The following is a 58,616-nucleotide window of genomic DNA, read 5'->3' as shown; positions in this document are numbered from 1 at the left end:
GGCGCCAGCGCGGGGCGGGGGTTATCAGATTAGAGCTGCTCCTGAGCTGAGGATCAAGATTGCTACGTAAACTAGACCTAGTGTGTGCTTCTCCCGGCCTACAAGTGATAGTACGTTAAATCTAAGGTTTCTTTCATTTCTCTACAGGACCTATTTGCATAGCGTTTCTCAATGCAAATCAGCGGCACCACAATCAAAAGGAAAAGATAAATTGTAAATCCCTGTGCCCTCCAGTTCAGTTCAGTTGCTCAGTCGTGTCCGACTCTTTGCGACCTCATGAATAGGCCTCCCTGTCCATCACCAACTCCCGGAGTTCACTCAAACTCATGTCCATCGAGTTGGTGATGCCATCCAGCCATCTCATCCTCTGTCGTCCCCATCTCCTCCTGCCCCCAATCCCTCCCAGCATCAGGGTCTTTTCCAATGAGTCAACTCTTTGCATGAGGTAGCCAAAGTATTGGCGTTTCAGCCTCAGTATCAGTCCTTCCAATGAACACCCAGGACTGATCTCCTTTAGAATGGACTGGTTGGATCTCCTTGCAGTCCAAGGGACTCTCAAGAGTCTTCCCCAAAACCACAGTTCAAAAGCATCAATTCTTCGGCGCTCAGCTTTCTTCACAGTCCAACTCTCCCATCCATACATGACCACTGGAAAAACCATAGCCTTGACTAGACAGACCTTTGTTGGCAAAGTAATATCTCTGCTTTTGAATATGCTATCTAGGTTGGTCATAACTTTCCTTCCAAGGAGTGTCTTTTAATTTCATGGCTGCAGTCACCATCTGCAGTGATTTTGGAGCCCAGAAAAATAAAGTCTGACACTGTTTCCACTGTTTCCCCATCTATTTGCCATGAAGTGATGGGACCAGATGCCATGATCTTAGTTTTCTGAATGTTGAGCTTTAAGCCAACTTTTTCACTCTCCTCTTTCACTTTCATCAAGAGGCTTTTTAGTTCCTCCTCACTTTCTGCCATAAGGGTGGTATCATCTGCATATCTGAGGTTATTGATATTCCTCCTGGCAATCTTGATTCCAGCTTGTGCTTCTTCCAGCCCAACGTTTCTCATGATGTACTCTGCATAGAAGTTAAATAAGCAGGGTGACAATATACAGCCTTGATGTACTCCTTTTCCTATTTGGAACCAGTCGGTTGTTTCATGTCCAGTTCTAACTGTTGCTTCCTGACCTGCATACAGGTTTCTCAAGAGGCAGGTCAGGTGCTCTGGTATTCCCATCTCTTTCAGAATTTTCCGGTTTATTGTGATCCACACAAAGGCTTTGGCATAGTCAATAAAGCAGAAATAGATGTTTTTCTGGAACTCTCTTGCTTTTTCCATGATCCAGCAGGTGTTGGCAATTTGATCTCTGGTTCCTCTGCCTTTTCTAAAATCAGCTTGAACATCTGGAAGTTCACGGTTCACGTATTGCTGAAGCCTGGCTTGGAGAATTTTGAGCATTACTTTACTAGCGTGTGAAATGAGTGCAATTGTGCAGTAGTTTGAGCATTCTTTGGCATTGCCTTTATTTGGGATTGGAATGAAAACTGACCTTTTCCAGTCCTGTGGCCACTGCTGAGTTTTCCAAATTTGCTGGCATATTGAGTGCATCACTTTCACAGCATCGTCTTTCAGGATTTCAAATAGCTCAACTGGAATTCCGTCACCTCCACTACCTTTGTTTGTAGTGATGCTTTCTAAGGCCCACTTGACCTCACATTCCAGGATGTCTGGCTCTAGGTCAGTGATCACACCATCGTGATTATCTTGGTCGTGAAGATCTTTTTTGTACAGTTCTTCTGTGTATTCTTGCCACCTGTTCTTAATATCTTCTGCTTCTGTTAGGTCCATGCCATTTGTCCTTTATCGAGCCCATCTTTGCATGAAATGTTCCCTTGGTACCTCTAATTTTCTTGAAGAGATCTCTAGTCTTTCCCATTCTGTTGTTTGCCTCTATTTCTCTGCATTGATCGCTGAGGAAGGCTTTCTTATCTCTCATTGTATTCTTTGGAACTCTGCATTCAGATGCGTATGTCTTTCCTTTTCTCCTTTGCTTGTCACTTCTCTTCTTTTCATAGCTATTTGTAAGGCCTCCTTAGACAGCCATTTTGCTTTTTTGCATTTCTTTTCCGTGGGAATGGTCTTGATCCGTCTCCTGTACAATGTCACGAACCTCCTTCCATAGTTCATCAGGCACTCTATCCATCAGATCCAGTCCCTTAAATCTATTTCTCACTTCCACTGTATAATCATAAGGGATTTGATTTAGGTCATACCTGAATGGTCTAGTGATTTTCCCTACTTTCAATTTAAGTCTGAATTTGGCAATAAGGAGTTCATGGTCTGAGCCACAGTTAGCTCCTGGTCTTGTTTTTGCTGACTGTATAGAGCTTCTCCATCTTTGGCTGCAAAGAACATAATCAATCTGATTTCGGTGTTGACATCTGGTGATGTCCATGTGTAGAGTCTTCTCTTGTGTTGTTGGAAGAGGGTGTTTGCTATGACCAGTGCGTTCTCTCGGCAAAACTTTATTAGCCTTTGCCCTGCTTCATTCTGTATTCCAAAGCCAAATTTGCCTGTTACCCCAGATGTTTGACTTCCTACTTTTGCATTCCAGTCCCCTATAATGAAAAGGACATCTTTTTTGGGTGTTAGTCTAAAAAGTCTTGTAGGTCTTCATAGAACTGTTCAACTTCAGCTTCTTCAGCGTTACTGGTTGGGGCATCGGCTTGGATTACTGTGATACTGAATGGTTTTCCTTGGAAACGAAGAGAGATCATTCTGTCGTTTTTGAGATTGCATCCAAGTACTGCATTTTGGACTCTTTGGTTGACCATGATGGCTACTCCATTTCTTCTAAGGGATTCCTGCCCACAGTAGTAGATATAATGGTCATCTGAGTGAAATTCACCCATTCCAGTCCATTTGAGTTCACTGATTCCTAGAATGTTGATGTTCACTCTTGCCATCTCTTGTTTGACCACTTCCAATTTGCCTTGATTCATGGACCTAACATTCCAGGTTCCTATGCAATATTGCTCTTTACAGCATCAGACCTTGCTTCTATTACCAAGTCACATCCACAACTAGGTATTGTTTTTGCTTTGGCTCCATCCCTTCATTCTTTCTGGAGTTATTTCTCCACTGATCTCCAGTAGCATATTGGGCACCTACTGACCTGGGGAGTTCCTCTTTCAGTATCCTATCATTTTGCCTTTTCCATACTGTTCATGCGGTCCTCAAGGCAAGAATACTGAAGTGGTTTGCCATTCCCTTCTCCAGTGGACCACATTCTGTCAGACCTCTCCACCATGACCCGCCAGTCCTGGGTGGCCCCACATGGCATGGCTTAGTTTCAATGAGTTAGACAAGGCTGTGGTCCATGTGATTAGATTGGGTAGTTTTCTGTGATTATGGTTTCAGTGTCTGCCCTCTGATGCCCTCTTGCAACACCTACCGTCTCACTTGGGTTTCTCTTACCTTGGACATGGGGTATCTCTTCAAGGCTGCTCCAGCAAAGCACAGCCGCTGTTCCTTACCTTGAACGAGGGGTATCTCCATGTGCTGCTCCTCCTGACCTTGAACGTGGAGTAGGTCCTCTCGGCCCTCCTGTGCCCGCGCAGCCACCCCTGACCTCGGGCGAGGGGGAGCTCCTCTGTGCCCTCCACCCTCTCCCTAATGAATCAAGACTTTTGGTGGGTTTGGAGAACCTTAGAAACTGCATTTTAAAAAACATCGTCTGGGATTCTTGGGTTCCAAGTTTAAGAACCTATCTTCCTAGATAGTAAGCTTTCAAAGCATGACTGTCTCATTTTTGTAATATCCAAATGTTACAGAGTAACTGGTGCACAGTGATTTGCCCTATGGTCCTTTGATTTTTTGCCATCTGCCAACTTTCCATTCAGATATCTATAAAAACAGTACCAATAACTAACTCCTTAAGTAGCAGACCACACACATACACCTATCTGAAAGCTTGTGTGTGTTAGTCGCTCAGTTGTGTCCTACTCTTTGCGACCCTATGGACTGTAGGCCATGGGACTCCTCTGTCCATGGGATTGTCCAGGTAAGAATACTGGAGTGGGTTGCCTGTGCCCTTCTCCAGGGAGTCTTCCCAACTGGGAGATGGAACCCGCATGTCCTACCTCTCCTGCACTGGCAAGTAGGTTCTTTACCACTGGGGACACCTGGGAAGCCCCTTAACAATGAATCAGTTCAGTTCAGTTGCTCAGTCGTGTCTGACTCTTTGCGACCCCATGAACTGCAGCACATCAGGCCTCCCTGTCCATCACCAACCCTGGAGTCCACCCAGACTCACGTCCATTGAGTCGGTGATGCCATCCATCCATCTCATCCTCTGTCGTCCCCTTACTATCATGTAAAACAAAAGGTGAACAATGGAGAAATGTTCAAATGTACAGGTAATCAGAAAATGACATCAGTAACAGCACCTGGCCAGATGAGACTTTTTATTTCTCTTACATTTTCCCAAGATAACCCTCTGTATTCCTAGAGCATCAATCCCCAACTCCTTTCTCCTCCCCACCCCAATACATGAATGGATTTAAATAAGTTTTACACACTTTATATTTAAGAACAAAGTAGCATTTGTTTTTCCATTAACAGGGAATGTTGGTGAAATAAAAAGTTTGACACCCCCCCAAGTAAAATTTTTAAAGTTCTCATCTCCCACTTCCCTCCTCAAACTTCACAAGGGTAGGAATGTTTGCCTGTTTGTCCACATATAAGTTCTGAGAACAATAGCTTAGCACATAAAACAGTTCTATACATTTGTTAAACAAGCATAGGCTAAAACCCATCCATCTGTGAACTAGTTCAATCTCTTTGAATGCAACCTGGGATGTAAGCAGAAAGTCTTAAAATGCTGGCAAACTATCTTAGGAACAAACAAAAACTTTGTGCAAAGATACTCATGGACTATTATTAATAGCAAAAATTGGAATGTTAAATGTCTTACAATAAAGTATGGTTCACCCACCACAGAATGCGATTGAAATTTATAAACATTATGTGTAACAGAAAATTTCTTACCCTGTTAAATTAATAAACAGATCTTTAACAGACATTTATCCATATGGCAAAACACATTCCTGCAAAAAGGAAACAAGTGATTTTAAAAGCAACCACTGGCAGAATAACTGGACTACAGATAAATTTTCCTCCAGTATTCTGTATTTCTTCACCTTTTAAGGTGTACAGAAACCCAGAAAGCACTGAAGAACCAGTAAAAAGACACAGACTAGAGGAACAAGCTGAAACTCCAGTACTTTGGCCACCTCATGCGAAGAGTTGACTCATTGGAAAAGACTCTGATGCTGGGAGGGATTGGGGGCAGGAGGACAAGGGAACGACAGAGGATGAGATGGCTGGATGGCATCACTGACTCAATGGACGTGAGTCTCAGTGAACTCCGGGAGTTGGTGATGGACAGGGAGGCCTGGTGTGCTGCGATTCATGGGGTCACAAAGAGTTGGACACGACTGAGCGACTGATCTGATCTGATCTGAGAGGAACAAGGCTAAAGTGACATCCCAGGGAAAGGTTGAAGTCAAGAGGGTGGCAGAGGATGAGTAAGTTAGATAGCATCACCGACTCAATGGACATTAATCTGAGCAAACTCCGGGAGATAGTGAAGGGCACTGAAGCCTGGTGCTGAAGTCTATGGGGTCACAAAGAGTCGGACATGATTTGGCAACTGCGCCAAGAGACCCAATAGAGAGCAAATGCCCAGAGTGTCAAGATGTAAACTATGGTGTAGCCTCTTACAAGAGCAGAGTCTCATTTGGGATTATCACCAGTCACCAGTAGAAAGTAAAGATAAAAACATGAGTGAGACCTAAGAAATGTTGGGATTCCCTGGTGGCTCAGACGGTAAAGCATCTGCCTGCAATGCAGGAGACCCGGGTTCGATCCCTGGGTTGGAAAATCCCCTGGAGAAGGAAATGGCAACCCACTCCAGTACACTTGACTAGAAAATTCCATGGATGGAGCCTGGTGGGCTATAGTCCATGGGGTCACAGAGTCGGACATGACTGAGCGACTTCACTTTTTCACTTTAGGAAATGTGAAGTGCACATAAAACTGTAAGCTAGTTTATGGAATCTCAAGTGTAGTGAAAAGGAAAAGGGAGGACCTAAGGTTAATTTCCTGTGTTTTTCAAAACTTATTCCAGACAGAAGGAAGGAAGAAGATAATGAAAATATCTGAGCAAGGCTCAAGAAATTACAAACTGTAGTTAGAAACCAGAGACAAGTGGAGCGGGAAAGGTCTTCTGAATAGAAAGCAAAGGTTCAAGATGCATATCATAAAATGGAGAGCTGGAAATGGAGACTATGCCTAAATCAAAGTTAAGATTTTGTTAACATGAAATTATTGGCTAAGTAAGGGGGGGAATCAAATAACTTCCACTCATTCATACCTACCTAACATAGCACTCGAAGTTTTTTGTGTTTTTTTTTTCCTGTGCCACACAGCATGTGGGATTTTAGTTCCATCACCAGGGACCGAACCTGTTCCCCTTGCAGTGGAAGCAGCAGTGTTACCGCCACGGAAGTTCCAGCACGGGAAATTTAAGAACAATGAAAAGTGCAGTGTTTGTGGTTAAGCAGTGAAGTTCAGTAAAAGAATGAGAAAAATAATAGAAGGTCCAGACTACCTGCAGTTGTGCTTTTGCATTTTCCCCAGAAACGTCTGAACTTGGGAGAATGAAACGTCTGAACAGATGACCAAAAAAAAGGAAAAAAGGTGGCAAAAATCAGTAATAAGCAGTGAAAGATGAAGCAGATGGGAAATTCAGGAGGCCAAACCTGTTAGAACTACTTGGGGAGAGGGGCTGTTCAAAGCTAGAAAGGCTAGAGCAGTCCATGAATTCAGGACCAAGGCCACTTCTTTACACTATTGATTCCAAGGCAAAGCAATCCAATTTATTATCACTTCCCACATAGTTTGTCTTTATTTATACATTATTGCCCTAATTGCTATGGGATTAAAGTAGGATCTGGCTCCTTAAATTGAAACAGCTCAAAACGAAGGGTTGGCTTTATCTTACTCATCTTGTTATTTTTTAAATTCTGTATGACTGTCAATATTTTATTAAATCTAATTTCCTTAACAAAGAACCTGGACCCCCTTTATGAAGAAGACAACTTTGCCTCAAGAATATACTCAAAATGAAACTTTCACGTCTAGCTTTTCCACCCACGATAACAATCAAAGTTTTTAATTTGACAAGGAAAAAAAGTGAACCTTCATGGTTTCTAGTAGTTTTTCCTTTTGTGACAAGAAAAAAACAAGAAAAATTGTTTAGAACTATTTTAAAATTCACAATACTTTTGCTTCAAAGATTTGCTAAAAATGCTTTCTATAAGAGAACTTTTATTAACAAACACTTTCCTCTGCCTTTAGGGGGCTATTAGCAAGACCATACCTATCCAAAATAAACTTCTGCAATCAAAATACTAATCTTTAATCTGTAATGTCCATTCAATATTGGTAGCTATTAGCTAAATATGGCTGCTGAGGACCTTTAAATATGAATATTGCAAATAAAAAACTGGATTTTAAAATTCAGTCACACCTGACTTCTGAATACTTGAAATATGGCTACTGTAATTGAAAACTATTTTAATTTTAATGAATTAAACTCGACAGTGCAGACCTACACCATGAATTATAATCCAATATCCAGGCCCTCTAGATATCCAACATAAAGCACATCGTTGCACTGTTGCAGTGGGTAGCTAAGGCTGTGGGATCTGGGGAATTTCCTGACCACCCAGTGGTTAGGATTCTACACTTTCACTGTTGAGGGTCCAGATTCAGTCCCTGGTTAGGAACCTAAAATCCCATGTGCCATGCAGCACAGCCCAAAATAAACTTTGATTTGTAAGGTCTACATATTACCACCTCTGCTGAGAAACTTCCTCCTATATCTTGCCTCCCGACCTTGAAATCAGCGCATCAAGTCTGACAGTTCATATAGTGTACACTGTGTATCTATTAGTGACCTCATTTTTTGCTCCACCACTAGACTGTCAGCTTAGAGGGATTTTGACTTATTTATGTCTATCACTCCATCTAGCTTAAAACATGAATGGCACATATTAAGTGTGCCTCAATGGCAAGTATGTCATACACAAAAAGACAAAAGGGTTCCCTAATAATCCAGCTACTACTCCGCAAGAGAATCTAGAAGTCGTTTATTCAACTAATACACGATGTGGCAGAGTAGGTAGACTTGTGGAGTGTCATTTAAACAACATGGCTTGAAAAGAATTTTTATTCATTTTTATATACAGAAATTATTTTCTTCCTGGATATTTTAGATTGCCATTCCTAATTTAGTCTTCGTGAGTCAAGTAATAAAAATGAAAGGCAAAGGACCTTTAAAGATGAAAATTATGCATTCAAATGCAAATAAAGATTTCAATAATTTAATACAATCAATTCAAAAAATCTAACAGTTTATCAAAATACTATATACCAAGTTCACCTTGGTTTCTAGTATGAATGTAATAGTTCCTGGGTTTAAAAATATGTGTGGGAAAAAAAAAAAAAACTGTGTGTACATTTCCTAGTTTTCTTCCTGAAACTTAGATTATTTCTTAGTCTATTTGGAATTCCTTCTAATACCTTTTTATAGCTAGTGGCATTCACAAATCAATTTCACCATCTTTTGCTAAGCAAAACAATTTCTCAATTTCATATTAATAGAAGGCTGAAATATGACTTGGAAAAATGTACAACCATTTTGACATAAAACCTTTCAGCAGTTTTTGGGTAGCAAGTGGAAACATTCATAGAACTTATATGAAAGAGCTGGGTAAGTAAACTTCATATATACATTGTATAGCTGCTTGCATTTATCTAAATTAAAATTTTCTTCATATTAGAGAAAAAAATGATAATAGCATTTAGTCCAATTTGACTCGAGTTCAGTATTTTCTCAATTTGTCCACCATATCTACTATTCATGCCTGATTAGTACCTGAAACTGCACTCTCCACAAAATAATCATCAGCCTCTACTATCACAGATCAGGAAGTGCTCTGATAAGATTCAGAAATGAGTAACAACATAATCTTCTCTAAGATGTTCTAAGGCTGGCTGGGAATAAAGTCTCGAATATTGGAGCTATTCTTGGGCATCCTTTTGGAAGATTACTTTTATGTTCTTAATATAAATGATACCTATCATTTATCATTTGCCTCAAAAAGTGTTTTTAAGATATACTTAGAAAGAAAAGAAAAAAAGAAAAAAAAATTAAGCTGCATTTATGCAGTCTGTTAGGACAAAATACCAGTACTGACACTGAACTGCCAATCAAGTAGTCCTTATATCACTTAGCACTGGCACCATGTGGGAGCTGGTCAGAAAGGCAAAGTCTCAGGGCCACCCTAGCCCCTGCTAAGTCTGCATTTTAACAAGATCCCCCTGGTGATTCAGGCGCATGTTAAAGTTTGGGAAAACCACTTTCTTTCTTCCTGTTGACAGATGGACACATTTAAAATTATTTTATTTACAGGGTCAAATGCAGAAAAAGCATATTTGTTTCCTAGCTGCCACATCAGAATGGCTGTCAAGACTTTCATGTAATTTTATAACAACTTGAAGGGGCAATATATAGATTAACTAAGGGTTCCAATTTGAAATTAATCTATGGACAAATGGTAAAGACAACCCAGAAAGTTCAAGCGATTTAGTAAACATTTTGTTAAGAGTAATATTACTGACACTAGAATGTGCCAGCTTATTCTCATGCTTATACATGGTCGGTTCTTTACATACAAACCTGAAAAATTCTGAAGATCCTGAAGTTTAAGCTTTGTGGCAAAATCTGACTTGAACTGACATTAAACAATTAATGTAGCAGTCTTTAACTCAATGATCAGTCAGATCAGATCATTTGCTGCAGAAATGTTAATATATAAATCTGGGATCCTGACACCCATCTCACTGGAGGTATTTTGCAGTATATGGTATGTGCCCTCAAGAGCTTCACATGAGGGCCCTTTTAAGGTAAATATGATTGAAAGAGCAGAAGAGACCAAAGCGGGGAAAATTAAATCTACCTGAATAAACTTCCATGCTAATGCTGGCTAAATAAAACCAACCTAATATGATGTCTCAGAAGCAATAATATGTAAGAGAAGATAGAGAGGCATAATAAACTGCTCGAACAAGGAGTTACACTGGGGGATTAATCTGAGAAAAGACTGGCAAATTAATTTGTAAATGGCAAGGAACATGTTTCTACAACTTTCCCTTCAGAAACTACAACTTAAAATATTCTAACACTGAAAGGGGCTATATCTCCATAGATGTCTAGATTAATCCAAAATAAGGGAAATGGCCTCTTCTCATCTTCAGGTACTAATACTTAAAAATCCAGTCCATCAAAAATTCAGCCCATATTTTCAAGTTAAGTTTCTAGTATGCACCGCATAATTACAACATGATGCAATTTATTTAACAAGACTCTGAAAGAATGAGTCCCCAAGATCAAATATATACATTTTTAATATTTGATATATTTACATAATGGAACCATGCACATCATGGTTCAATGTTAAGAACAGTGTTTTCAAATGTCCTCTTAAGATGTAAAAAAAAAATCTTGTAATTCAAGTTCAATTATGCTTTTTATGTTTTGTTTTTTAACACACCCCCTCAGTCTTTTTAAAAAATAAATACTCAGACATGGGAATAGCTGCACCTAATTTCTGTTAAGAACTGTTTAAAACTTGGTACATTTTTGGGTAATTTTGCTCCCTGGTGAAGTCCTGATCTATAATAAAGAAAGCCTCATGTATATCTCTAAGGACATGATCAGTACAGTTTTGAACGTTGATGAGCAGAGAAGTAAACAAGGTGTGTGCCTGCATATACACACACAAGATATAAACCCCTGACAGACACACATGAGTGGTAACTGCTTTAAACGACTTACTTTATCCTCAGAAATCAGATGTAAACTTTGTAAATTGCCATGCTAAATTGCTACAGTATTTTGTCAAATGTTTTCTAGCCTGTAAAATTGCCTAATTTTATCTTTTGATAATTTTAAGATTTTTTTTTCATTTATGGTTTCTGAATGAAGCTTTCTTTTTTAAAACAAAGGGGTACATTAAAATTAAACTAAGGATCAATGAAGTGCAAAAAAATGCATAAAATAAAGCTCTCCAGATTCTAAGGATCTGCCTCATTTCTGAACAACGAAATCGGGGGGGGAAACCACTATGATTCACACTCCCTTAAGGAGAGGCTGACACAGCCAGCTATCAACAGAAAAACCCATTTCATTCAATAGACTGTTACTTGCCACAAGAGAATACCATGCTCTGGGAGAGTAATAACCTAATTATCCCAGACATCTGGATTGGCACAATACCAGGTTTCCTTTACAATTCTATTCTTGAATTAGGAAATGTTTAAGGGAAATTTCCAAAGCAAACTAGGAAAAAATAAGACTTTTATACATACACTCACACAAACACATCCATACAGAGATACAGTAGGAATGGATTGTCTGCTAATTTCCACACTCTAAATCTCATGCCATCATGAGGGCCTGCCATTTTTGATCAAGGAGGTAAGGGTAATAGGTATGACTGGTTATTTTTTAAATTTAAAATCATTCATGTTGGTGCCTGTACAGTTCAATATTAAGTGCAATTCTGCATAAGAATTGGGGAGTCATTTTAATATTTACAAGAAACAAATCAGCAGAACAAGATTATATCAGATAGGGTGTGTACAGTAGCTGCGGCTTATAAAACATACCAGTAATTTGTACCTGGTGAGTATAAAGAGAACCATGGTAGGATTCAGATGTCTTTACAACCAAGGGAGTACACACAGCATCAACAAATTAGAGGACAAAAAAATTCACATTTTCTACATTAAAAAAAAAATTACAGATCTCACAAATGTCTTTGAAGACGAAAAAAAAAAATGAAGTCCTTTGAAGGATGGGAAAGAAGAAATCTGAAATGGAACTCTTAATGTAAAAGAGTTTTACTTCACAAGACCAATTTTCTTGGCTTCTGTTTCATATATCAATAATCTCCACATCTTGACTATAAAAACTTCTGCTTCTTCATCAAGTACCTAGAAAAGGAAAAACAAAAAAGCCAGTTACACGTGTAAGAAAAGCAATCACCAGCATCTCCCAACAAGGCAAATGGAATAAAAAAGGCTTTTCTCTACGAACAAGCATTTACTTTATTTATACATGTCTTGAATAACTATTTCCTAAGGAAACCGTATGTTTGTTATAAAGAATATAGTCATTCAGACAAATTAGTTATATAATCACCTAATACTTAGTACAGAGTATCTCACTTACCCTCTCCCCAAGAACCTCATAATCTTAACATTTACTGAGCCCTTATTACATGTAACACTGAAATATTAAATGAGAATACATCTGGGATACAGTAAACAAAATAAACACTGTCATTCCCAAGGGACACAAGACTACTGAATAAATAAAAGGTCCTTTCCCCTTGGCAAATCAAATGATCGTTTTTTTACATCTGTGTCTCCTTTGCTGCCCTGCAGAGGGCTAGGGTGGGGAAGGAGATGCGGCAGGGGGGTTCAGGATGGCAGGGACACATGCGTACCTGGGGTCAGTGTTAATGTATGGCAAAAATCATCACAATATTGTAAAGTAGTTAACCTCCAATTAAAATAAATAAATTAAAAATTACTTGGGATTCAAATCCCACTTCTCCCTCCTACCAGTTACATACTCTTGGTTGGGATACTTAATTACAGTGAGTCTCGGTTCTCTTATCTGAAAACGGAGGATACAGTAGCTATGTCATACTGGTTCTACTATGGGAATTAAAAGAGACAGTATGTACCAAGTGCTTTGAAGAGTGCTTAGTAAGTACCTAGCACAAGCCAGAAATTTGATTTTTCTGAAAAATTTCCCAGCATTTCTCAGTGATGACAAAAAAAGAACTTCAATCAGACATCCACGAGCTAGACTTAACCTATAATTTAAAAATACCATGCTGCAGGAATTCCCTTGAGGTCCAGGGGTTAGAGGAATCCTTGTTCCCACTGCCAAGGGCGTGGGTTCAAACTGTGGGGTCCCGCAACCAAAAAAAAAAAAAAAAAAAACTTTGCTGCAATACTAACGTGGAATTGTACCCTGGATAATACATGCACAAAAATGCAGCCCAAGTTCATTAGCTTACGTAATATCATGAAGGTACAGTCTGAGAAAGACTGCTAATTATTATTTGAGCTGAATATTCAATCTCACTTATTCAAGAAATATTTAGAGGGTCCATGAGCTATCACCATAACGAGCTGACAACACTAGCCCAATTGGTTTCCTCCCACTATGATCAACACTGAAATAGAAAATAATCAAAAACAACGTGTTTAAATGGTAGTTTAATTATACTCCAAAAATCAAACTATTTCAACTGATCAAAATAGTGACATATGCCATCTTCACCAACAGTAACTATATCCTTGCCAAGGCAAACCAGAACACTGAGTTTTTTTCTTTTTGGCTGCACATCTTGTGGCATCTCAGTTCCCCAACCAGAGGCTGAACCTGGGGCTCTTGAGAGTGAAACTGTGGAGTCCTAACTACTAGACTGCCAGGGAATTCCCTGTTTTTTTTTTTTTTAATTCCTTAACTCAGGAGTAACTACAAAGCCCTCTCTTTACCCGAAAGATAACTATAAAGAAAGGCTGGAAGGCCAAGGACATTCTACCCTTAAGGATCTATTCACATTTCTCCTTTCATCTGAGGCTCAGCATTACAAAACCAAAAGCTTTTCACAATTTTCCCCCCAGGAATTTTAAATAGATACATTAGGCTAGCTAGGCTGCAGAAAATTAATGTTATCTGGCTTTAAACATCATGAAGTGCTTAAACATGTAATATCTTGACTTTAGAGCTCCTTTTGGTTAGGCAACCCCCTATGCCACTCCCTGACAACTTTAATTGTAGCTCAAAATAAAAGTTTCCCTGATCACCTATCATCTCGTACCATGCTTGACATTTCTTCCTCCCTGGCTCTTCTTCCCATTGCTACGTTCCCACTCAGCCCTTTAGACTCTATTTCACTTTATGCTAACCATCCTCAACTGAAAACCTGATGTGACCCCTGAAGACCCTGACAGTCTTGTGGCCTTCTGAGGAAGTTCCTCACTTTCAAAGCTTTAAGTCTCCACAACAGAGGGAAAGTTGCTGGATCTTCACTGGTTCTCTCCTCGTAAACAGCATCTCCAATGACGTTCATAACACCTCACAACACCACCCCTTCACTCCAACAGCAGCTGTCTAGGAAATACCTAGTCTTTCATCTACATTAAATGAGCGCTATGGCAGCTGGTTCTTGTATTTCTCTCCAATCCCAGTCCCAACATGCAGCAATTTCAATTTCTATGTGTTATAACCCAGCTTAAAGTTTGTTGACACTCTAAACAATGACATCTGTTCTGCCCCAGAAACTTCCATGGCCATACTCTGCATCTTGCCATTATCTGGACCAATTCACCACTTGTATTCTTTGAACTACTACCAACCCAACAGACACCTGTCCAAGTAACAAAAGAGTTACACAATCTTTAAGCCTCAGTTTAGATGGTAATTTCTGTGATGATTTCTCTAACTACCCTCAACACCTAACTGCTCTACCTCCTCTGCCTCCATTATTTTTTTACATACACCCATTATATTAAATATGTTGTCATATCAATATTGGTACACCTGTGTCCCTGCTAGTTCTTTAAGGGTAGTTATTCCATCTTTTTGTGCTTTTAAGCACACTGCTCTACCTAGTTAACACTTAATAAATGTTCTCTAAATGTATGAAATAGATTCAGAATTTATATTTACACACACAAACACTAAAGACAGGTGAAGGAAGAGACTGATAAAGAAAACTTTAACTCTACTGATGTCTAATGATATCTTACTGTGAATACCTTTAACCTCTCAATGCATATTCAAATTTTAATTTAGTCCTATAAAGAGTCTAGAACCAATACAGGTTCTAGAAAGTCAATCAAATTCAGAGGAGCAAATTTGATTATACTGATCTTAAATTAAAATATAAATAACAGTAAATTTTCTCTTACCATGGCAACATCATCTAAAATGCTCTGAGGTGAACTATGAGCCATAACCTAATAGAAAAAAAAATTAATGTCAATTTGAAAATAAAACATTAACAATATGATAAAAGATTTTTTAATATATCCTCAAACTAGTATGAAAATTTCTTTTGACTGAAGAATTTTTATATAAATTTCTAAATTTCCAGAATCTCTCTCTTTTCAATGAAAGTTTGACACTAAAACGTAAGATCTTAATCACTACATATCTGTCTTCTAATTCAAACCCAGACTTACAAATGTTTATGCTACAATAATCACAAGTGGAAAAGATAATTTGCTATTCCTGATGTTAAAGGAGCAATAATGAGAGAAAAATAGCATTTCCTTAAAATGCAATTAGCTCTTCCTTTGTAGAAATACAGTGCTTCTCCTGTAACTATCTTATTAAAGGTAAGACTGGGCCTTCAGAGGACAATGAAAGGATGAGGTATCTCCTGGTGGTCAAGAGCATGACTTTTACAGGCTTGGCTCTACTGCTTATTATGTAACCACGGTCAAGACACAATCTGTCCCCAAGTCTCAATTTCTTCATGTACTGAATGGGGACACTGTTAGAAACTTACACTTCCTAAGGTTCTTGGGAGGTTTAAAGAAGATAAAGTTTTGGAAAATGCTTAACACAGGACTTGCCAGGAAAGAAGCCATGCACACAGTAATCAGTCAGTTAACACCACTGTTATGCTACGAAGGACACTGTTTTGCTTCTTCCCAAAGAATGGATGACTAACAAAAAACTGACACAAGTGACTGGCTGTCTCCACTAAACCTCAACTGTACTTCAGCAACATCCTAACCATTAAGACAAGAAGTTGGTGACAAGGCATTCTTGGGGTAAGGAGAGAGCAAAATTGGTAGTAGCCAGCAACTGTGTCTCCTTTGACCCTCTGAAATGAAAGTACTTGGTGTGGGGTCTCGAATTGTATAGAGAGGTACACTTAAGTGGCTATGAATCTTGTAATTAAAACTAAATTATCAATGACTTGTCCCAACAAAAAATTCAATTTACAAAGTCTCTAACATTTTAAAGTATATAACAAATATTTGGAGGTGGAAAGAGTAAAAGACTAACCTTAGAACAAACAAAATCAACTAACGTAGCTTCTTCTTCACCTATGTATTCTATGATTTTTTTATTAATCCATGGTCTAATTCGTCGTTCCATCAATATCTGTCAAATAAAGCATGGACACTAAGTTGAAGAGCTTTTTATTACACTTACTTAAAAAGCCTATATAATCTCTTAATTTTTTCTTAAAGCTAAAATATAGAGGAGTAAGATCATTCACAAGTTGAAGTAAAACAAGTATGTATAAGGATACAATTATTTGCTTCTCATTTATGAAGACTTCAAGTACCACTAAGACTTTCACAATCATGTGTTATCATTGACTGAGTCTCAAGACTCTGAGCTTCCCTGGTGGCTCAGACGGTAAAGAATCCGCCTGAAATGCAGGAGACCTGGGTTCAATCCCTGGGTTGGAAAGATCCCCTGGAGAAGGGCATGGCAAAACACTCCAGTATTCTTGCCTGGAGAATCCCCATGGACAGTGGAGCCTGGCGGGCTACAGTCCATAGGGTCACAAAGGGTCGACCAAGACTGAGTGACTAAGCACAGCACATGTCAAGGTTCTAGCCACATTATCACCCTACTTAAACTGAGTTTATGTGCTATATTCAGAACCAAAAACTTGCCATAAAATGATGAAATACAATTTGCTACTCACGGAATCCACAATAGACCAATCCAGGGGATAAGCAAACAGTTCAGGTTTGGCTGTAGGGATTTTTTCAATGAGACTTTTAATATGTTTGCGCTTTTCTTCAGTGTTTACAGTGCCTTTGGCAGCATTCTTATCATCTTCACCATAATCCAAGGGAACCAGTTTCCTTTTCCGGGGTACATCATCACTGTCTTCATCCTCAAATTTGTTAAAGACACTATCTACTGGGAGCTTCTTTCTTTTCACAGAATTAGGTTGACCAGGACTATTGGAAGCACCTATAGTAAAAACACTGTATTAGCACAGCAACTTAATCTTCAAATGTTACACTATACAACCCACCATCCCTCAAACGCAGTGTAAATGTACTTCCACAAATCTCAGAGAAAGATCCCAACTGTAAAAAATAACTCACTACTCACAAGTGCTAGAAAATTTAACTTTTCACTTCTTCTCAGAACTCGAGGCAGCTGCAGATATAGGAGCACTAGTAGAACTATGAAAACAATTGTGAGCTAGAAAGGCATTTTTAAATAATCTTTTTCTATCTACCTATCAAGCAGCGCATATTATTTTTTCCTTAAGGCAAAACTGAGGTAGTTGTAAGGGGGTGGGGAAATGAAGGAAAAAAGGAAGGAAAAAAAAATGCTAACATACCCAGTTTAAGACTTAGTCCTATTTTTGGCCTATGCTCTTCGGGTTGTTGTTGATCTGGTGAATTTTCATGAGGAATAATAATACCACAGGGAGACTCATCCCCAGGAGTGTTGGGAGTTGCATTGCCACTGGCAGAGGAGACAGATGGGGCAGAACTGATGGGCCTCAGAGTTGGTTTGAGACAAGGTTTTTGCTCTGGCTCCTCTTCCTCTTCCATGGGTTCCTCACGTTTTTCTTCTTTTTCTTGCTTTTCTTCTTCCTCTTCCTCGGATTCCGGTTCTTGCTTTATCTGTGGTTGTCTGCGCCTCTCAGCTTCTTGTTCCATCTAAAAACCCAGAAAATAACCTGGTTAACTGAAACAAACCCAACTATCTTCAGTTCAACCAACTCTATGTTTTACTTACATTTCACAAAACCTCTATTTTTCTTTTTCACTAGGAATAAAACATTGCCTCTTCTACAATCAGAATCTGTAAACCCCACAGCATATATTAGGTACTCTGCAAAATTTTTTTTTAGTATTTCACATATATTAGCATTCTTCAGTGGCTTATATCCACTTTTCAGAGAAAACAGAGGTTAACTGCTAATAGTCAGCTAATTCAAAGTGAAAAAGTCTTTTTATATTTTTATTAAAGAAATTATAATCACAAATTTTAGACTAGTACACACAATACATTAAGAGGCAACCCAAATCCTCAGCCTGGTCATATATAATCATTTTTTATTTCTTGATAATGGCTGAAGGTACAGTCACAAATAGGAAAAGGAAGAAGTGGCACAAAGGGAGAATTCTGAAGTCAAAGTCCTATACCAAAATGAACACTCCCCCTGAAGCTACAAAACATAGTAAAATATAACCATGATGAGAGTATTATAAAACCTTGGATGAATAGACTAGTGAGTTTTCTGAGTATAAAAACAAACAAAAACAGAAAAAACAAAAGTAAAAATATGTATCGTGAACTACAAAAAAATTTCAAGTCTGTGCGTATCACCATCTATCTATCAACGCACAAAGGAAGCACAATGATCACTCAACAATCTGCATGGCATTCAAACCCACTGGTACTTAGAGAATTAAAACATAATAACGTTCCTCAACCTAACTGTTACAATGGTAAGGATTTAAAATACTAAAAATACTGTCATGATGATGAAGGTACGGAAAAAAAGACACATGGGCAGGGCTTCCCTGATGGTCCAGTGGTTAAGAATCTGCCTGCTAATGCAGGAGACATGAGTTCAGTACCTGGTTCAGGAACTAAGAACCCACATGCCAAGGGGCAACTAAGCCCATGTGACCTAGAGCCCACGAGCCACAATGAGAAGTCACCAAAACAAGAAACCTGCACACCCCAACTGAAGAATAGCCACCACTCACCCCAACAAGAGAAAGCCCAGCACAGCCATAGACAGATAAAAGATACATGGGCTAAAACTGGAGAAATTCTGTGTAGAAGATTACACCTGATGCAAAAGCACATTAGAAAACAAAACAGACTTACACATATAGAAAACAAGCTGGTGGCCGCCAGAGGGGATCAAGGCAAAATAGGTGAAGGGGAGTAAGAGGTGCAAACTTTTAGTTATTAAAAAAACTTATGGGGAACGTAACATACACCATAAGGCATACAGTCAATATTGTTATAATAACAATATTGGTTTGGTGACAGATGGTTACTTGGTTACTAGACGTATCAATTCATAATGTATAATAAATGTCAAATTGCTAAACACCTGAAACTAATATAATACTGTGTATGAACCATACTTCAATTAAAAAAAAAAAAGTACATTAGAAAACACTACATAATTAGAAAACAGCTTTATATTCCCATTTACAAAGCTTATGTGTATGTGGGAGGGGAGGGGGGTTGTGTATGTATACATGTGTAAAAACATTTTTAAAATAACCAAACACTTAAGATGATTATAACTGGCTGATAAGAAATCACTTTTTCATTACTGGCTTCTATGTAGTCTAAAGTTTCTATTTACTCATGTAAGTACTTAACAGAAAAAATATTATTTCATTGTGAAAAATAAAACAGACATGTAAGAAGACAAGGTTTCTGTTAATAGCATATAACAGATTTTTTTTAAAGTTGACATGAAGAATTTATAGTATTAGATTCATGATACACTAAGAGTAAAAACTTTTCTAATATGACATACTATTCTTAAAAGCAAGAATCGGTATGCCATGTCCTACGACAGAGTTTTCCTTTTTTCCTTTTAAATGACAGGCTGTTCACGAAAACATCTTTATTTTGGAATCAAAGTACTTAGGGTGGCAACAAGAGAACTACAAAAATTACTGTCACATGACATATAGGGAAGGACAGGTCTGTAAATAAAGTTACATTAAAAGACATTCACTTAACAATACTTCACAGAAATAAAGGAATAAGACATACAGAAGATGTTGAAAATAATGCTGTAAATCAACTAATACTGATGACTTGCATAATAAAGAAAAAGTACTAATATCTTCCCCCAAAATAGCAAGATGCATGGAAAATAAACATTTCCCTTATAAAGTAAACTCCATCATAGTTGGCTGGCTTAAAATGATGTGACAGTCTTAACACTGTTTCGGATGTATCTTACCCGCTGGAGCTCTGCGTCTGGATCTGGGTGCCCTTCTGCTAGAAGACGCTGCCTGATTTCCTCCAGCTCTTCCTTCTCTCTCTTCCTATCCCGTTCATCTGCTTCCATTTCCTTTTCCCTATCACGCAATCTTTTCTGAAGAGCACTTCCTCTGCAAAAGCGTATCACAAGAGGCCTTACTTAATATCAAGGTCAGCAACTACACACAGTATCTCCAAAAGCAATTTCTTTCCATACTAAAAGCTGCATTCTAAGAGACTGGAGACTGTCTTAAAGCTCTCTATCTGTAAAACACCCAAGACAGCATGCTCTCTACAGGTTAATGCTTAATAAGTAAGCACTGTCTTGTCACATATCACCATGCCTCAGAATGAAGTCATTCTAAATGAGTATCTAAAACAGGTTAAAAAAAAAAAAAAAAGTAGCTTTCTGAGGGAAGAATGCGCTCATTTTATGCCTACTCCGCAGGGAAGCTCTGTAACACATAATTTGTTTTCTTGGATGCCAAATTGTGAAACATTAATAGAAGGAGTAGTAATATCCCTAATAATAATTTTGTGTGTTCAATTTACACAATCTTAGCCAAAAGGCTGAGAAGCGATGCGTGTTCAATTTAAATCGGTTCCTCTCCTCGTGGGGAAAAAAAAATCACAGAAGGAAGCAGGGCATAACTGAGAGAAAGCAGAGGTTCTATCTAGCACTTTATTACATCTCAGAAATAACGTACTATTTTATGATTCAGTAATTTTATTTTGCATTTTATACAAAGTCAAACCCTTGGCATTCTTCCAATATAAGGTGTTACTCCAATGTTTTGATGATTTTGGCTACAGTGTATTAAATTATACATATTAAATGCATTCACTACATACCTAGATTCTTTCAGGAAAATGAGAAGAAAAAAATCAAAACAATGCCCATAACCTTAGGCAAACAGTAGTTTGGAGTGGAGGGAACAGAACAAAGCAAACAATTTCACCATGTGCCTAAGTGTTAGAAGAATGAGAGAAGTCGAGAAAAGCCATGGGAAGAGAAGAGAAAAGACAGGCTTCACAAATCTCACATCATAATAGTAAAGTAACTGAGTGGGGAAGAGGGGGGACTCAGATTACTACGTAGCACTCTAGAAATCCTTGAAGACAAAAAATTTCTAGACCACCTTAGATAATCACGAAGGAATGTTAAAATTTGCTATAAAAACTGAAGTTCTTTAAAATGCATGAAGAAAAGTTCATCTGTTATAATACTACTATGAACTTCCTTCCAAAGAAGATCCATAGAATTGTCAATTCTTTTGCAACAGGCCCCAACCCCTGGAAAACAGCATTATCGACTACGGGGGTAATTACAAGACGAATTCAAAGATTATTCTTTCTTACTCCACTGAGTGAACTTGTACTCTCTGGTGCAAAAAATACAGCTAATAATAAACTGATAGTGTGAGTTCATAAAGCAAGGTTTCTTCACCTGTAATATTTGGGATCATCTCTATCATCATCATAGTCTTCTAAGAATTCTTTCAGTCGTTTAGCTTCTTTTGCCTTTGAAGAAATGAAGGACAAAGTGTGGAAAATTAACATAAAAGCAGTTTAAATTACATTTCCCCCTTTCCTGGGAACAAATTTTTCTTATCCATACCACTTGAACTTTTTTTAATTCTCATAAACTTCATATATTAAATGTAAATAACATTAGATTTTTAAAATATTTTATTCTTGAAAGCAAATCAGGGCTTCCCTCATGGTCCAGTGATTAAGAACCTGCCTTGCAATACATGGACACAGGTTTAATTCCTGGTCCAGGAAGATCCCACATCCATGGAGCAACTAAGTCCATGCGCAACAATAAAGACCCAGCACAGCCAAAAATAATTAAAAATAAGTAAAATTTTTTTAAAAAAGCAAATCAGATTTAGAACTTATCTATGAAATGGAAACCACAGAGTATGCTACAATAAATTTTCTCTATATATTATAATCTTCATAGTAATTTTTTTCTAATGAAACCTGAGCACACCAAGAAACAAAACTACAAGTTATCTTATTGAATCTGTTAACTGGACAAAAATATTTCACACTTTCATTTACAGGTAGATGATGGTACAAGCAGTAGTTTTTATGAAATGAAGGATTAAAATTTTAAATCATGTTTATATATCAATCTAAAGGCAATGCCAGACTGAGTACACAGAACATGAAAGTACAGAAACTCCTCGCTCTTATTTTTGGAATTTTAAACACAACTACTATTATATTTCACAGAAATATTATCTAATCATGATTTATAAAGTATTTCAAAATTAGTATTTATAATCTACATCTCTACTATATTAACAACTTTTATGTGTGCATGCTAAGTCGCTTCAGTCATGTCTGACTCTTTGCGACCCTATGGACTGTAGCCTGCAAACTCCTCTGTCTATGGGGATTCTCCAGGCAAGTGGGTTGCCAAGCCTTCCTCCAGGGAATCTTCCCCACCCAGGATGGAACCCTCGTCTCTTACATCTCCTGCATTGGCAGGTGGGTTCTTTACCACTAGTGCCACCTGGGAAGCCCCAAAACTATTATATCTATATGAAAAGCAGATGTAGATTCCTGTCTACAATAAAACATTAATAATTTCATCCAGTTCAAATGTTATTGATACATCGCTGTAAAGACTACCCCCTCAACACACACACACACACAAAACTTCCCCAATCTAACCATCTATTCATGACCAACTCCTTCCCACAGACAAAATTAACCACTCTCTGTACTCCACTCCCAAAATATTGTGAACACACTTTTATCATACCTCAAAACAGTCATGCACACAGTACAGTAACTACTTCACCTCTCTGACAATACTATCCAATTGTTTAAAGAGTACAAAGATTAGTTATTCCTATACACCCAGGACCTAACACAAAATCTGCCAAATGAATCCAAGTAGATTGCCAGGTAGTGATGACCATATTTACAAATATCTAAATAAAACACAGGAAGATCCATAGGTATGTACTATTAACTTAAGTCACCTCTCATGAGGAATACAAACTTTCACTTTTTATACTACATACTTCTGTTCCTTGAACATTTTTCAATTGACAAGTAACTATTTTCTAACTGGAGTTTTTTTTTAAGCTTCCCAACGAAAAATTACTAATAGGAAACCTTTCTCTAGAAAGACAGGTTTTAGAGTTGCTTATAGGAAATGGAATCACTTCTTAAAGTATTTTGTCTTTTACTATATTATTCTCTATTTCTAACCTAAGAGTTAAGAACAAATTATAGAATGGGAGCTACAATCCAGGGCAATCAAAATTACTTTAAATAAACTCTAGGACTTTAAAAAGATCTGCCATCCAGAAAACCCATACTACCTAATTGCTGTATGCACCCTTTTGGTTACTTACAAAAATTCCATCTATGTCTCATGTTCAAAAGCTATTTGAAGAAGGTTCCTAACTTTAATGATGTTTTTGGGAGAATAGACTCCAAACTGGAGATAAAGAAACTTTCATGAATCTCTGGCAAAGACAGAACATATGGAACATACTATAGAAGCAAATACTATGATAAAATATATTATCTTTTCATCATTTTACTTCATTAACCTATGCCAATTGCTTCATTATTAGTTTATCAAATAGTGTAAATGCAAAAAATAAGATTATTATTATAATGTAGTTAAAAGGAAGGATAATATAGTAACATAAGGAAAAACAGTAACTCATAAATGCTATATACTGAAGTCAGTAATTTTGATTTCTAAAAACAGATCTCATAAGACTGTTTCCTTCACCCAAATATACTACGCCGATACAGAGTATCAAAGCCTCTAAAACCCTCTTCAAATTAAAAAATGCTGCAGATTCTTAATCAAAGAAAGTTCTATAAATCCTCATTTTTTACATTCTATAACAGGTTTATTTTGACAATATGCCAACTAATAATTTAGTTTATAGGAAGCCAAAATATGAAAAATAGAAAGAAAAGGAGGCGAGAGGGAGACTCAAGAGGAAGGGGAAATATGTACACCAATGGTTAATTCATGCTGATGCATGACAGAAATCAAACCAATATTATAAAGCAATCAATCAATTAAAAATAAATATTTTAAAAAAGAAAAATAGGAAGCAGAAACATTTTGGTATACTGAAACTGTATCAACTTTACTTCAAATATTATTTATATTGGAGATCAGGTTTTTTGTGAGATGATACTTTTTAATTATAAAGTCACTTCTACTTAAATGATTTGATCTGATTTTTATCTGAAAAACCACTTATTTTAAAACAAGAAAATTACCATTTCTCTTCTTCTTTCTTCTTCTCTTTCAGCCTCTTTTTCATACTCTCGGGTTTTCTTTCGTTCTCTAATTTCCCAATTCTTAAGGCGCTAAAAAAAGAAATTGTCAAAAGTTTTAAAAATGTATACAAAAGGTTCTGAAATTTTTGACTAACCTACTAAGTACCAACTTTTATAAATAAAAGCATTCCCTCAATTTACCTCTTGATAGGCAGCCTCTTTCTCTCGGAGCTTTCTTTCAAGTTTTCTTCGTTCATACGCATCTTCTTCATCTTCTTCTCGATCTCGCTTCTTGTCTTTCTCTCGCTCGCGCTCCCGTTCCCTTTCTCGCTCTCTCTCTCGTTCACGTTCCCGCTCTCGTTCCCGTTCTCTCTCTCTTTCTCTTTCCCTCTCCCGTTCCCTTTCACGATCTCTGCTCTTTTCTCTACATAAAAGATTGTAAAAATCTGTCAGTTTCCTTTGTGTTTTCTTTTAGAAACCAGGAGAAAGGAGGACAATATATAATATGAAATAATAGACAAACTCACAAGCCAGAATTTAGCATTTGGTTTCTGCAGAATTGTAGACTCCTCACACAAGCCAGACACAGAATATAATCCTAGCCCCAAATTCTGAACTGCATTCTAAACTCGATGTTAATGCTTATCAGCATCTCAGAAAACAAACAAAAAAATCCTGAATAAGAAAAATACTAAGGGCCGATGAACATGATACAAGATAGTCAACTTCAGTAGTGATCAAGCCAATACAGACAATGGCAACGGTGTGAAGCCAAGAGCATTCCAGCATGCTGCATGCATAAACCAGAACTACAGCTGACTCTTGAATAACACCGGTTTGAGTTGTACAGGTCCACTTGTATATGCGGGCTTCCCAGGTGGCTCAGTGTCTAAGAATCCACCTACCAACACCAGAGTCACAGAAGACTCGGGTTCTATCTTTGCGTCAGCAAGTATTTTTGCTGGGATAATCCCAAGAACAAAGGAGCCTGGTGGGTTACAGTCCACGGAGTCACAAAGAATCACACATGACTGAGCAACTGAGCATGCACACACGTATTTATAAATGGTGTTTTCTCAGCCATAGGTACTACAGTACTACACAATCTGAGGTGCGTCAAATCCACGGACATAGAACCACAGACACAAAAACCCTGTATACAGATGGCCATCTATAAGTCATACTCAGATTTCTGACTGCAGAGTTGACACTCCTAACCCCAGCATTGTTCAAGGGTTAACTGTACATCTTTCAGCAGTAAGAAGTTCTCATGCATTTAATTCAGAGGGATAAAACCAAACTGCAGATTTGTGATGCCATGGATTCTCATCACATATAAATACATGTATATATGAAACAATATACCTTAGTAAAAGTATAAAATCATGATTTGATACATGTCAAATCTTAACAGTGGTTATTCAAGAGAATGATGGTTATTCCAGGGGAGGAAGGAATTTAATGCCCACTATAGACTAAAAAGCACTGGATTTCAGTAACTGGTGGACCTTGTTTCAGCTACAATTAAGTGGAGTATCTCAACAAAGTAATGTATATATGAAAACTAGCTTGGGAAAAAAGTGAACTTTCCTCTCTTTCCTTTTTCTGCTGCTTCCTTCTACTCACTCCCTTCTCTTTGTTCATTTTTGCTCTCCCTCATTCCTGAAGAATTGGAGATGATACCCCATAGGAAATCTATATAATGATGAGAAAATGTTAAATAAAACAAAAGTGAAATCACTAGGAACCATCAAGAAAAAACTAACTTGTCTGGGAGGTAAGGTGTGACCAACCAGTGGTTTAAGGGACCAAATAAACACCAGGAACTAAAAGCAGTGCAACTAGAGCTGATTTTCCACACAGGAGACCTCAGTTAGTGACCAAGAACAACGCCCACTGACCAAGGGAATCATGCCTATCCGAAACATTGGGAGATCAACTGGTGTATTCTAGAGCTGAGTAAAAACTGGCTTCACACAGAAACTAACCCAAAGTCTAAAACTGTTCGTTTAACCAATATTTCACACGTGTGTGAGACAGCAAGCCAGGCATGCTCTGTGGCTCAGGAAATTCTCTCATCACATCAATGTAAATGGCCCCAGAGTACTAAGCTGTAATTCTACTAAAGCTATCAGGCAAACAGTAACTTCATGCAGCCTTACCTTGATCGACTCCGATCCTTGTTCCGATCTGAGCTCCGTTCTCGATCGCGGTCCCGATCTCGCTCTCGATCCCGGTCTCGATCTCTCTCTTTCGTCCGGTCACGATCCCTATCCCGTTCTCGTTCCCGCTCCCGTTCCTTCTCCTTTTCTCGTTCACGTTCTCTTTCCCTTTCTCGTTCCCGTTCTCGCCTTTCTCGTTCCCTTTCACGCTCCCTCTCTCTTTCTCTCCGTTCTTTCTCAATTTCCTGTCTTTCTTTTTCCTTTTTGCCTTTCTCTTCTTCCAGTTTCTAGAAACCAATAAAAGTACTTTTAGAGTTAACTCTATAGCTCCAATATTCAGACTTTTCCCGGCGCAATGCCCAATACTGGGAACAACAACAAGAAAACCAAACCACTGGTACTTCAACATTAAATACTAGAGGTTTTATTTGACAAATTAAACTGAAGCAATCACAAGCCTAGACAGATTTCGTGCAAAACCATATACTCTACATAGACCAGGAATCTCCAATCTTGGATGCTGGGAGATTGTGTCAAGTGTGGCTGACCACTCAATGACTATGTAATAACTAAAATGACCGTGAGCAATGTGATGGTTTGTAATAATTTCTAGAAATACAGTCACTTGGCTAACATGTAATTCTTCCCATTATGAATTTCTTTAAATCAGTGGGGTAACTATTGCTAACTATAACCCCAGACTTCCAATTACCTAAGGATTATTAGTTGAGTGTTTCAAAGGAGAAGGTGGAGGAAGACAGTAAGGTCATTGGAATGCAACTAGTCTTATGGCCTCTGATTTGCCCACCCTCCAAAAGACAAGGTGAATTCAGCCATTATCTGCCCTATCACGTATGGAAACATTTACTCCCACCATTACAAGATGGACAGCCCACCAAATACAAAAAGTCTGAAAATCACTCACTTCAAGCAGAAAGGTACATAATCATAGTATTTTAATTTAATAAGATTAATTTCTGGCTTAACTTTAAAGCAATATATTTATACCCATTATGCCTATAAGACAATGAAATATATCAACAGTGATAAATCCATCCTTGGAAGGAATGATTGCATATTAACTTACAGATGCTGTGCTAGGACATGGATCGCCAACACTGGATTAACCTTGCCTATAAGCTATGCTTCTGGGAGGAAGAGCAAGTACATGGTTCACAAATAAACCAAATAACAAAGTCAGACCAAGTTTGTACCCTGACAAGATTACCAGTGTACCACACAGTTTCTACACAAACTCAGGGGGGAAAAAAAAACCCAAACAGGGAAAACAAAACAAAAACAAAACACATTTTTCCTGTTTTCATGTTTAGTGTCATAGAAATGAAATTTAAATTACAACAATAAAATGTGCATTTTTTTTCTTTTCTCAGTCATGTAAAGCATTTAAAACAACTTTAAAAAAGCAATCTTACCTGTTATACTCTTTTTCTCTCGCTCATGGATCAGAGAACTGACAGAGGATTAGGAAAGAAAAGCTAATGCATGAGAAATCAATATATTCAGCTGTGGTGCCAGTCTATATCAAAATGGAATGGAGGCCAAGCCAATACTGAATACATTGAAATTACAAAGAGAAGAAAAAAGAAATGGCAGAAAGAGGACAGAAACTGTAAGCTATTTAAATGGGCAAATTCTAATTTCTGAAACAGTTCATCTGATGAAATTTTTTAAATGTATCATAAAATGAGGCTATACTATATGAAACTTACCTCAGTATCATACACTTAAATGAAATTTGTTTATTTCTGAGATAATACTTACAGATTATTTTAGCTCTTCCAATAATAATCTTTTTGGTAGTTTCCCTCAATTGTTCTACTTTTGCTTAATCACTATACCACTTATTTCTTAAATGTATAGTTCCATTTAATTAAATAATAATTTGTTTCAGAACTCATTTCAAAAGTTTTCTTCTAAGTAAATGAAAAAGTAAGTGAATCTGATCCATACTAAACACAATTCTAAAAGATTATATAATATATATGCAGTAAGTAGATACACACACACACACATATATATTTTTTTAACACAAAGACTGGAGAAAGAAAAAATGAAGTGAATCTAAAAAGATTTAAGAAAGTAGTGAAATAATGAAGAGGAAAGGACAGGAAAAAAAAAAACATAAATCTTACCTTATTCTCTCTTCAGACTCGTCCGTGCTGTAAATGGACGCCCCCTGCCACGCTGATACCCTGACAGTCTGTGGTTATTTAATAAACTCATACCAAAACATGCAAAGGTTCACTGAGCTCAATTTTTGTTACTGGAGTTTCAAATATCCCTTTTAACCGTACCACCCAATAAAAAGAACGGCTTTTCTTTTTCACTTTGATTTTATTTTTAAAGCACATTTTGGAAATTCAAAACATTCTCTCCCCACAGTGAAATACATCTAAGGCAGCCAAAGGCCTGACAGCTTCTCAAACTCTGAAGCAAATATCTTTGCAATCGATTTCTTAAAACATTATTTCTTCATACTTTACCAGTGACATGACAGGATTTAACAATAAACAACAAAAGGGGGGCAAACCACACACACACACACACACACACTGTATACCGCTTTCAAGCTTTACACATACCCTGAATTTGAGTACTGAACCTAATATACCTCTAAAATGACTTCCCACAGATTAACTTTTTAACTCTAAATTGGGAAATCTACATTTGTGCTTTTAGACATACTTAATTCCTGAAAAAGTCCTATGTCTGTGAGCTAAGGCTCAGCATCAGGATAATGTGTTCAGCAGCATTGATTCTATGACATTAACTGTCAATAAGGGATTTTGAAAGCTATAAGAAAAAATAAGATTAAATAAAATAAAAAATGAACACTTAACATCTCACTGAGTTAAAGGTCACTCAATCTCAGGAGTAAGAACCAGTAACATCTTATCATCTCCAGCATCAAAATACATTTCATGCAGTGTTTGCATTTCACTGTCCGTAAGCATCACCTTCAATACCAGCGAACATTCACAGATGCACTGTCATTGAGAGAAGCTTTCAATAGGCAAAATTCGTGAGTGGGATTTACTATGCATAAATATCCATTTCCAAGCCAGTTACCCCTTTGCATATTTTTCTGAGGGGGCATCCATAAATATAATAAAAAACAGAAGCTCATACTTACATCCTATTCCTTGTTACTTTCCAAGCTGAGAGTTTCATCTTGCATTAGTCACCATATGATCTCTATCATAATGGTGGGGGTCAATGAATAGATTAGCTTTATGGGAATTTACAGTTCTTCCATGCATCTAAAATTTGGTAAGTCTGGTAACCACTGACCTACTTTTTAAAATCTCCCCCTCTCAACTTAAATCTACACAAATATAATCTTAAATTTTAATCTCAGCTCTAAAGAAAAGGTTTTCCTAAGATTAAGTTAAATAACTGCCCCCAGAAATACACTACAGTGTATGTTATTCTGCTGCCCCCTTGAATTGTTTAAATCTGACCTTGATGTTTATGTTGAAATCTAAAAATAAAACTAGCTTTTATTCATATTAAAGTGAGATGACTGCAGAGTAGTCAGTAACTGAGAAATCTACATACAATATGCCAAGAACTACTCTAATATGGCACTGGTCTTCTGTTTCTTTGTTTCTATCTAAGTATAAATTAAACCTAGACAAAAAAGCATTTAAAATCATATTCTACTGTAAGGTTGATTTTTTTTGTCTGTTTGCTTTGGATTCTGTAAAAAGTCTAGATTGGTATCAAGTGAAAAAACAAGAATACTACCTTGTGTGTGTCTCTGAATTTGCTGATCTCTCGCGATATCAGGTCTCTCTTGTCTTCTTCCATTTCTATAGCATTTATATCCTCCTAAAAAACAGGGGGGACAGGTAGGAATACATAAAGATCAATCTATATTGATAGAAATTAAAGGCTAGATATTCTATACAGGCTTTACAAAACATAGGAGTAAAGACTTTATATAGTAACGAATCTAAGTTAAATAGTAAAGAACACAAGAATCACACATCTGGCAAGTAGCAGTAAACATTTTTTTAAATTTATTCATTTTAGTTGGAGGCTAATTACTTTACAGATGTAAACGAACCTTAGTGATGAGTGGATAAGGGATCAGTGGGGCCACGGGAAATCGGCGGAAGATCTGCGGAAAAATCCACAAAGATTAAAACAAACAGTTCATATGACTCTGAATAACAGTTTTCTGTATGTTTACACTATAAGCAATGTCAGATTTCTGTAACACTTTCTTGATTTTAAATTACTTGATAACAAAAGAGATTTCACTCAATCTATCACCTACCACTTCTACTCCTTCCAAGACCCCCAACCAGGGGAATAAAGAGGATCTCACACTAGCAGTGTGAGACCTTTTTCATCCTTTCCAAGAGAGAGGGAACAATCAAAACAACAAAGTTTACCTAATAATTCTTGCCACAGAGCAGAATTTTTGACTCTCTCACCTCAAACCATTTCAAATGAAGGTGTCTAGGTACTTTCTCCTTTGCCATTAAAGGGGAAAGAGGAAGAACAAACTCTACAGGTCTCTATTACCCTATATCTGATAGACTCTTACCAATTACCATTTCTAATGACTGGCACTTCATTAGACAGCTTTTTATGGCCACAGAAGCAAGAAGCAGCCAAATAATAAAAATGTATCTGATGTATCAGAAAGAAAGCTGAAGATGGCTTAATAAGGCAATGAAATCCAGAACAGTATGAACTGTGAAAATGCCTTGATATTAATTCACAATGTTTACAGTACTACTTTTCCAGGGCATATGCAATCCATTCATATAATATACCTCCAATATGTTTACAGAACTCTCCCCATAATTTCTGTTAAGTATATCCAAATGAAAGTAACTAAGAAAATCAAACGTTTTCTTTCAACCTGCACTCCCTACCATTCCATTAGCTTAGACTGACAAAAGTGGGTGATAATAAAATACTGGAGAGGAGTTTTCATCTTGTGTTGCTCTTTCATAGTACTCCATTTATAAGGCCAACAGCATTACTGTTGATGGAGTGAAATGAAACGTGGTTTATAAGGAAAAGTGGCTAAGAAATTTGAAAATGGGTCAAAATCCTCAGTGAAGAAGATCTGGTATCCCGCTTGGAGCAGAGAAAAATAATTAGGGAGTAAGGCAAAACAAGGCCAGCTCTTCTGTGGCAAAAGGGGGGAAAAAAAACTTTACTCCTTAATTTTAATTTCTATCCATCCCTCAAGTTTGTCCTTTTCCCCCCTTACTTAATGAATCCACAAATAAACACAACTTTCCATGTCACTGCATTTCAAAAATGTAAAAACAGAAATGTTTTCGGTTTAAAAAAAAGGAAGATAAAACATGGTCAAATTAGCCTTAACAGTATATTGTTATAAATGCCAGTCATTCTATTTTCCCCTCATAAGTTGGAATGTAATGAAAGCACAAAATGTAAATTGTAGAAATGATTCTGCTGGCATAAATCAGTAACACATACGTCCTCCTTCTTTTCCTTCTTCTTCTTCCTGGGGTGAGAGTCAGATTCTTGTGAGGGGGCATTGAGCTCACTGGAGTATTCCCGTATTAAAACTTCAATGGCCCCTTTGATCATCTGATCTCTTCTCTTTGTTTCTTCATCTAAGGCTTCTTCGTCATCATTAGTGACAGTTTCTGGCCTGGCATTCTGGAAAAAAAAAAAAAACAACAAGGCAGATTCAGGAGATGGGAAAGGGGGGCAGGGAATCAAACAAGAAAATCAAAATCATTCAAAACAAGTTAGCACACAAAACAAACAAACATGTTTTCTCCAAACCATCTCTGTAGCCCTATTAAACGCAGACTCAGCTTTACTCCCAACTTCACAAAAGTAAACTATTTGTTTTACATTTTTTTCCTTAGATATACTGTACTCTATCATTTTCTTTTCTTTGGTCCTTTGATATCTAACATTCTGATCCCTAACTAGCAACAGAAAGACTGAATCACACGGTTAGCACACTACACATCTGAAAAGCTTTCACAATTTTTCAGATCCTCTTGCCCAATACTTGCACAAACTAATGATATTTACTGAGTAACTCATTCTAGTGTTGAAAACTTAATTACGTTGAAAAAGCAAAATACAATTTTATGTACCTATGACAGAGACCATTTTAAATAAACAAAAACAGGGACTTCCCTGGCAGTCCCATGGCCGTGGTTAAGATTCAATGCTCTCAATGCAGAGGATGCGGGTTCAATTCCTGGTCAGCGAACTAAGAACCCATATGCTTTGGGGTACAGCCAAAACAAAAGTAAATATAATGATATATTTATAGTATACAATATAATAAATATATAAAATATATTTATAAAATAAAATATATAAAAATATAATAAAGTAAAAAAACATATAAAATAATAACCAAAAACATATGTAGGTTAAACAAATAAAACTATGTACAACAAAAAACGTAAACACTAGGAAGACCAGGAGCTGAAATGATGGCTTCTCTTTTCCCCCTCTGCTTTCTGCAATGTGGGAATACCATTTAAAATACTCATGTAACTAAAAAGGAATCAATTCTAAATATGCGCATCTTTCTCCGCACAACTTGTGAACGTAACATAATGAAAAATAAAAACAAAATCATGTTGTACTACTTCTCACAAATAAGTAACAGACTATGGGGCTGGGGGGAAGAGGCTGGGTCACAAGGCTCGTGGGAATCTTAGTTTTCTAAATCAGACACTAAACCCAGGCCCCCTCAGCAGTGAAAGGGCACTGTTTTAACCACTGGACCACCAGGGAATTCTTTCCCAAGACTTACTATTTTTTTAAACGAAGTCTAAATTGTTACCTGTGTCCATGTGGGGAAAAAATGACTGGTTTCCAGTATCCTACTGTTCTTATTTCTGTTTTATTTTAAAGCTCCTAGTTAAGTAATTAATCCAAGTTCAAATGACAAAATTTAGAGAATGACCTCAAACTCCAGACAATTTCATTACCCTCTTCTCTTCTTAAAACTTGGAAAGGAGGAAAAGTATGACAAAGAAGCAACAAAAAAGTATGATAAAGAAAATAAACATAAAGATTTATATATACAAAAAACTTTTGTAACTTAAAACTACATACATACTTAGTAAACATACATTGTGCAAATTTTCAGATACAAACAAGAATTCTGCTTTTCTGGACAAATGCTGGCTCTTGGTCACAATGCTCTAAACGCTCTTCAAGATGAGTGTCATGCCTGGTGGCTCCTTCACGTAACTGAGCCGTGATTTCGTAACAACCAGCATTCTGAAAGCTATCCCCAATGGATACTTCTTCAGCACGCATTTATTTCTTAATTTGCTCAAATTCTTGAGTTTACTATATGCAAGACACTATGTTAGATGGTTAAAAATTCAAAATTAAAGAAAGAAATAACTTTCCCTAAGTATTTAACAATTTAAGAGAAGGAAGAAGGATAACAGACACAGATATAGGTTATGATAGATAATGTTCATGTAAGTCCTTAAATGTGGTAACTAACCACTCTTGAGTTGCTTACTTTCTCAAACCTGCTTCTTCATCTAATTTTCTTATAGCCAGCTATCTACTTGGCATCTTGGATAAAGATACAATGCTTTAACCAAGGAGAGTAATTCAATTGTTTATATTATTTACCAAATTATTTTCATAATAAAGAAAATTGTAAACTAAATTGTAAACTAAAATTTGGTGATATGGTCCTCTCTTATTCTAAATCAATGATATATAACAATAAGGTCTTTATGCAGCTTTCATTAAAATCCCTTCAGTAATACTCTGCTTCTTCACAAGTTTTAAAATGACAAGAATTAAACCACCAGTAACCTGTCACTGAAACCTTAGGTCCTGAAGACACATACAATTATTTTTATCAACCCTCAGCTGTTGAGATCTAAATTCTTTATTATGAAAATAAACCTCATGAGAGGAAGTCCAGTCTGTCTTTAGCATTTTACCTACATTCTCAATTTCTTTCCATGAACCCTCTACATTGCCATGCTCTTTTAAACATAAGGACAGAGGTGGAGTTACAAATCCAAAGCCTTATTCATCTAAAAATATTCACAGCCCCTAAATTCTCTACCACCACTCATCCTAAGCTAAGACTTAAATATTAATATAGCTAAACATAATAAAGCATTTGGAATGAACTAGTTCACACTACATTACAAATGACTACCACCCCTTGATCCATAGAGAAAATGTACATTTTTTAGAAGGAAAGCTTATGAGCCCCATCTCTTAAGCAATTATTAATGTAAGAAAAACAAAAATGACAATATATGTCTTGGGAGGAAAAGTTATTTTCAGTTTCAACTTAAACTCTACTTCTGGGTCCTGAACCACAGACAACTTCCTGACTTCATTTTTTCTTCCACTTCAGAAACAGAAAGCATACTGAGCAACATAAAGTGAAGGGTTCAGCAGTGCAGTAATGTACAAAAGGATCAAAGAAATAGACTGAACATCTAAGATGTTTACATGTCCCAACTATTTGGCTCTTTTCAGAGAAATTAAAAGCTGTTATAGTAAAGCTACTAGTTGGAGAGTTAGGTAAAAACTCCACTTGGCCCTCTCTTTGGCACTGACCTCTAGAGTCCAAAACAAGAACTTTGGGAACTAAGCAAATGTAGAGCTCTTTCTTTTGAAAAAAATGTAGGTTCCACCACACTCACACTAGTTTCCAAACAAAAATGTGAGGTGTTCCTACGTGCAGTATCTGATCTGTCCTAAATTAAAAAACATAAAATAGGCAGCTCTTTCCAAAGGTTATTTGTACTTTCAATACTTGGAAGTCAATCTTGAATGTGTGGTAAACAAGCACTATTTCTGATGATTAAGCAGAATCTCTAGTCCTAAACCACTACTACTGAACAAGAGGTAAAACAGGACAGGGACTAAGATCAGTGTTGCTACCTCAAATGAAATACTTGTACTAGAGGTAAAAAAGTTCTACAGATTCCGCAAAATCTAAATAAAAGCTTTTAACAGCACTACTAATCATGGCACATAATTCCTGTTAAAATTCTGGGTCAGGAAAAACATCTTTCTAGACAAATTCGTGGTTCTTTTTGAATCAGAGGACTACACAACTAATCGTGTTCTTTCTTCTGTCTGGGAATCAGGAAAATGGATGAGGTACCACACACATTTCTCAATGTCTCCTTCTCATATCATCTACTTCAAATCACTATTTTCTAAATTTCTCCAACAAATCAACAATAAAAAATAAAGAACAAATACACTTTCACATTTACCCTGAAAAATCCTGACAATGTATTTACTTGTTGAAAAAAAATTTTTATCTGACAGAATTATTTGTCTTCATTTTACTAGTATTGTTGAGTAAAATGGACAACTCTGCAAAACTATGCCATGCTTGTCTTACGACTTCAATACCTCTGGAAACCATGCCAAATGCACCCAGAAGTCAGGTCTGCTAATTTTTTAAATTTCATTTTATCTGAAATAACTGCTCCATTTTTATTAGAGGTAGCTTCAACTCCATTCTTGAGGAAAAATATAAAAGATTTCAATTGTGATTCCTCTTATTAACAGTGATTACAAAATGAAGTCACACAATTATTCATTTCCTCATTTATATAAACATACAGTGAAATGATTTACTTTATGATCAGAGCACACCATTTGCAAATGCCACAATTTAAACCACCTCACAAATGACCAAGCAGAGTACAATAATGAGTCCAGGGGAATTACATAAAAAACTTTGAAAGCATTGTATCCATGCTTTATTTGAAATATGAATCACAGCAAGGAAAATCTAAGACCGTTGGCTTTTTTAAGGTTTTAGGGGTATGACAGACACTAGTGCTGATATGAAAAAAAAACACAATTTCTCTGGACTGTAAATTGTATTAATTCCTTATACAGCTAGGTAAAGACAATAAAGATTATCAGGTGAGCAACATAAATGCAACTGTTACAATAAATGTTCACCCCATTCTCATCACGGGCAATAAAGACTCTGACCTAGGTTCTGTGGAGGTACAAGATGAAAAAATAGTCTGTGAACTTATTGCCCTACCTTATAATCAGTGAATGTAGGATATGAGAATGAAAACAGGGGATAAGAAGGTATGAGAGAGCGATACAAACAAAATACACTACAAAGCAGGCTGACATAACAGTAAAATCCTGCTTTATATAAAAAGAAAGAATTTAATTCTGCCTCAGAGGAATCAAGGGTAGGACTCATGATAGTTACATGAATCAAGCAACATTTAAACTAAATGTGGATAGAATTTCAACAGGGAGCTCAGATGGGCAACAAGGACATCAAACCACAAAAGAGTCTGTAGGAATATATGACTGACACATGGAAGGGAATTGATGGAGTAAGCCAGAAAGGTAGATGGGAGCAAGGATAGGACACCATGATAAGAATATAGGCTTCATACTTTGAGAAACTCAAAACCATTAAGGATGTATGAGCAAGGGCTTGACATAATTACACTTAATGTCTTATACCTTAGAGAAAAATGCCTTGAAGAATATGCAACAAAAATGTCTACGGTGGTTACTAATGATGATAGAATTATGGGTTGTATTTAACGTATTCTTTAGCTTCCCTGGTGGCTCAGACAGTAAAGCGTCTGCCTGCAATGAGGGAGACCCGGGTTTGATTCCTGGGTCGGGAAGATTCCCTGGAGAAGGAAATGGCAATCCACTCACTCCAGCACTCTTACCTGGAAAATCCCATGGATGGAGGAGGCTGACAGGCTGCAGTCCATGGGGTTGCAAAGAGTCGGACATGACTGAGCGACTTCACTTTCACTTTCTTTTACTTAGAGGTTGTTCTGCTTTTATGAACACTTTTACAATGTTTTTGTAAAAGAGGGAGTGACGGAATTAAGAAAGCTACTTCTATTTTGAATAACAGTTAAAAGCCTCAACAGACCAAAAAGGCTGTTTTGTTTTTATAAAATAGAAAGGTAATAATGAATCTACTCTGAATTCATTCAGCATGATATGTCAAAAGGAACTAGGAAGGGAAGACAAGGAAACATACACTAAGGCTTTAGCTATTTTTCGCTTTGTTGAGAGGGAGTAGTAATGTATACATTACAACACAACATACAAAAATTTCCTTTACATTAGCTTCATTTAATAGAGCCACCACCTGATACAAGTAATAAGACTTATTTTAATTCATTTTAAAACCTGTGTACTTCTAAAAAAGGGCAACTAATAAAAGTTTTGTAGGTTGAAATATATTTTGTACTTACTTACAAAGCTGTCTTAATGAATTAGCTCTGTTTGGAATAGTCTGTACCAGTGTTTTCTCTGGCAAGTTAACCTTGTCCAGCCTCCCTTACTACCTTCATCCCAACCTGGAACAAGCAAACCAACAGTCACCCACCCACTATGGGTAGATAAAAGACTTAAAATAACTATATATAAAACACACTCTTGATGATCTTGTGAAGCCCTGTATTAGATTCATTCATAATGAGAAGCATTTACACTGAAAAAGCACAGTTGGCCTAGAGAAGACAATATAGAAAACATACCCCATTAGAAGCTTTCTTCTTTGCTTTCCATTCATCTAGCTGTGCCTTTGTCTTTGCGTCAACTTTAACAAGTAGCTTCTTCTCTCCAATCTGGAGGTCATGCAATAACCTGAGTGCACGGAGCGTAGATTCCGGTTCCTTATACTCACAGAATCCAAAGGCTAGCAAAGGATACAAAGAATTTAGTAAGATATCAAAACAATTATGAAAGATGAAAAATATTTATGGAAAACTGAAATCATTAGAGACCAAAGCATTATAACGCAAAGATTATTTCATCACTCCTTATTTTCCTTCAATTACCTTTAACATGGATTTCTCTTTTAGCGCTCTCAAACAACCAAAAGAAAAAAAAAGAAAAGAAAAATGGGAAAGGAAGAAAAATTCTCATCAGGCAAAATGCTACTTATTAGAACTGCTGAAAAAATACTCAGCAAAATAGCAAATTTCATGATTAATTCTTTTAATTACTTCATGGATTCATTCCTCCCTCAATTTCTTCATAGCTACAGAGAGGCAAGAAGGCTGCTTGAACCTAAATACAGCACTTTTCAGTTCAGAGATGTTAAACTACAAAAGTACTGATCTTTTATTCTATTTACTAGTCTAATTTTTCTGTCTCTGTTTCATTTTAATAGCTAGTCTCATTATTTTCATGATTTTTAATAAACAGATACTAAAACAAAATTAAATTGAAAAGAGCAAACACTGAAAATAAAATTTAACGAATGAATCCAAATATGTTTACACTTAGTGATACAACTACTCGTTGAGTGATTTTAAAACAGAAAATTTGACCATACACTTAAGTGGGATATATCCTAAAGACAAAAAGACCTGTCAACAAGCATATTATTGATGACAGTATTGGTCTGAAATTACTGTATGTGAAATGTGAGAGGATAACAATAACAAAAAATAATTATTGAATAGTCTATCAGCCCCAGTGTTGAAGCTCAGGATTCTAAATGTGGAAGAAAAGAAACACGTACGACAAAAAAGATTAGACAAAAATCTTCTAGGTTTGAATTTGAATTACTGTTCACTGGCAAAGTAAAGACCAAACAATGGTTACAGTGAGTGCACCAATTTCCAGATGGTCTTTTTGAAAACAACTTCCCACTGAAAAAAACCAGAGCTTCTTGAGAAATGGCTGTTGGGTCAAAAATCACTGAAGATCCAATTTCCAGAGGCAACCTGAGACAACTTAAACTTCACTAGGGACAATGACAATTAATCTATATTAAATATAATAACAACAAATTAAATATGCATCAATCTAGAAGTTCAAAATAGGTCTTAAAAAAGTCACTGCTAGAGGATGCTAAGAACATAAGATCATTCTTTTGAAAAATTAAAAGAACATAAGATCATTCTTTTGAAAAATTAAAAGAACCAAAGCATTTATCCCATTTTTCTTACAGAAATTATATCTCTAAGTAGTACATGGAAATAGTACATGTACAAATAGTACATGGAAAAAGAAGTTTATCCTTATGGATGTATTCTTGATGATTTGTTCTTCAATGAAGGAATAACAGAATTCTTCCAAACAGACTGTTACATTTGGCAATCCCCCAGTGAATGAATCGACTAGTCACTGACAATAGCTGCTACCATTAAAAAAAAAAATTATAACCGAATATGACTCCTAACTGAAGAAACTCCTAATCAGAATTCTTACATATAAAAGTATCAACAAAAATAACACAGACAAACTCAAATTTGATCAAGTCTCAAGCTACAACTACCAAACAGTTTACATTACAATGCAGTGGACAGAGATGCAAGGCACATAACTCTACTAGAGCTGCAATCAGCAAATCCAAACTGAGAAAACACTACTGGGCAAATGACCTAGTTTCTCCAACAAATCTCAAGAGAAAGAAGAAAAACAGAAGAACTAAAAATATTAAGAGTCTCAAAAATATGTCAACCAATCGCAATGCAGGGATTTTACATGAATCCTGAGTCAAAAGGACTATTCAAGAAACTGACATATGAGTCAGCTGGACATCTGATCATGGACTGGATATTGACTGAATGTCGGATATCTGAATACTGAGAATAATTAGAAGAAATGTTTTTTCCTCTGGTCTTATAATTGCATTTTAGGTTATGTTTTTTAAAAAGAACTTATCTTATGTGGGAGGGGGATTCAGGATGAGGAACACATGTACACCCATGGCTGAATCATGTCAATGTATGGCAAAAAACCACTACAATACTGTAATTAGCCTCCAATTAAAATAAATTAATTAATTTTTAAAAACTTATCTTTTAGAGACATAAAAATATTTATAGACAAAATGATCTGGTGCTCAGGACTGTACAAAAATAATACAAAAAGAAAATGGACAGGGTACAGGTTAAGCTCAAATGGCATGACCTAATAAATGTTATAACGCTAGACAACAAGTACATAAGAGTTCACACTATTCTGCCAATTTATATATTTATGAATTTTTCCATAATAATAGTGTTTAAAGAATGTATATCAAACAGGTGTTTCTGCCAACTAGTATGAAAAGAATAGTTTGCTTTTAAGACTAACAGGTCATCTTATCATCTCTTCTACACTTCCTTCCTAAGTCCTGTTTCTTTTTTTTTTTATTGTTCCATCTTGATCATACACTCCTGCTCTGAAACAAAAAAACTTTTTAAAGTAATAAGAAATCAGTTAGTCTAATTTTTCCTCCCTCTCCTACCTCCTGCTAGCCTTTTTCACTTTCTAATCTCACCTCTCAGCCAACTTCTTCCCAATTGCCTTTGGTCCTCATTCCAGTAGGAGTGAGGACAGAGTGCTAGTTACAGAACTCTTCCATGGTTAACGACAACAAGAGCAAATGCAAACGTAACTTATACTCACAGATTAAGATGATCTCAATAAATAAGGTACCTACCTTGAAGTTTTCCAGATGCACCTTGCACTCTCTTCCAGCTCAAAACCAAGCCACATTTCTTTAAAAGAAAACAAAAAACATCCTTACCACTTAAAGTTATAATGCAAATAAGAACATAATTGTATTCCTGCTTAGGAAAAAACAGAAGCCAAAAAATTCTTCTCAGCAACTAAATTTTGCAATTCCCACAAACTTATTATATGAATAAAATACACAAGTCATTTTAAAGGAAAATATAAATTCTTACTGACTCTTATTTCCAGAAAACTATCTTTCAATAAATTAGACATTTTAGTTTTATGTATCTTACAAATACATGTAAATAAACCAAAAATGCCCAAATATTGTAATAGTTAAAACTATAATACATTCAAGTAAATACTGTAAGTCCATAAAGACTGTTTTAAAACACATGTATATATTATAAAGGATTTTTAAAGACATAGGGAAATGCTTGATATGGGATGCAAATATATCATGAGACATGAAATTGCAGATACACAGTAAGCTTTTTCTTTTTGGCCACACCCAAGGCGAATGGGCTCTTCAGTTCCTCGACCGGGATCGAACCTGCATCCCCTGTATTAGAAACATGGAGTCTTAACCACTGGACCATTCAGTCTTAACCACTGGAAGTCCCAATAGTAAGATTTTTAACTATGTAAAGAAAAAAATTTTCATAAAATGATCAGAAATACTCTAAAATGTTAATGGGGCAGGTTGTCTGAAGGGTGGGATATTTATTACATTTTGTTTACTCACAAAGTTTATTTCTAATTATTAAAGAAAAATTAGAAGGCTTAAATAAAGTTTTATGGAAAGTAATAACTAAAGATTGTCTGTCAAAGCTGAGAAATGCATGGATTTTTCACATCTTCATTCAGAGAAACTACTAAAATGATAGTCAAAGAATTGGGACTTCCCTGGTAGTCTAATCTAGAAATTAAGACCTTAAGTTTCCACTATAGCAGGTATGGGTTCAATTCCTGGCCAAGGAACTAAGTAAGATTCCACACACCTCACGGTGCAGCCAAAATACATATAAAAAACAAAATACCATAAGGTCAAACATAGTGTGAGAGAATAACACCATAATTCAACAAAATTTTGCAAAGACAAAAGGCAAATGGATGGATAATAGCTCATTCAGGAAAGCAAAGAAAGCTATGACTCCAAGTGTGTACAGAAGCAGATACTGATAAGAAAGAAAAAGTTAGGCTAACTGATTCTATCAATATAAAACCTAGTGGATCCAAACCGCGGGCGAAAGGTACTGTGGAGTATTGGGCTGAAGTGTGAAGCTGAATAAAAATAAGTTACTGCCTGACAATACAAATATGAAATAATCAAAGTCTCAGAGGCTTCAAGCAATTACCTTTTCCCCACCACTAGAGAAGAGAGCCTGAATAGCAAAAATCTGAAGAAAGTGAACAAAAAATGCTTCAAGTCAATCCTGTACCTGCAACCTCATACAGGCAGTCAATCATAAACTTAACTAGGCATAAAACTGTAAGTTTTCTAGAGAAATCAACCCACCTCAAAGAACATTCCACGGAATTTAAAACCTCTGGCTGCCAGTCAGATTACCCTACAGCGATGCCCAACATTTTACAAAGTAAGCTTATGTACACAAGTCTTTTAATCCTTAACTCTTAAATATGGACAATCAAAGCTCCTCAGACATCTATGTAAAGTCTTACAAGTAAAAAGAGAAACAGAAGAGATAAATTCAAGAATTCAAAGATATCTTAAAAAACACTCTGCTGCACATATACATCAACAACAGTTTTCAAAAGGGATGTTTCAAATTGAAAACATACACATATATCCACATAAAAACTTGTACATGAATATTCACAGCATCATTATTCACAGCAGCACAGTGGAAACAACTGGTTGTCCATCAACTGATAAATGGATAACAAAATGTAGTGTATCCATTAAATGGAGTATTAGTTGGCCATAAAAAGGAACAAAGTTTCACTAATAAGCTACACCATAGGTGAATCTTACAAACATCAGGCTAAGTGAAAGACAAAACAAAAAAGCCGCATATTCTAAACATCCATTTACATAAAATGCACAGAACAAGCAAATCCACAGAGACAGGTTTAACAGATGCTGAGGGGAGGAGAAAATGGGAAGCAATGTTAATGGGTACAGCGTGTTTTTCTATATATATATATATATATATATATATATATTTCTATATGGGGTGATAAAAATGTTCAGAATTAAGACAGTTGTGATGTTTGCAAAACTCTCTGAATATACTAAAGGCCACTGAACTGTGCATTATAAAAGGGTGAATTTTATGGTGTGTGGATTATATCTCAATAAACATGTTTTTAAAATGTCCTCTGAGGACTTCCCTGGTGGGTCAGTGGTTAAGAATCTGCCTGCCGATGTGGGTGGACACAGGTTCAATCTCTAACAAGGGAAGTAAGAGCCCACATGCTATAGGGCAGCTAAGTCCATGCGCCACAGTTGTTGAGCCTGCACTAGAGCCCACAAGTCGCAACTACTGACCCCGCGTGCCGAGAGCCTGTGCTCCTCAACAGAAGGAACCACTGCAACCAGGAGCCCGCCCACCACAGCGAAGAGCAGTTCCCTACTCGCCACAACTAGAGAAAGCCCAGGCCAAACAATCAAGACTCGGTGCAGCCAAAAATAAATAAGTAATAATAAAATTAAAAATACATCTGTAATAGAAATACAATAAAATGTCCTTCCAACGTTCTACCTTGGGGGAAAATTGGCATTATCTTTCAAAGTGAAGATAAGCATGCCCAATGACAGAAATTCCACTTCTAAGAGAATACATGACAGAATTTATTTCATGTTCACTTAGTATGTGCTGCCAAAGCAAGCACTTCCATGTTCGCTTATAAAGACATATTACCAGTAATAACATAGCAAAACAATATCAAAAAGTGAAAATGATCCATATGACCATCAGTAAACAATCTGACAATTTATCGCTTATCTCTGTAATGCAATGGTATATAGCAGTGAAAAGTGAACAAACTAGAGCTGCGTATATGCTGGGCGAAAAAAGCAAACTGGAGGAACGCAGAATTTAAACTCATAAATGATAAACTTTTATGAATATAAATACGTAATTAAAGTAAAAAATATGGTCAGGAATGATAAACACCCAGTTTAGGATAATGGATTCCCTCTGGTTATTACCTCTGTGGAAGACAGAAATGAGAATTAGGACCTTCATGTTTTGTTTCTCTGGGATGAAAATCTAAAGCTAGCATCACAAAACACTAAGATCTGACAAAGCTAGGTTTTATGTTTATTTTTTAAATCCCTTTTTTTTCTGAACACTTTTTAATGCAAAGATAACATGATTTATAAAACAGAAATGGCAATAATGTACATTACCTATAAAATGAAAAAGGAAAAAATTTTAAAATAACTTCTCTAAGACATAGTAGAGATTATGGAAGGAGTGAGTATGGATAGCATTATTTTTCATTAAAAAAATCAGTATTCTTTCACTTAAAATGTGCATGTAGCATCAGGATGAATTTTAAGACTAAGACAAAAAAGAAAATCAATGACCAAGTCAAAAAAACTGACTATATATGCTCAGAATAAAAACTTTAAAGGGAGTCAATCAATCGCCACTAGACGTTAACATCATTGTTCCAAAGGCTTCTAAAGAAAAGAACTCACACAGTCTCAAAATATTAACCCAGAGGTTACTCATTAATGACAAAGGGAGAAAAGATATCCTAAAATGGAGAGATCAGATCACCTTAACAAATAACTTAATACCATCAAAAATGGAACCAAGAGACATGGTGTTTCTTCCTATGCTGCACCTGAGAATAGTCATCACACATGGCCATTCTAAAAAATGCATTCAAATCGGGTGAGACATTCTGCAAAAGACCCAGACACTTCAAAACATCAATATCACGAAAAACAAAAACAAGTTAAACAAAAAGAGGCAGGGAACTTATAATAAAGAAGCTATCTAAAGAACCATGACAATTAATGCAATGTATATACATCCCTGATTGGATTATAGACCAAAAACAAAAAACACCTATTATAGAAACTGTTGGTAAAAATATGAGCTGTATGTATTTTAATTAACAATACTGAATCAGCCTTAAATTTCCTAAGTGTGAAAAATGCAGGCAAGTATCTTGGTCATAGGAGATATAAGAAGTATTCAGAGGTGAAATGTAAAGCCACAACTTATTCCCAAACTATTCAGAAAAAAACTGAGAGGCGTGTGTGTGGAGAGAGAGAAAGAAAACAAATGTGGCAAAATGTGTTGCAAAGGTGTTCACTATTCAACTTTTTTGCAGGATTGAAACTTTTCAAAATATAAACGAGACAATAATTCAGTCTTCTCTGATTTTTCTTAAGCCTGAAATTAACAACAAAAAAGTTTTTTAATGAAAAATAAACAGTTTAACTTACAGCAAGGAGCTGTCTTATAAGCATGTCTGAGGCTTTCTCAGAAATGTTGCCAACAAAAACTGTAGTGGTGGGGCCACAGTTTTCATCATTCTCTTTAGCCTTCAAGCCTGGATGATCCTTTCTTGCTCCCAAATGCTTTCCAACCATGGACACTGTGGGTACTAAGACCTAAAGTGAAGAAAGACAATAACATTTGAACTTGCAATTAAATTTGCGGTCACACTTAATGTAACACTAGGGTAAAACATCAATTTTAGCTTTTTTTTTTAGCCACATCAAACACCATGCGGGAACTTAGTTCCCACACCCGGATGGAACCCATGCCCACTGCAGTGGAAGCTCAGAGCCTTAACCACTGGACCACCAGGGAAGTCCCAAAACACCTATTTTAAAGTAGCAAACATAAAGGACAGGTTCTATATATTTAATATAACTACAGGTTCTATATATTTAATATTACTATAGGTTCTATGTATTTAATATAAAGTTCTCAAAGCACATTTTTCATTAATACAACTTATTCATGACAAGTAAAGTGTCACTATTAGATTTTGCTGTTATTGTTTAGTAGCTAAGTTGTATCCAACTCTTTTGCAACCCCAAGGACTGTAGCCCTCCAGGCTCCTCTGTCCATGGGATTTCCCAGCAATAATACTGGAGTGAGTTACCATTTCCTTCTCCAGGAGATGTTCCTGGATCAGTAATCGAACCTGCATCTCTTGCATTGGCAGGCGGATTCCTTACCACTGAGCCACCAGGGAAACTCACTATTGGATTACCTTTCTTTTAAACACAACTTGGACGACCAAATAAAAAAACTTGGATAGAAATTTTATGTTTAAGACATCAAAAATCATTTAAAGTTTTCAAATATACCCACACATTTCTTCACCTACTGTACTCTGTACTAGTATAAAAGGAAACTTCAATTATCCCTGCTAATTTTCCTGCAGAATTTCAAATATTCCCATAGCACTCTCCCCACACTTTAGGTTTACCTTTTCTCAGTTACTTGTGTTTCTATCTTATTTTTCCTTTCATAAAGTTCAAATTCCCAGAGGGAATAGTCTTACTCATCTTTATATTTGGAACTGAATCTAGCAACACATATACAGTCAGCACTGAAGTGGTGAATTGGGGGAGCTGCCTTTCCTAGGCTGACATGCAGGAGGATAAGAGTACTTGTCATGTGGAGGTTTCCCAGTGCATGTCTTCCAATGAATGTCCAATGCAAGAAGAGCTGGACCGCCCCCTTGGTCCGCCTCACAGCAAGTTCCTATTTCACTATGCTTTTAATATAAATAACACTTCCCTCCCTCTTCAAAACCCACAGGTCAAAAAAACAAAAATAGCTAAAAGTAATGAGACCTAATCTCCCTCACAAAAGAATTACAATTTAAACTCTATATTCTACTAATTAACTCAAAGAAAAATTCTGGTTAAATATACATCAAGGGGGTTATCATTTAATCACGTGTTACAGTATACTAGTCTTGAGGACTTCCCTGGTGGCTTAGACCGTAAAGCATCTGTCTACAATGTGGGAGACTGGAGTTTGATCCCTGGGTCGGGAAGATCCCCTGGAGAAGGAAATGGCAATCCACTCCAGTACTATTGTCTGGAAAATCCCATGGACAGAGGAGCCTGGTAGGCTACGGTCAGGGGGTTGCAAAAGAGTCGGACACGACTGAGCGACTTCACTTTCTTTCTTTCTACAGTATACTAGCATTCTTAACTAAGATGCCTAGAGTGTACAGAAGCTTTTATGAATGTGGAGAATTAAAGTTCAAGACATAAGACTGAATAATAAAACTTCAGCAGAGAAGAAGTTTCAGTAAAACTTAAGAAAGCTTGACGACAGAGGACAGAGAAAAAAAATAGTTTTGAAGAAGCTAAAAATCAGGTATGTCAGAGCAAAGTGTAAAAATATATTCAACATTCATTTCAAATTTTAAATTTCTACTAGATAATTTCTGCATTTTTTTTTTCTTTTAAGAAATCAGATACGTCAGATCACATCTCCTACTTTCAAGGACCAAGACATGAGGGAGTGATGGAAGAGTCAATGTCTAAATCTGAAGTAACAGTATATGAAGAGTCTAGAGAATAAGAGGAAAATCACAAAAACAAAATAATTTATTTAGGGAGCATTATTTTAGGAGCAACTGTACTTGAGAGAAAATAATATTTAAATTAGTATGATATATATAAATGCTCTTTCTTCCTATTATTTAAACTTTTAAAATAATTTATCTGTTTATCAAATTGTTTAGATTCAATTAAAAGCAGTAGTACTTGTAACTCCTCCTTAAAAGTTATACTTACAGTTGGAGCAGGAGCCATAATGCTCATCGGTACAGGAATCATTGGGGTCCCTAAAAAAGAAGCAAAATGAGTCTTAAGAATATAATTATATATACAAGAATATATTCTATATTAAGTACATGCCATAAAAATAAGTACCTTCATAGTTCTTTTAAGGGGAAATATAAGGCTAATAAGTGAGATATTAATGAGATATTTTTCAAAACCAAATGTACTTTACAGATTGGTCTATCTAAATAAACTTAAAAACAAAAACACTCATAAACCAAAAAGACTACCACAACCTGCTATTGCCTTAATGAGTACAAAATTGTGGACAGTTATTAATTCATTTAGTATGTGTTTTTTAAAAATTAAAAGGAATTTAAAATTTCTTCTATAAAACCAATACACCGGTAAGGAAACAAACGATTTTCATCATCACCTTTCCTGATTCTGAACAAGTGATTAAGCTTTATTGTCAATGCCTTAAAATTTCTTCACAAACTGGAAGTAATCTAGTCTTCCCTATAACTGTGTAACACAAGGACTTGGTTAAAAGTATGTTACTAGGAAAGACTATCAGAAAATAGATATTATGAGACTAATAAAAAAATAAAGAACCCCTCAAAAATTGATGCCCAAATGAAGTGGCTCAGGACACTATCCTTCTCAAGAAATTAATGTTTGATGGTTGATAACTACTCAGATTTCTGTTAATACTATTTTCTTAATCCCTCTTTTCAGGACAAACTCCTTTATCACAGGGCAGTTAAGTTACTAACTGTAATTCATTAACTGTTACATGGAATAATACAGTGATAGTACTTAAGCTCTCCCACTACGTCCCTGGCGGCAAGGGGGTAACAAATACATATCCATGATTATCTAAAAGAACAGCTTAGAACAGCTAGTTACAAGCATAAATGTCCTAAAAACTTTTATAAGTACAGCATTCTACTCCACGATGTACATGCATAAGTAGTTGTTTTTTTAAATTATGATTTACCCTCAAATTGCTGAAGCTTTAAATGATACTCCAGAAAAATTCCATATTTATCTTGTGGCTTTTCACATCTACTCCAACACAGCTGTGTACTTGACCTAAGGGTAGGAGGCCCCCAAAGCTGAGCCTCTGTAATGTACATGTTATGAATTAACAACCCATCAAATTAGCCAATTGCAAGGTACTTTTGATTCTGCAACAGTCAAGCTCTTTAGTAAACACTGTAATTTCAAACAGATAATCCAATGGTTAAAGCCAGGTCACTGATGTAAAGCTTTCCTAAAAAAGAAATACTTCTAGTTGGTTTACAAGATCATCTGTTGCTTTCAACCTGAATTACATGGATTCTACGTTAAATGAAAATACTTCCCAACATGCAACGTAAGGAGAACTCTTAGATACTATCTTTCATAAGGGAAACTGAATCTGTACAAAATGCTTTCAATCCCATTAAAAAAAAAAATCTGAACTACCACTCATAAACCAGAGGAAAAGTTTAAGTCAAGCAGTGCTAATTATAAATCTCAAGATAACAGTTCTCAAATTGGGTTCTCTTAACTGTGCTTAAATGGATACTTAGGAATCACCTGTGAACCTGTTAAAAAGACATTCCTGGGCCTTAATTTCTAAGGATTTGATTCAGTACGTTGGGGTTGGACTTAAAAAACTTTTACTTTATAAAACACTGAATACAGGAAGCTTTTATATAGAACTTTGGAAACCTCTCCAAGATAATAGTCAAATACATATATATATATATATATATATAAGCTTATATATTAATTTTTATTAACTTATATATATAGTTAATATACATATAAACTATATATATATAAGTTAAGGCAAAATAGTATATATATGATGTTACTACATTATCTGTGTTAAAGGAATTACACAAAAACAAATGGAATAGAAAAATATATACTTAGAGCGGCTTGTAATATGCACCAAAAAACATCTGGAAGGATAAAGAAGAAACTAATAACCCTGTTTTGTTTTCGCGTTTCAGTAAGGGGATAGTAATAAATTATATAGGAAGGTAAGAAAAGTTTTTCACTGTATACCTTTTTGATTGGTATAAATGTATTACCTATTATTTAAATAAAGATTTTTAATTTCCCAGATGAGTTTGATACTCAGCCAGAAATGAAAACTCCCACCATAGGAAAATGAGACATCACATTTCTAGAACGCTAACGGGCAGCGTTTCTACCAATACTCACACACATATTTTCTAAAGATAATATTGCAATGACATAAGGACACATTAAAAAAAACCACCATCATTGGTGGGAATGTAAACTGGCGCAGCCCTATAGAAAACAGTATGTTGTTGTGGTTTAGTTGCTAAGTCGTGTCCAACTCTTTGTGACTCCATGCACTGTAGACCACCAGGTTCCTCTGTCCAAGGGATTTCCCAGGCAGGAATACCGGAATGGGTTGCTATTTCCTTCTCCAGGGGGATTTTCCAGACCCAGGGATCAAACCCAGGTCTACTGTACTGCAGGCAGACTCCTGCCTTGCAGACAGAATCTTTACCGACTGAGTCACCAGGGAAGCCCCAGAAAATAGTATGGAGGTTCCTAAAAACTAAAAGTAGAGCTACCATATGATCCCACAACCGTATGATGCCCACTTCTGGGCATATACAGAGAAAACTCTAATTCAAAATATACATGCACCCCAATGTTCACAACAGCACTATATATAATAGCCAAGACATGAAAGCAACCTAAATGTACACCGACAGATGAATGAATGAAGATGTGGTATATACTGATGTTTACAATGGAATATTACTTAGCTATAAAAGAATGAAATAATGCCATTTGCAGCAACATGGATGGACCCAGAGATTATCATATTAAGTGAAGTAAATCAGAGAAACACAAACATCAAGTGATACCATGTACATGTGAAATCTAAAAAAATGATACAAATGAACTTATTTACCAAACAGACTCACAGACAGAAAACAAACTTATGGTTACCAAAAGGGCAAGCAGGGAGGAAAAATTAAAGAGTTTGAGATCAGCAAATATAAACTACTATATATAAAACAGATAAACAACAAGGATTTACTGTATAGCACAGGAAAACTATATTCAGTATCTTAAGTATAATGAAAAAGAATCTTAAAAAAGTACGTGCCTATACATATATATAAAACTGAAACACACACACACAAAAAACCAAGAAACTGAATCACTGTCTTGTATATCAGAAACTAACACAACACTGTCATCAACTGCAGAAGCAACAGTACCACAAACTCACCTGGAGGCACGGGTGGTGGAAAGCCAGGGAACTGTGGGGGTGGGATCCCTGGTGGGAGTGCTGGGATTCCCATCGGAGGGCGATTCAAATGAGGGGGGAAAGACATTCTTACTGCAGCGGTCTAAAGAAAGAAATCATGGCAAATCACGTTATTTGAAAAATTTACAATTTGATATGCCTGGTTTCTTGGCCTTCATTTTTAGAGTATCTGCAAAATTCTGAAGTTTCTTACCCAAAGGAGTTGGCAAAGACCCTCTTTTCTCTGTCTGTCCATTGAGAATTTTTTAAACTTAGATTTTTTCTAAAATAAGTTCCCAAAATGTACACGATCTAAGTTCAGGATAGACTCCTACAATCATATGGGAATACATATAAAGGAAGAAAAAAATTTTGAGGTTGTTAATATCCAAAAATTAAGTACCAAACATCAATGAATCTTTTTAAACCAAACTCAGAATTCAGGAAAATATCTAACAGTTTTTAAGTGTTCTGAAGCATTCATTTTTTTATGCATCCTGAAAACTAAACGAACAAAGTCACACAGTATTTGCTGATTCAGTGTTGGCCAGTTCTTGAACAGATCAATGTCTCAGTGACATTCTACAAACCTGGGGAGGTGGGGGGGAACCTCCAGGTATCAGGTCCCATTGTAATCATTCAAATATAAAGAAAATATCCAATTTATGACAATGAAAAAAAAGTGATAATTTTTCTTAAACTTTAAAGCAAACCTCTTTACCATTCCTGAACGATATTCAATGAATGGATGAAATTCAAGAATCAGATGCTGGTATTTGATTTTTAAAAATACAAGAACACAATGAACTGTTTCATTTCGTTTATGACACTAGTATCACTTAAAAGAAAACTTGTCTTTTCCCTAATGAATAGAAATACTTAAGACTTTCCTTACCCTCAAATTTTATATTGTCAATATTTTTGTCAACGTACTCAAGTATCCAAAACTACTGGGAAAAGTTTAGAAAAATGATGTTAGAATGTCCTAACAAGATTTCATGCACCAAAATAAGTGGATTGATCTGATATTAATGATGCAGCTTAAAAATTAATGCAACTTGATTAACAGGAGATTTTCTGTTGCATCCTTGGAAAAACTCCCCTACCTATACCCCGTAACAAGGGATCCAGAGTTGTCTAAAGCTTTTAAAAAATGTTTTTCTCTACTATTTTCTTTTCTGGGTTTTATATATTGTTTTATTCATCCTTCAGAAGAGAGAGGATAAAAAGTGCATGTCTTCACTTCCTTGCCTCTAATCCCAAGTTTGGTATAAATCATTGTATTCTTCTAAAATACCTTTCTCTACACAAACTAATATATAATCATTTATGTTTTTGTGCAAGCCATGTAACCATAGTATATTGTTATGTACATTTCTCCCTCATTATTAACATCCCTTCATGTCATCAACTTCTACTCCATCCTTTATAATGCAGTAAACTATTACTATATAGATACAACTATCTACCAACATGGATGGTTATCTCCGTATTTTACCTCTTATAAATAATATTAAATGTTCTTGGACATAATGGACATATAACTCTAAGCACCTGTGCCAAGTAATTCAATAATACAGATCAGTACTATTATATATCTACACTTTACCTCCAAATCCTCCTCCAAACCTACTGTACAAATTAATATTCCCACCAAGAGTATCTAGGTATGCCCCTTCCTTCTATCCGCACCATCATTCCAATCTGATAAGTAAAAAAAAAATACTCGTTTCTCCTTGAATTTCCCTACTCATTAATGAGATTTGAGTATCTTTTTACTCCTTTATCAGACATTTCTTTAAAAAGCATGCCCTTCATCTTCATAGCTATTCTTCCTCAGAGTGTTTTCCCTTAAGTTAAAATATTGAAATATTCTATAAAATATAAACTTCAATTTCAAAAACACAGCACACTTAAAATATTCAGAAAGCTTTACAGGTAAAATAAATATCTAGAATAATGCCATATACCAGCTAGTAAGCTATTGGAAATGCCTTAAAATAGTAGGTATGAATGCAACTAATTTAAGACTGCAAATGTGCTGAATCTTTAAATGATTTTTAAAAATACTTTTTTGCCCAAAACAAAAGCAAATATTCTATATGGAAGGGGACAAGAGTGTGTATCCTTTTAAAACACTGAGGGCTACTACTGTCCTACTTACAGAAGCTCTTGTATTATCATTATAATGCTCTATCTCAGCACTTTCTTAGAAGAACAGTTGTTATTAATACCTGTTCAATGAATGAATCAGTAAACAAATAAACTCTAAGAAACTCTTTAAATAAATTTATTAAGTTACCACGTGTGGGTACAATTCGAGCAGTGACAAGCACCTAGCCTCACAATGGTTACAAAGATTGAACCATGAATTCATCTTTAGAATCACTTTTCCCCCAAGTATTAAATGCAAGTACTGCTTTAAAAACAAAACAAAAAAAACCCTCTATGTTCTTGGCGTTTAAACTATATTTTTTCAGTTTTCAAATGTCTTTTCATTCTGTTAAGAATTAACCAGATTATGTTTTAGTTTATGCAATACACCCATTTCATTCACTCCAATTTTTCTACAGAATATTTCCCTTTTATTTGGAACTGTTTAAAACTTGCTTATTCATAGGCTGAACTTCAAAGATGAAGGCAATCTTAATAAGATAATGGCCCCTCCTACGGAAATTCAGAAAACAAACATTTCTGGTGATCTCTGATAATTATTAATGTTCACTTTAAACACCCTAAAAGGAGAGTATCAACCACATATTTCAACATAGAGTTTGGTATGTTTTGATGTATATGGAATGACTGAGAATAAACTTTTAGAATAAGCAAAGTTTATCTACCTGTAGTTGATAAACTGTAATACTCTTACAATACATTATAAAGATATTCAAAGTTGGTATGTACTTTGTTGAATGAAATAGGGAAGAGAGCTAAAGAATGCTTTATTTTAGACAAGGTGGTCAGGCTTCACCAAGAAGGCAACATTTAAAAAGACTTGCAAGAGAATGAGGCAGAAAGCCCTATATTGGGGGGCAACAGCCTTTCAAGCAAAGGAAACTGCAAATACAAAGAACCTGAGGTGTGTCTGCACGAGGAGTAAGAAGGCCAACAGCTGAAGCACAGTACTGGCGCAAACTGGAGATGGGAAGGGGGTTCAATGTAATGTAATGTAATGTAATGTAATGTAATGTAATACAATGTAATGTAATGTAATGCTTTGTAAACTGCTGTAAAAATACTGGTTTTATTCCGAAAGGTTTTTGACCTGACTTTTATTTTAACAGTGTCACTGGCCCCTATGTTAAGACTGGAGGAGAACAAGGGTAGAAAAGTAAGAGACTACTGAAATAACCCAGGCAAGAGAGGTGGCCTAGAACAGGTGGTGGCAGTGAAGTGACACATTACTGGTTTCTAGATATATTCTGAATGTGGTCAATTCCCGAGGGATTGTGTGTGGGGTTTAACAGAGATGAGCTTATTTTATCAGCATTGAAATGACTTACTTAAAAAATACTTTAAATTTAAAGCATTTAAAGAATACTTGAAAAGCAGTGCTTCACTTTTGGAAGGTTCAAAACATTTTTATCCACCAAGGATGAAACTTTATGGCCCAAAATAACAAAAACAAGAACCTATGTTGGAAGTGTTTCCTATCTCTATTGTGGCAGTGATCAGACAGGTTTAGGTATTCATCAAAATTGACTGAAATTAAAATGGATGCATTTTAATGTATGTAAATTTTATCTCAATAAATTTGGTCCTCCCCCAAAACAAAATAAACTTCTAAAGCTTCATCTATGCACTCTGCTTTTCTTTTTCACCTTTAACCACTTTTTCTGCACTCTTAAGAATACCATTACTGCTTATATGCATTCATCCATTACAAATTTATCCCGACAGAAACTAAGTATTTCACCTGGGATATAGACTTAACAGGCTAACCTCATCAGGACAACTTTCTAAAACCAACAGTTCCTCCTCAGCACTCATATACAACTTACTCATTTATTCCATAGAACATCTAGCTCCAATTATGTGCCAGATTCTTTTCTAACATTATTTTTATTAGTTCTAAGAGAGAAAATTTTAAGATACATGTAGTTACACAACCAACCCAGGGGCTAAACATTAGATATGAATGATTATTAGTGTAGCATGCACTGTCTCCTGCTGTGCGTACAGCCTGCAAGGTACAATGGATGACGTAACTGTCCCAGCCTACGCAAGGCAAGCCTAACGCAACAGAGATCAGTGGCAGTCTGGAGCTACGGTGGGAGTAGGAAGTGACTTGTAAACAAAAAAGAGAGCGCCTTTGAGACAATGGTTGCACATCTCTGCACATATACTAAAAAATCACTGAATCATACATTACAATGAGCGTGTTTTATATGTCAATTATACCTTAATAAACTTAAAAAAAATTATCAATACCAATTCCTGACTCCTTCAGGCAAAACCAAATTAAGACCTGTAGACTACACTGTATCAATATTAATTTCCTGATTTTGTTGTTAGAGAATGTAATTGTTTTTAGGAAATACACACTTAAGTATTGGGGGGGGGGGGTTAAGTGGGACGCCACATCTGCAACTTACTAGCAAAGATTTCAGAAGAAAACTATGAAGACAAAGAGAAGAGGAAGATAAAGCAAACAGGTAAACTGTTAACATTTGGGGAATCTGGGTGAAAGATATTTGAGAATCCTTTTGTATCATTCTTACAACATTTTTTTAAGTCTGAAATTATGTCAAAATAAAAAGTTAAAAAGCAATAGCAGTAATTCTCAGTGAAAATATGTTTTCATTTTCTGGAGTTTCAAAATTCAAAAAAAGTTAGGAAAAATTATATTCAAAAAACTGAGGAATCAAAATCCTCTTATGAACATCAGTAGCAGTATCATAAAGAACTATCAAGAAATTAAAAAGATAAAACAGCATGCTTTTATACAATATTAAGAGCCAATGATTACTATCATTTCTACAGAACAGTCAATATAATTTTTCTCTAAATTATGTGTAAATTAAGAAAGTATATGAAATACAGCTAACTTGGGGGTAGCCAAAAAGGAAATAATTCATCTTCTGGGGTTACCAATGTCATGAAAACGTCAACTAATTTTAATCTACTTTTGTTTACAAAAGCTTTCAACACAGGTCATCTCATTTAGCCTCCCAAATTACCTAGTGTAAAATATATTTTTCTTTTACTGATGAAGAAGCTAACTTATCCAAAAGAATACAATTCGCGGATAAGGACTCCAAGGTCCCCACTATCCTAAATTGCCAATCCAAAGGCTGTTTTTGCTTATCACAATGCCTTTTCTAATAATAACATACTAATGATTAACTCTGACTTTATACAACTCTATCCAGGGTACACTGTAAGAAATGTTAAGTCAGGGATAGGCTCCTGTACCTCAGTGAAAATTCTTAAACAACAAACACTATCAGTTAATATGCCTAAACACTTAATATGTTACCTGGTTATTGCACTAAGGATTTTACATTCGTTTCTCTCAATTAATTCCCAACTCCAATAACCTACGAGGTGGATATCATCAATAATCTTCACTTTACAGGTGAAGAAAACCAAGGCTTCAAGAAAAATTAAATGAGTTAAAACAGCATAGTATCTCCACTTGAATCGTGAGGAACTATTACTGACCAACTGTTTGCCTTTCCACCCTCTGAACATTTTGGAAATTACCTTTTAGAAAGTAAAGCTCTCAGAACAATATAAAAATTGCTTACTGCCAAATACCCAATTCACAGTACTTCACAACTAGAGCAGTCTGGTGCAAGAGAAGCCCAATTTCCTCCCTCCTTCTGGTCTGCTCCACTCTGCCCAGTTATCAAAATGGCTTTTCCGTGGCAATATAAAAACCGTATTACGTAACTTCAAAATAATCTTCATACTCCTAGAACTTGTTCTAAAAACGTGTTGTAAAAGCAGTAATGAAGACCACAGACGGATGAGAACGAAGTAACATATTCTAACGTGGATGTTGGACCTCTCCTAGAATCAATGGAGACACAGTTTACTGTAACCTCCAGGGGAGCAAAGGGGCAGGGCCACAACACTCATCACAATCTTAAGACAGGCAAACCAACCAGGAGGGTGCTAGAAAAGTTGGGCAGCAGCTAAATTTAAGTCAGGGTGGGGGGCGGGGGGAGTGGGGGGGACGGGGGGAGAGAGGGCAGTTCACTCGGTGGCGGGCTTTAGATGACCAGAGAGGAAGGGAAAGAAATGAGACGGTGGCCAGCCCCCCTACCCCACCCCCGCTAAAAAGGGTGGGTGCTGGCCAGCTTCTAGGCAGAGTCTGCAGCAATTGTACCCTCGGCCCAGAATATCTACCGGAGGGCTTCCGCAGGCTCAGGCTTGAAAGGGATCTCAGGAAAGGACTCCCCAGGGGGGGCGACCGCTCGTTTTCTGGCAAACGCGGAGTCCAGAATGGGCCGAGGCCACTCTGTGGCGAGCCGGGGAAAGGAAAGGAAAAGTGGGCGACAATGCAAGGAGGAAGGCTCTGCCGGGAGGTTTGGCTTGCACCGGCTGCCGCTAGGCCCACAGATTTTCCAGGCCTTAGAGAAGTGGAGAAACCCAAGCCTCGTGCCCGTCCCCTCCCCCACCCCAACTCCCCGCCCCCGTCCCCTTATTCCCATCCCACCCCGGCCCTCTCGCAGCCTCCCAGGCTTTCCCTCCGCCCCCAACCGAAGTACCCAGTCTCCCGGTTTCCACACGCGTTCTGAGGCGTGAACTCACCCGCCGCTGAGGAAACGGTACTGTCTTCGCGGTCTTCCGGGCTCCAGGTTACAAGTGGGCTCCACCGGTTCGAGGTTTCTGCGCGCCGCTATCCGGGAGACTGATTCCAAAGCGCCTACTCGCACAGGCCGCAAAACACTGCCGCGCTGCGCGGGGAGCTTCTTCTGGAGGTCTTCCTAGTGCCCGGCGTGCATTGCGGCCAGGGGCGTGGGGAGGAGGATCATAGAGAAGAGCGCGTATAGATAGTCTTCACTCTTGGCTCTGAATCACCACGCAGCGGCGAGTCACCATAGAGATGGAGCGCCTAATGAGGGCTAGAAAGTCTTGAGCCGTCATTTACGACCCACCCTGCCATTTTTGATTGGAGCTGATTGAATCTTATGATTACGCGACGCCATCTTGAGGTCAAGGTTCCTGCTGGACTCGGTGTGAGGACTGTAAAGAGGGCTTCCCGCTTTCGGTAGTTCGTGTTTTGGGGGTCAGAACCTTGCTTTGTGGCTCACTGAAGTTCGATGGGCTGATAACTGGGTCTCACGCAGCTCCTCAGTAGAAATCCCAAGTGCTAATCCTAGAAAACTACTGTTGATACCAAGAGATAAGTGGCTAAGGCTGTGGTTTTGAAAAAGTGCGCACATACACAAACAGGAAAGCTTACACGCGCTGGTAGGGCCAAAGAGGCGGCTAAAACATGTTTGGAATTCTTAAAAACGGCCTGTAATAGTATTTAACCCATAGCATTTCAGTGATTAGATT

General features: G+C 36.6%; 1 protein-coding gene across 1 annotated transcript; it reads right to left on the bottom strand.

Moving 5' to 3' along the window:
• Positions 1-10,518: 10,518 nt before the first annotated feature.
• Positions 10,519-58,029, bottom strand: RBM25 (RNA binding motif protein 25). Its single transcript, XM_059890933.1, has 20 exons — positions 57,864-58,029; positions 51,319-51,435; positions 51,087-51,207; positions 47,825-47,874; positions 45,500-45,667; positions 41,054-41,111; positions 38,151-38,311; positions 32,098-32,283; positions 30,701-30,754; positions 30,379-30,462; positions 26,611-26,897; positions 24,650-24,872; positions 24,449-24,538; positions 21,624-21,697; positions 20,157-20,307; positions 17,544-17,868; positions 16,890-17,164; positions 16,235-16,333; positions 15,127-15,174; positions 10,519-12,126 (listed from the first exon to the last, which is right to left on the bottom strand). Exons 2-20 carry the CDS (start codon positions 51,358-51,360, stop codon positions 12,034-12,036), a joined length of 2,589 nt encoding a protein of 862 aa, XP_059746916.1. The 5' UTR covers positions 51,361-51,435; positions 57,864-58,029; the 3' UTR covers positions 10,519-12,033.
• Positions 58,030-58,616: the final 587 nt, after the last annotated feature.

The sequence above is a fragment of the Bos taurus genome, chromosome 10 (genome assembly GCF_002263795.3).
Source record: "Bos taurus isolate L1 Dominette 01449 registration number 42190680 breed Hereford chromosome 10, ARS-UCD2.0, whole genome shotgun sequence".
NCBI lineage: Eukaryota > Metazoa > Chordata > Mammalia > Artiodactyla > Bovidae > Bos > Bos taurus.
The sequence above is the reverse complement of the archived record's forward strand: the minus strand, read 5'-3'. Positions and strand labels throughout refer to the sequence as shown.

Excerpts from the sequence above, each read along its gene's own strand:
- RBM25 (XM_059890933.1), bottom strand. The coding sequence starts at position 51,360 with ATGGACAGACAGAGAAAAGAGGGTCTTTGCCAACTCCTTTGG. Across the intron at positions 45,668-47,824 it reads TTATGGCTCCTGCTCCAACT|GTCTTAGTACCCACAGTGTC; the intron begins GTAAGTATAACT and ends TCTTCACTTTAG. Across the intron at positions 12,127-15,126 it reads TTTTAGATGATGTTGCCATG|GTACTTGATGAAGAAGCAGA; the intron begins GTAAGAGAAAAT and ends TTCCTTTTCTAG.